This window comes from Macadamia integrifolia, chromosome 7, assembly GCF_013358625.1.
Source record: "Macadamia integrifolia cultivar HAES 741 chromosome 7, SCU_Mint_v3, whole genome shotgun sequence".
Lineage (NCBI taxonomy): Eukaryota > Viridiplantae > Streptophyta > Magnoliopsida > Proteales > Proteaceae > Macadamia > Macadamia integrifolia.
This window is the reverse complement of record NC_056563.1, coordinates 3,178,622-3,250,710: the sequence shown is the minus strand read 5'-3', so window position 1 is coordinate 3,250,710 and position 72,089 is coordinate 3,178,622. Positions and strand designations below refer to the sequence as shown.

The window sequence follows — 72,089 nt, the reverse complement described above, 5'->3', positions numbered from 1 at the left end:
ATCACTAGTATACTTGAGCTTCTTCTCTAATTCGGGAGCAGACCCAAAACAAATAATATCGACCGATTTCAGTGAAGGCTTCTTCGACTCTGACTTAAATCTATTGTCTTCGAAAATCCCCAGCACAGTTCCTACAACAACAAACCATGCCAAATTGAAGACTCCATTTTTGGAATTTAATAATAACATCAATCTCAATTGCAGGAAGCATTAAAAACGTACCAGAAGCTATGGCCGAAGCAGTGAGAAGCTTTGAATCGACAGAAAGCCCCTCAGAGGAAGCAAGAGTAATGGCCACATTACTAGCTTGGGCAGTTTTGGCAGCAGCAGCAACGGCCTCGCCAAGGCTTTTGTAAACACTAGCAGCCGAAGATGGCACGCACTGGCCGAGCCCAATCAAACCGATCCTCTTAGAACCCAAACCGGGAAGCCTGAGAAGGGTGGACTGCCCAGCTTTCCCAGTGAAATCCTCCTCCGTGGTTACTTCAGCCAACAGACCACCCAAATGGGTATCCAGCTTTTTCATAATCGAGTTCTCAAACTTGGAGTTCTCATCCTTGGCCATGTCTTTCTCTGTGACACCGACTGCAAGAACGTCTCCCTTCCATTCCACCAAATCGATATCTTTTGCAGCGAAATCAATCTGTACGAAATTTTGTCAAACACATAAAACCCATTTCAGATTAAGCCTAGATAATTTCAGATATTCAGAGTCATGAACCCAGTAAAAGCTAACACAAACTAATCCATGGAGAAGGGTTTTAGTGATACAAAGATACGATACCTTGGGGACATCGACATGAGCAGGCTTAGTGAGGCCGAGAGTGGCCCGAGTAACAATATGTGCCATACGCAATCGTCGAAGAGAACTGACGGGGGAAGCAACAGAGAAGCTAAGGATTGGAGAGGGGCTTAGTTTAGAGAGGATTGGGGTGGAGGAAACCACCAGAGAAGAGAGAAGTGAGACAACAGTAATGGCCATCGTCCGGCGAGTGGAGTCACTCTATTTATTGAGGAATCGAAGGACGTTGCGATGACAAGGTCAATACCTCATCAGCGTCATGGGTGCTCGCTTCCAATTTCCAACAGTCCAAATTCCGTTGGGTTATTATCAAAAAAAATAAAAAAAATCCCTTTCCCATTTTCATTTAGGGTTATTTTTTTTTTCAACAAAAAAAAAAGTGATGAACCCATATTTATGGCAATTCCAAGTTTCCAACTTTGAATCTGCAGTTAACAACTCTTCCCAATTTCATCTCCCGTCTAGTCACTACAATCTACAAGGTAGCTTCAAAGGCTGGAATTTTTTTTTTTTAATAAGAAAAGAAAAATTCCTTAAAATTTAAAAAAAAAATTAATATATATATATATATATTCTGAATAAGATATTGGGGAGAGGATTTTTTTTTTTTTTGGTAGAAATATTGGGGAGAGGATTGACGTTCTCTTTTTAAGAACTCAAAAAACTAAACATTTTAAGAAGTTAATTACATCATCATCTAGTGGTTTAAGATGAAAATTAAGCTTAGTCATAACTCAAAAATTCACACTAATGATTATTTTCGGTGCATAACTTAATCACAGTCCACACTATTGACAAAAGACTAGTGGTTCCCTTACACCAGATCTGGCAACACTTTTACTCCAAGAGCCATTGTAATATCTTTATTTGACTGTAATTTATTGGTCCCCATTGAAAATCGGCTTTGAAACTAACTGGCCAAATATTATTTTCCTTTTTTTTTTTCTTCTTCTTCTAAAGCATAGCTTAACCACAACCTCATCCACCATTGCCCGATTGGTTCGGTTTGGTCTTGTAAGACCTGAACCCGAGAGAGCTAAGTCAGATACCTTATGAAACATAATGGGATGACTGTAAACTCAGGTTGGCCGGATGAGTTGGATTCGGTGCCTAATGAAGTCCGTGTGCCCAAGTCATGCACTTGCACGTATCACCAGGCCATGTACATATAATAAAGGTACGTATCCTTATATTATGTCAAATACGTGAGTTAATCAATTACTGAGAGTGAAATATGTGTCGGGGCCAAACCCCATTGGAAATCCTAATGTTTTGGCTAAGTTTTGGCCGACTAATGGGTGGTCATGGTGAGTTGGACCCACCGGTGTGACCTACCATTCTAGTCATTAGATATTTTGACCCAGATATAAATAACATTTATTTCTTTTCTTTCTCCTCATTTATTGTTTACGAAGTGGGTGAGAAAAGTAAAAAAGAGTGAGAAAAGTAGGAGAGAGAAGCGAAGAAGGAAGAAACGTGGAAAAAGATGATCGTTGTGCATCGTCGGGGTCAGATCCTTTGAATCCGACATCGGACTAGCGACCCTCATCTTGAGATCTACAATTTGAGGTGAGTAAAGACTGTATATCTTAAACCCTCATGAAACCTTAAGTGAAATCCTATGATTTGGGTAGGAATTTTTTAGATCTTATTAATCCCTCTTGAGAATATGAATCTAATATTTAATAAAGGACCTATATGTAGTCTATGAAGGTTTTAGACGAAGAAATTGCAAGATTTGAGAAGCATTTGTTGATCTCTTAAGCTGAAGAGAAGATTTGAGGTTTTTGAGGTGTTCTTAAGCAAAGAGGTAAAACCCAAACTTGAAACTTTGAATCGATCCTAGATCTATGATGGAATTATGACATAAAACCTTAGATTTGTAAAAAATACGATTGAATCGACTCGTGGTGGTTGCCCTAAGGAGAGATGAAGAATGAGAGTGAACAGCAAAATCTCAATTATGAGTGGTGGGTGCCTGAAAATGGTTGGACCCACCAATTCGGAGCCCGTCTATCTTAGATGGGCTATTGGCTCAACCGACAAGCAAGACAAATGGGAACCTGGGCCATTGCTCCTAGCCTGTCGATCCAAGCAGAGCCCTTAGGCCAAGCGATGGGCAAGGACCAGTGGGCATTTGACCCACCACTACTGGCCTACCAGTCCTTACAGGGCCTCTGAGTCGAGCGACTGGAAAGGACCAGTGAGTACCTTGCCCCCCAGTTGATTACCAATTTGACCCTTCAGGTTCTGATTAGACCCAAATTTCTCGTGCAACCTTTTATAGTGATTTTAAACACGTTTGGATCATCATACCTCATTAGTTATGAGCTTAAAGTGGAAATATACTAAACTCGATCTCTTTTATGATAGGCTTCACTAGAAACTCACGCCAGATCTTCTTCATACTAAAGGTGATCATTGTACACAATTAGTTACGTGGGAAGTGGACATTGACTTTATTTTTGGAGTATTTTTGCATCATTTCATTATTGTTGTAGGCTAGCCATGTCATCATTTCATTACTGTGTGTAGCCTAGCCATTCATGAATGCCATTTGCATGCATTGACGTGTGTATTATGAAATTCATTTATGACTTGATTGTTGATATCTTTAATTGTTATTCTTACTTTGAATTATGAGATGGATGACTTTAAATTATTGAATATGAAGTATTGTTAGATTAGATGCCGTAGTCGGCTTTAAAACAAATGCATTGGTGGCTCGTGGAATGGGATGTGGTGGTACTATGCAGTCGTACTATCTCATATAGGAGCATGCAGTTAGGAATGACATATTCCTGTGCTACGACCCTTTCCAACAGGGGTTTAGGTGTTAGGTATATCATTGGGGGAAAGCCCGAGGTTGTGTACCAACGGTGGCTGTTAGAAGTATGCTCAGTCGATCACTAAGATGGTCGACAACTTTGGTGATATAACAAGAGGACCAATCGTACTGCTTTAAATTTAATATAGGGCAAGACCCATTTTACTTTAATGCAGGGCAACGACCATTTTACTTTCTAATACCCACAGCTAGCTTTCTCCGACAACCCTATGAGAGTATCGTTGGATGGAGTTCGCAACTCGTACTCGAGGCATACACGCACTGTGGTTGTGAGTAGCACATGACCTATGATTTAGGTGGTTTAAGATAATAAAAATAGACTTGCATACATGTAGGTGCATTTGTATTGCGAATGATTGTTTGGTCTTTTCACTTACTGGGCTAGTGAGCTCATCCCACGTGCACACCATTTTTAAATGATCTTGCAGGTTATCCCGCTGAGAAACTAGTGCCAAGACCCACTATGGAGTTTTCAATTGAAGACTGGTGGGTCCCAGAAGATCTTGGACACAGGCCCGAGTGCCCGTGCAAGAGTTGTGTTGTGGGACAGCAACATTGAATACCAACTTGAGATTCTTTTTTATTATTTTATGATATTACCCCTTTTGTGCTCTGGTTATATAAATTATAATTTTTGTGTATACATCACGCCTATGGGCACACATGTAAATGTATTATATACTACAATTTGGGTATAAAGATTATTGGGGTATTTATAGGTAAATACATATAAGACTTCCGCTGAAATACAAAATTTGCTTTGTTTAGTGTGTGTGTATATGTATGTTGTGTTGTGGTTACTGTATCAGATGATCCTGACAGATTTTGGATTAACAGGAGTTAACTCGGTCACTAGTCCAGTTCTATATGAATGGGGTGGGACAGGGATAATCCCTAAGAATAACCTAGAGATCCTCCCAAGTAGTAGCCTTAGGTTCCAGTCTCATCCATTGAATCAGGACTTAAGGGTTTGTAATTCCTTGGTGAAGGATGGTTCCAAAAGACACACTGTCAATGGCTAAATAACAGGAGAAACTGGACTGGTAATTGTGCAGGTGCTTGCATTTTTGGTCCTTGATGTTTCTTCACTAAGGAAACATGAAAAACAGGATGAATTCTAGATTCTTGAGGTAACTGCAATTTGTAGCCTACTATTCCAACTTTAGCAATCACTGGAAATGGCCAAAATTATTTCTTGGAGAATTTATTAGAGGCTCAGGGAGCTACAGAACCTTGCTTATAAGGCTGTAACTTGACATACAGCAAATCACCAATATTAAATTTTAGTTCCTTCTTATTTTTGTTGGTATGAACTTCCATTCTCCTTTGAGCCTTTAACACATTGGTTTTGAGAGTGTCTAAAATTTGATCCTGCTATAATAATTCATTGTCCAGTGTTTTATTGTTGGAAGAGTTGGCCATGTACCTCTGTAAAGAGGATGACAATCTCTCATAAAGTGCTTGAAAGGGAGTCACTCTAGCGCAATGGTGGTACGACGTATTCTACCAATATTCAGCCCATGGAAGAAACTTTGTCCACCGATTAGGATCGCCATGAATTAAGGCTCTTAAATACATCTCCAAACACCTATTGAGGGCTTTTGATTGGCCATCAGATTGGAGATGATAAGCACTACTCATGTAAAGGTGAGTGCCCTGCAGTTTAAAGAACTCCTTCGGTCACTTACAATGGTTCTTGGCAACGCATGAAGTTTGTAAATGTCGTTTACAATACAAACCTAGAAGCAACCTTATGAGCTGTAAGAGGTGTTGTCAATGTAGAAAAATGAGAATATTTTGTCAATATATCAATGACAATTATCACAATAGTCTTGCCATTTTGGGTTAGGCAAACCTGTGATAAAATCCATATCAATTTCCTCCCAAACCTGATCTAGAATTGGTAGAGGTTGCAATATGTCTGCTGGTGAAGAATGGAGACTTTTGACTTGTTAAGGTATAGGGCATTCCACCACAAATTGTTTTATATCCTTTTGAATACTCTTCCAAAAAAATTGAGTGCCAATCGAGCTAGTATTCTAGCGATCCTAGCATGTCCACCAACTGGTGTCGAGTGGAATTCATGTAGGATTTGCTGCCTTAAAAGCGAATCAGAGGCTATTACGAGCTTCCCTTGGTATTTAAGAAGTCCATATTGAATGGAATATCCCCTGCCTCTTTCTATATTGGTATGTGCAGCAACATGTAGTTAGACTAATTCAACCATTGTTGCATTTTCAATTCTCAATTCATCCAAAATGTGAAAGAGGGGGGCCATAACTGTAGAAACGCAGCCCTAAAACGATGCAGAAGATAATGGAAAAACAAACAAACAATGCACACGGATTTTACGAGGTTCGGCAATGTTGCCTACGTCCCCGGTTAGATGAGATCCTGCTTCACTATCAATGGAGAATAGGGTTACATCGCTCGTCCTCACACCTCTCAGTATTGCTTGCATTACAGAGAAAGAAACCCTCGCTACAAATATATAGCGAGAAAAAAAAACCCTAATCCGAATTAAACTACAATTGCCACCCTAATCCGGATTAAATTACAATTGCCCTCAAATAAAAAATTCGAGCGGGGGGCTGCGCCCCCCTACACCCCCTGCTATGCAGGGGGGCCTCCTGCCCCCCTTGCAACCCCCACGGCCCGCTAACCGGCTAGCGGGACCGTCGTCCTGGCTGTCTAGGTGCTGCACTAGTACTCCCTGGATTAAACTGCGACGGAATACAAGACATCATACACCAACAATAACTTGAGTGATGACGTTGATAACTGCATCAAGTACCCTTGACAAAGCATCAGGCACTTTATTTTCCTTTTATGGCTTGTAATTGATATCAAATGTGAACCCCAACAACTTTGTAAGGAATTCTCACTCAGCTATTGTAACACACTTTGAAGGTATTGCAAATGTTCTTCCCAACTCTTTCTATAGATTTATGCTAGATCAAACACCAAAGAAATACGAAAATAAATAGACAAAAGATCCGCATGACACAGAGACTTAACGAGGTTCACACACCAGGGTGGTGTGTTACGTTCTTGGGTGAAGAAGAAGATGTTTCATTATGCAGAAGAGAGATTATACCCAAGCAACGACGAGAAACTTGCCCTGAAACCCTAACTCGAAAAAACCCCCAAAATACAATGACATTTCTCAACAAGACAATAGTACATTATATACTTCAAGTTGCTGGTCGACCCATCGGGTCTCGATCGATTTGATTGAACCATAGCGTGAGGGCTACGCTTCTGCACCTCCATACGAGATTAGTGCTGGGTTCCGGGCTTGGGCCTATCTGCCCAACCCCTCTGCTTCCATCACAAATCTCAGAAAACTTTTTATTCGGATTACCACCAAAATATATCAGATCGGATCAATCTTCAAAACGGGTCAAGAATTCGAAGCAAACTTAACAATTAAAATGTCATAAAAAATACGAGGACATATTTTCTTAATATAGGCTTGAAAAGCTCATTCATGGCAACCTGGAAGGTTGATAGGGCATTGGTTGACCCAAAGTGCACCACAAAATATTCGTAACAGCCCTCATGAGTCCTAAAAGTTGTCTTATGAATGTCAGCATCTTTGACTCGAATTTGATGGTATCCCGATCTAAGGTCTAGTGTTGAAAAGAATTTTGCACCAAATAACTTAACTCATCCAATGGCTCAACTACTGTAGGTATGGGAAACCCATCTCTGATTGACAACGCTTTCAAAGCTCCGTAATCAGTACAAAACCTCCAAAAGCCAACTTTCTTCTTAACCAAAAGAACTGGTGAAGAAAAAGACATTCGTTTAGTCTTGTTATTCCAGACTAAAGCATTTCAGTCACAAATTTTTTGATCTCTTTGTTTTGATAATGTGGGTATCAATAAGGTTTAAAATTGATAGGGGAAGTACCTAGTATTAGGTGAATAGCACGGTCATGTGTTCTCTGAGGTGGCAGCTAAAGGTGTTAATCGGTTCGGTTTTAGTTTAAATGGTTCGATTCGATTCACATATATTTTGGCTGAAACCAAAACCACACCATTTACTATATGGTTGCACTTTCTGAAACTGCAACCATTTAGTAAACGGTTTCGGTTTTCACGGTTTTTAAACGGTTTCGATTTCACGATTTTAAACGGTTTCAATTTTGGTTTATTCCATACGGTTTTTAAATGGTTAGCAATCGGTTTGCTAGTTTATTCGCATGTTTGCAAAAATTTACTTTTGATAATAACCAATTCAATCTTGACAATGTGAAATGCAAACCTTTATGTTTTACTAAAATAACCAAACAACTAAGCAAAAGAATTATTTTGATAGGAAATAGTCTCAAGCGCATCTAACAAGTCAGTAAGTAATGCTTATAGCGGGGATTTTCTTCTTCTCCCCCCTCCCCCCAAATAATGTGTTATAATATTAAAAAATATATATTTAATATGCCATATTATAAGCAAAAATTGTATTTTTATCAGTATACATTCTACTTAGTGTGTTGGATTAATTTAACCGGCATTCCAAACAATGAGCAAACTACCTCTGGAATTACTTGCAGGCTTGCAACACTCAATCTTTGAATCAAATGAGATACAAATGATATTTTGCAATCACCTTATTTAATCTTTAAACGGATTAATCGGATCGGTTTTGATGGTTTAAAGGGTTTGGTTTTCATGGTTTTAATTTGGTTTGAAACCAATGGGTTAAATGGCTAGGTTCGGTTTCAACCCGTTTAACTAATCGGCTTGAAACTTGAAACCATAACCGAACCATTTACTAAACGATTTTGCGGTTTTGGTGTAAACGACTTGCTTCGATTTTGATAAATGATTTCGGTTTCAAATTCACATCCTTAGTGGCAGCTCAATTGGTTCCTTAAAGACACGAGCAAATTGATCAAGAATGGCATCTAATGCAGCCACCACTGTAGGATGTTGTATTATAGTTGAGATCTCCGCCTGTAATGAAAGTACTCATTAATAGTGTTAATAGACTTCATTCTTCTCAAAGTATGCAATTGAACCTGAAGAGGGCAGTAGACACTTTCTCCTTGCAAATGGATTTTCTTTATTCCCCACCTGAAATCCATTGTCATCAATTTATCGGCAAAGGCCATAGGGCCCAATAGCTTTAACCATTGCACCCCCCATAACCGCATCCACTCCTTTAATGGGTAAATCATACAAATCCACCATAAACTTATGATCATTGAACCAAATTTTTAACATTCTAGCGAACACCCAAGCTTAGTAATTGTTCATCATTGCCCACCACCACCTTAAAATCATGCACAAGAAGGATTGGTAACCTCAATTATTCTGCTATCCGTTATTGAATGAAATTATGTGTATTGCCAACATGATTAACGTCTTAATCTTCTTTTGGTTAATCACTTCTTGTACCCTCAGAGTTCGTCAAGAAGAATAGCCAGCCAAAGCATGATAAGAGATTTTGGCCTTACTATGGTAGCATTGTCCTCACTGCATTCTGCCTTAATGGTTGTGGGCTTTCTTCCTCCTCCTCATCATCTGCCATCAAAAGAAAAAGTTTTTTACTCTTATACTTATGGCCAGGAACAAATTTTTCATCATAATTGTAACATGAGCCCTTTTCTCCAAGCTGCTGCAATTCAATAGGGCTAAGGCTTTTTTTTTTTTTTTAATGGGAAATCCAATGGCTAAATGTTGTAGTAATGGCATGGAGGTTTAGACCCGAATTGCCTTTAAGAGCTCTTTTTAAATTCATTGAGCTTCTTAACTTCTTGGAGTATAGCTAATCCAATCGTTTGATGCAGAGTGGTGGTCGAAAAGACATCACTTCACATCTTACCTCTGGTTTCAATCCAGAGATGGAACAACTCACAAAAAATGATGCCAAAAGATTATGACACCTATAAGCTAATGCCTCAAATTTTTCTTGATAATCAAGAACTGTAGAGGTTTGGAAAAGTTTGCTAAAGCAACTTGGTGATCTTCATATTCTATTGGACCAAATCTTGCCTCCAATGCATGTGTGAAACTATGCCAAGAAGGGAACTGATATTGTTTGTTCATCCATTGATACCATTGCAGGGCTTTCCCTTCCATGTAAAACGATGTGATTGGCATTGAAGAGCTTCACCAGTGCCATAGAATTCAAATAGCTGTTCTGCCCTAAAAATCCACCCAAGAGGATCTTCCCCATTGAATTTAGGAAAGTTGAGCCCCATTGATCTGAATGGAAACGAGGATTGCTCCATGCGAAAAAAAACCCCTGTATTATCACCTTTGTGGCCTGAAGATTTCGCACCATGAAATGGTTCTCTGGTAAAGGAATGATCAACCTTGGAAACCAATAGCATTACTTGATTCACTAGATCTGCAAGTAATCCTTGTTGATGATCCATCCATTGAGTGAGCTTCAAATTATTGTTTATGAGCTTCTACTTGTTAACTACAGTGAACAAATGCTTCTAAAAGCTTCTTCACAAAATCATCAAGAGCCTTCAATCTTGTGCTGTTAGCCATGGCTTGAGGAAGCAACAAAAGCAGCAAATGCTATAGGTCAATTAGGGATAAGGATTTGAGAGCAAGAATCGGAAGATGAAACTAAAAATCTTATTGAAAGTAGTAAAGAATTACAGAAAACTCTAACTTAAGAGTGTCAGTAAATTCCATGAGAACAAGGTTGAGGAAGTATATGAGAGAGAGAGAGACTACAAAGATGTCACTTTTCTCCCTTTTCCCATAAGGCTCCTCCTATATAATCTCTCACTTGCTCACAAACCCACTTCCCACAAGAGACTTGTAGCTAATAGAATCGTAACAGACTCCAAGTTGTAGCTTAGTTAGTTATAAAATCTGTTAGATTTGTTGATCTCTTCTTGGTTCTTTCACTCCTTCTAGGTGCCACATTAGCTACAAGAGTCATAATTGGCTCCTCTTCTTGTGTTGAGTTGCCGTTGTTCCTGCTTGTAACATAAAGCCACTTTTATATCTTTTAGTGACCATTTCTCTTTAAGTCACCACTAAAATGGCTAGGGATCTTAACAATAATTGGCTTGAACACTTTGGCTGGCCAATGATTAATTGTTTTATGGGCTATTGACGATCTGCCAGTTAGATTTAGTAAATTTATGTTTTTGTATCTATCAAAGCTTAAGGCTCTCCTTTGTATGGTTTCATGAAATATTTCATGAAGACATAAATTGAAATTAGTATATTTTTTCACCTTATTTTTGAGAAATTGAAATCAATTTCATCTGAAATCACTTCAAACTTATTTCGCACTTTAATTTTTAATGAGCAAACATGTCATATAACTCTAACCTTTCCAATATAAAGAAAATACATCCTAAAAAAGAAAAATGGGAAACTAGGAAAAATAGTTAAATCAAAATATCATAATATTATTTAATGGGAAAAGCACTTTGTCAGGGAATGTGAAGCCTAATGCCCAGACTCTAGATGAGGTGAAATGACCACCCCACTCCTAATGAAAGGCCCAAATCCTTTTCCTATTGATGCTTTTGTGTGCGTTCTTATTGGCTTCTATGATGGTGCATGGACCATGCTTCGGACTGAAAACTCTGTCAAAATAAATAAATAAATATTGATTGAAAGATTGACAATGGGACATATTACTTATCAACAATAAGCTGATAACCTTTTGATCTTACCACTTTAATGTGGCCTAAATGGATGCGCTATGAAGAAAGCTTGCCTTCTTAACGGCTGCATAAATAATATATTATGATGATAATTATTACAACAATGATAACACTATTAAGAATATAAATAATTTAAAATTTTGAGGGCCATGGGTATGCATTCTTAGGATTTTTTTTTTTTAATGAAAAAGATTGATTAAAAATGGATTAACGTAAGCATAGTTTGTACATGTCGCCACTAGTTACTACTTCATTCCTTTCCACGGCTAGATTCGCCATAGCCCTTACCGTAGTCATACTATCATTGTTAGTTTTATATATATAAAAAAAAAAAAAATGGTTTATGTTCCAATTCCTCTAATTCTAATATCCATGGCCAAAACTTAAGTATTGCAAATTGTCTTTTTCCCGAAAAACATCACTCCATATACAATCTAGTTTCCATCCTTCTTTCTTAGCTTGCTTCACCCCTGCTAGAAGTCCATTAGCAGCTGCCTCACGAACATTTTCTAGAAATGAATTCTCTTCGGATATCTTTTATCAATCTGAAACTAGAATATGATAATGCTCAGGCATATACAAAACCACGTAAAAAGATAAATAGGAAATGGATGAAAAGAGCAGATGATTATTACTTGGTTCTGAGTGGCCCCCCCCCCTATCTTGACCATTCTAAAGTTATAATTATCGTTGTCTTTTTCATCTTAAAATGTATTATTGAACTAGAATGTATACCAAAACGCCATATAAAAGTTGCTATTTGCATTGATTTGATTAAGTCATACCAAGTGTTATTGATTCAATTCATTTGACTCAATAAATTATAATAGTTTTGAGTTTGTAAGATGAATCCTTCCATATTCTAATATTGGTTGTGACATGCAAAACATGTTTTTGGAACTTATATTTTGTCATCTCTCAGGTGGACATGTTTATGCCATAGGCTTTAGATTGGTCGTACCACGATTTGCCTAGGTAAAAACTAATAGATGCTGGAAAATGCTAACAACTTGATTGATAATTGCTTTCAAAATTGGGCAAATTGGGAAAATTTTGTTTTACTTCTGAAATGTTTCTTTAAATTTACCATCATTATTATTCCCCTTATCTGTCAGAAGTCCAAAGTAATTATAGTCATCCAATGTAAGGAGAATGATCATTGGTAAAGGATGCAACCCTTTATCGTAGCTTAAGAAAAACTCGATTATATGAAGTCTATTGAAGTTTTGTCTTTCTCCGATAAATATTATAAAAAATTACATTTGCAATTATGGAATCAAGCTTTTACCCATTTTTTATTTTTTATTTTTTATTTGTTAATTTTTTTAATGGAATCAAACTTATTTTTATAATGGGCAAGTATTTTTTGTCGTGAGACACCATTGCACATAAATACAATGGCACACCTATGAGGGGCATGGTGGTCATTGTGTGCCCCCTAAGGGGTGTTAATGGGCAGGATTGGACTGGGTTTTAAAAAACCCAATCCAACCCTAAGGTCTCTTAACTCCAAGCCCAGCCTAGCCCAGCCCAGCCCAGCCCTAGGTCGGGTTGGGATATCTCAGCTCAGTCCCAACCCTGTCGGGTTTAGCCAAATCCAACCCAACCCTAATGAACCCTGATTGGGGTGGGTTTAACCCAATCCAGTCCAACCCAATACTATCCACTTGGATGGTTGATCTTGATGCATTGTAGAGGCCAAAGACTAAAGTTTTAGTATATATGTAGATTGTGGAAAACTAAAGACCTTTTTCTATAAATACCCATTAATAATTATTAGCATATTTATATGATTATATACTTAATAAACATGGTTGGGTTGGATTGAGACCTCAACCCAAGCCCAACCCAACCCTGCCTTGGGTCTAAAAATCTCAACCCTAACCCACCCTATGGGCTAAAATCTCAGCCCAAACCCTATTCGGGCTCAGGGCAAGCTAGGGCTGATTTGGGTTGACTAGGCTTTTTTGACAACCTTACCCCTATGTCTCTGGCACTGGGGCCACTTGCAAACATAAAACTTTATCCCTTCTACAAAATAGATGGTTTGTCCAAATTTTATTTTCTTGAAAAATCTACAAACCACATGGGAACATAAGAAAGTTTCGCTAGTATCCATCATTCCATGGGTCCTAATATCTCTCTTGTAAACATCATTTCAAGTGATTAGAGAAAATCATGCCAATTGCTTTTACACCCTAGGGTTGCTAATTACATAAATGGATAGTAAAGTTGCCAAGGAAAGTAGTGTAAGTTTCCAAAACCACTAAACTTTGTTGTTATCTATAAACAGACTATGGATTGTACACATCCTATATAAGGGTGCCAACCGGTATCGTATTCGGTACAATTTTGATATGGTACATGTAGATAAAGAGGCAATATTGAAATTGTAATTTGATATAAATATAGTTTTTATTTAATACGAATATAAATTCGGTTTAGTATTTTTGCCCATTATTGATGGACTTGCTACCTTGCTACCTTTGCTAGTTGTGCTACTGGATTGACTTAAGTGACCATCAGTATTGATGAATCTAGTTCGATCTTCTACTGAATCAATAGGATCATAGTAATAAGCTTAGTAGTCTATAGGCATTTGAGGGAAAGTATTAATAGATACTACTAAAATAAGATGTAAGAACATACGAGGCTGGAACAACAACTATAGAGGCGAGGCAAGAACTGGAACAACAACTACAGAAGCCGAAGCTGGAAGTAGACAATCTCAACACAGTTGAGACTTCTGAAATGAGGATGTTGGGGATTTCTTCACATCTTTATTAGAGCAAGGGTGAATCGAGCTTCCTGATCCTAAGAGACCAAATGTGAGATGGAACAAGTAGGAAATCCCAAATACTACTAATTCCATCGGAGTATTGGTCATCCGATAGAAGATTGTATATATTTAGTCAGTAATTTAAAAATTTGGTATGGAATTTGGTATGTTTTCAGTAATTCGATATAATTCGGTACATAAAAATATGGATATCGTTTCATAGCGAAAAAAGGAAAAAAACATTTTTTTTCATATTGAAACCATATTAAATCTTCTACGATATGGTTTTATATGGTAATTTAGATCGATTGTGTCACACCCCAATTCCAGTAGACTCAACTTACCATTAGGAATATCGACGGTGTGAGTAAGACGCGTACTTGTCTTACAAACCTATCAGGATCTTTGATAGTAGTACCTTAACATTTTCATAATCTCACATCACAAACCAACATAAGCAGCGGAATCAGAGTATAGTAGCAGAATCATAAATAAAATGGAGAATGTCTAATGATAATATAATAGCAATAATCGAGTTATTCTGTTACATTCGTCGATGACATAATATAATCTCAAAAAAATATACAATCCATAGTTATATCCAAAAGTATCAAAGTATGATGTATAATCTCACGATGTGGCGTAAGCACAGTGGTCGCAAGCACAGTCTCGATCGTGCTCCTCCTCTTCTGGCATCCACCAGTCACTCACACCATACTCTAACCCAGAAGATACTAGGTCACTTGCCTTTGGCACCACGATACCTACATCATCATCTAAAAAAGAGTGTATGCGTGGGGTGAGCTTTCTAACTCGTTCAGTGACGGGTGGAGTTAAGCACATTCAAGCAAGATAATAGAAGTGATAATTTATGATACATGATTGCGAAAATTAAACACATAGTTCATGATTCTCGTATTGCAGTTCATTTATTTATTTATTATCCACCTAATAATACAAACTAAGTCTGGTAAATGCTATTATAGCACATTAGGCTGTATACTTCATCTCTAAACCGCCATCGACTATGCAAGGATACAAACCCTAGCCGTGAATAGAAGCTGTTAGTCCTTGTTTGCTTCCATGGGTCACCGAGCAAACCCCTGATAACCCCGTCCTGACAGTCACAACACCGGTACATCATCAGGCACGGTGGACAGGTTCCCGCTTCTGGCAACAATCGTATCGTACCGTGGATGTAGCATTCCGGAAAGGCACATCAACATACCACAATGGGTTATCCAACACCTCAACCCCTGTTGGAAAGAGTTTATAGCATAGGGAGTGATACCTAATCACATATATGCTACATGCCTTCATAGTAATACAGTTAGTATGAATTACATGATACTAACAAAACCTCGGCCACAAAATGTAATCCATCTCCAAATACAGTTCCGAGTACATGATACCAGTGAGACCTTGGCCACAAAGTGAAACCTAAAACCGTTTACCTAATCTAGCATACATATCACAATTGAGTATGGATTACGTGATACTAGTACCAATCATCGGCCATGAAACGCATCCATTTCCAAATGTAGTCCTGGGGTACATGATACCAGCGAGACCTTGGCCACAAAGTGTAACCTGAGACTACAACTAACTCTAATGTATATACTCAATGCATGAATACAACATACATACGACAATCATGGCACCGGTACCACCTTGGCCATACCGAATTCTATCTCACACACACAACCAAACACATGATGATCACGGAACCAGTACCACCTCAGTCACATCGGATCCTGTCATACATCTCCATAAAATTTATATCATAATTGTAAAATGACAAATGTAACATATCATCATCGCATTTGAGCAATTACAATTAAACATATACTTCTAAGCATGTGATCAATTTAAACATAATAAAAATTTCAAAAATAAACATAGTCCATCCCTCACCTGGTTTACGATTGGGTGTATTCGGGTTCAAGTACAGCCATCAATCGATCAAATCAATTCTAGCTTCGAGGCACATGCACATCACTGTTTTAGACACAAAGGGAATCATACATCAGTAGGTGTCGGAAACATCGGGAGGGGCCCACATAGGTCACCCCCAAAGAGTACAGACACTGTCCCCAAGTGATAGTATTGTCATCAGAAACATTCGAAACACCCACCGAAAACAAGGCATTTCCACCGAAAATATCAGTCCTGTTTTCAGTGGAGAAGACAGAGAGTATTTAAGGCTCATATGTCCACCGGAAACAACCCACCAAAAACATCTACAGTGTTTCCTGTGTCATATTTTCGGTGGAAACATAGAAAGGTCCAACTAGAATTGGGACTTTTCGGCTCGGGTCCGATCGTCGGGATTTGTTTCGTAGAGTTTGTAGGGAATGTTCCTAGTGTCATTCGAAGCCAAGAAAATCCTGACTTCACTTAGCCATTTGGGAGATACGTCGATCAAATAATTGAAGCCCTAGTTGGTCTTTTGGCAATACATGTTGCCAGAGCTCACCGGGCTAGATTTGAGCTTGACAATGGCATCGGGGAGGTGCAACATGCATTCCCCTACCCTAATAGAGTTTGTACACTAAAATCCCATCTAACCCAGCCCTACTTAGGTCAAAATGATGGGAGAGAGTTGTATGGGAGGTTGTACTTACCTCTGGCAATGATTTCGGTAACAAGGCGGTAGCCGGCACCAAGGTAGACCTCCAACCTTCTTCTTCCTTCCTCTCCTCTTTCTCTCCTCTCCTATGTTGAGCACAAGGGAAATGAGGAAATGAATCCTCATTTCTCAACTTATAACTTAAGTGGACCTTAGGGTTTGTTTGGGTTGAAGGACCAATCGGGTTAAAATGAATTTTAGGCACGAGGACCAGACCATTTAGGTCCGTAAAGTGCTCACGCCACGAGGAAGGTGTGGAATATGATTTGGGATCATCTGGAACCATTTATGATGCGACTGGCGGGAACCACGGGCATCGGAACCCCTACAACAGCCTATCAACCCATCGAAAACAGGCATCGGATCTAGCCCTAGGCTGCTTCCGGGTGGCATATTTCTGGTGGTCAAGACAACTTGCTGTCTTGAAAGCCTGCTGTCCCATGGCTGATCTTGCACGGGTGGTTGCCTTTGGACATGCTCAAGGCCATTCGGAAATTTTTGATGCATGTCGAAATTCAAGTGTGGGGAGTCGTGTCACTTACCGCCTAGAATCAGAAGGTATGAATCCCCTCCAGTTAGATAGGCATGCAATGCACGAACATGTGGGGTCATCTATACCCCTTTGGCAATGAGTAGCTGCGAGCCAAAACCCGATCATGCTTCTAATCCCTAATCCAAGGCCTGTCACAATAGTTTAAATTAGATCGGATTAGGGCATGGGTGTAATAGATTGGGTATTGGTACCGATTTGATACACCCTTATTTCCATGTAAATTTTGGTGAGAGTTACTACTTACCTATTCAGTTAGCACTTAGGATTCAAATAAGCCTAGACATAAATAATGCAGCCTAAACTTTGTTACCAAACACCCCTTCAACATCTTTGGTTCTCTCTCTACCCTTGTTCTTGGCTTTGAACCTTAATAACAACAATAATAAATTTAGTATTATTCCAACCTAATATGATTGGCTACATGAATCCATACAAAACAAAATAGAAAAATTCCAAATAGAAACAGAAAAAAAAAGAAGAGATGGACGATTGAGTGAGCAAGCGAGAATAAGAAGAAACGGATGCACCAACGGCTAAAAACAAATACATCAACTACAAGCCTATTTCCCATTAGAAGAAGAAGAAAAAAAAACTACTAGCCTACTGGAGAATCCCATGGAAAAGACAAGCGGCGTGGGTGGTGGTGGGTCATAGTCAACTCGTGTATTTAAAAACAGTAACGGCTAGCTCTCCACTTAGGGGACACGTTGACTAATACAAATCTACAATGAGGACAATTTAGGAATTTACCAAAATACACTAAATAAAAATCGTACCGGAATAGAAGCCTTGACAGTGACACTGCTTGTCCGTCTTTTCCTTTCCACTGATCATAGCCGGTCTCCTTACTTGCCCCTCTCTTGTTTCTCCCGGTGACCCCGTTATAAATAGGGCTCGGAGGCTCTAACCTTCTATCTTTACTTCCTCTCATTTGCTTCTCTCCACTTGTGCTCTCATCGGTCACGGGCTCACGGCTTACGGCCTCTTTCTCGCAATACCTAGATCGAAGTATCGAACATTTCTGGAATCCCTTCTGTATTTGTCTTTGACTCTAGTTCTGCGATCGATCGATCGATTCTCATGAGGCTGTTCTTCTGATCGGAAGTGATTTCTCCGATTTCAGCGGTTTTTCCGGTTGTTTTATTAATGAGGTTTTTGCAGGGAGAGATATAAGTTTTTTGCATTTTCTGGAGTTGAAAGATGAATTTTTTGGAGTGCAGAGCTCTGTTGTTGGAAATGCAGTATGGAATCTTAGGGTTTCTATGTTTTCTGGAGCTGATTGAAGTGGTTAGATAACCCTAGGTTCGGCTATATTTGGAAGAATTTCGTGGTTTTATCGTGAATGTGGCTTTGGGTTAGTGTTTGTGGGCTTTTGATTGGATAATGTAGCTCTTGGAGTCATCCATTTAGAATCTGATATTCTGTTGGTCAAAAGAGGATTATTCTTGCTGTTTTCCGTAATCTGTGTGCCCAAAGGTGGGGGTTTTGGGTGGATTCATGCTTAGATGGTGAATGGTAGTTTTTGGCTGTTGAAGTGGCCTCAAATTTGTTCAACGTGGAGAAATCGGGGGATTTCCTGGGTGAAGAGCTGAGATTGGAGGAGAATCGAGGAGTTCTTCCAATGTCGGGAGCTCCTAAAGTCAGGTCCATGAATGTTGCCGACTCAGAGGTTCGGTCGGTCCTAGGGCCTGCTGGAAACAAGACGAGGTCAACAGTTACAAGGAAACCTGCTTCCAAGCCTTTGCGGAAGGTGGAGAAAACGCCAGAACTTGCAGTGGAGGAGAAGAGAGTTCCTTCGCCTCCTGTTGCTGCTTCGCATCCTAAGCTTCACTCGGTGCACGTTCCTTCAGTTTTGAGAAGGCAGGAGCAGTTATTGCACTCTAATTTGTCGCCCAATGCTTCTTGTTCATCAGATGCTTCTTCTGATTCTTTTGCCAGTCGAGCTTCTACTGGAAGAATAACTAGAACGAGTAGCACTGCAAGCCGGAGAAAGCTAGTTGCTTCAAAGCCAGATAAAGTTGTTCCGGATAGTGTCTCCGTACCTCCACCTGATACTCTGCAAGGTAAAAAGAGGTGTGCCTGGGTAACACCAAATACAGGTAACTTCTTTTTACTCACATTGGAGTAGTGTGTTTGTGCAACTCTGTTTTGCTTTCAGTTAGTTTCTCCCTTTGGGATCTTTGGCAGATTTAACGTGTTTTTGTTGATAAAATACCCGTTTTTAAGAACCCTATATTGGTTACATCTAGCTAAACAAAATATTTTAGTGTCCACCACAAATGGTAATGTCTGAAGCATCTTTTATTGGTCTCATGCCCATTGATAGTTTATTCTAATCCAGATTTTGTTGAAATTAACTGTCTGCAAAAGATGTTGAAATAGACTTGATGAAAGAACACCAATAGCTAGGTTGCTTTGACTCAACAAGAACGAAATATAGATTTTGGGTACGGTCTTGATTTTCAAGGGATTCAGTGATAAGAAAAAAAATATGATTTCGTTTTTTGATCTCTTTGAAACTATTTTATCTCAGGATGGTGCTAGACATTCTAACCTCAACAAACTGAAACATATAGTGCTACTATGGCTTATTCCTATATTATGGTTTACAATGTATGAAATGTATTTTGGAAATAATTTATTTATGCTCTGTGTGTGTGTGTGGGGGGGGGGAGATTGAGGATAGAATAACTATCGATGCCTTGCAGTAGGCATAACTGCAAACTGAATTGGATGGAACGTTCATATTGCATAAACACTAATCATATGCTTCATTATATTAGGATGAAGTTGGTTAACTTGAATATTCGGCTATATTTGGAAGAATTTCGTGGTTTTATCGTGAATGTGGCTTTGAGTGTTTGTGGGATTTTGATTGGATAATGTAGCTATTGGAGTCATCCATTTATAATCTGAGATTCTGTTGGTCAAAAGAGGATTATTCTTGCTGTTTTCTGTAATTTGTGTGGGGTGTGGGGTGTGGGGTGGGGGGGGGGAAGATTAAGGATAGAATAACTATTGATGCCTTGCAGTAGGCATAACTGCAAACTGAATTGGATGCAACGTTCATATTACATAAACACTAATCATATGCTTCATTATATTAGGATGAAGTTGGTAAACTTGAATATTTGGTGTTTCAAAATTCGGATAGCTCCTTGAAAATAAAAATATTAACAAAATTCCGTTCACAAAATGCCCCTATGCACTTCTCATGTTCTGGAACTAATTAGCTTATTTTACACATGGCCTTTGGCCTTGCCTTAATGACAATGATAATTTCACGTTCATGTAGGGAGTGGTATTAGTTTTCTTTTGTTAGGAGTTTACCTAATTAGGGATCTGTCAAGCTATCCTTGGTATGAGTTAGAAGTGGAGTTTTTTGTTATAGGTTGTTATAAGGAAACTGGAGTCTTTATTAGAAAAATTAATTAGATGTTTGAGTACTAGATTTAGAAACATTCTATATATATATATATGGGAAAAGGACATGAAAGCCAGCAGGATACACTAGTATCAGGAATGCTAGCTTATATGGACCGTTGGATTAGAAGGGCCAAATCTACACCGTTGGGTACTTGTTGTCTTGCCTAGCCTAGCCTAACCTAACCTACCCAACCCCGACGCTCTACCGTCACTCTTCTTCTCCCTCACTATCTCCATCTCCGTCTCCGTCTCCGTCATCGGTGAGATCGATGGTGAGATCGGCCCGCTGAAACCAATGTCACTGCTAGGAACGATTTGGGATAGAAGGTTTTACGGCTCGAGGTTGCCTAATCCTAACGGCAGACGGAGCTTTGAGCATTAGGTTTCTTAATCTCGTCCCTGTGAGCGTGAATGCTCCCTTGAATCAGCCTTTGAAGACGGCAGTGTTCTACCTTGGGAGTTTTTGAACAAGACTGAAGCTATGGCGGATGCTTGAATGGAGTTGTGAGTAGGGTTTTAAAAGGCGGAATCAGGACGGAGCATTAGGTTTCCTGATCGCGTCCCTGTGAGTGTGAATGCTCCCTCAAATCAGCCTCTGAAGACGACAATGTTCTACCTCGGGAGTTTTTAATGAGTCTGAAGACTGAAGCTGTGGCGGATGCTTGAATGGAGTTGTGAGCAGGGTTTTAGAAGGCGGAATCGGGATGGAAGCTGTCAGTACTGATCGTCGGGCGTTCACTCTTCTTCCCCTCTTCTCTCCCCTCTTCCCGCACGGCACTGCAACTGATCTGTTGCAGAAAAAAAAAGTATACTTCACAGAACAGTTTCCGAGAGAGATGGAAAAAGATAATAGGATAAAACGAGAGAGATGAGGAAAATGGTCGCCGCCTGGAGAAGGGTTAGGGTTAGGGATAGGCGACGACGGAGATATGGGTTTTGCTGTCGCGATTAGAGAATAAAGGAAGGGAACTGAGGGGATGATTTCAGAGATCTTGGCCTTGGCGAGATCGACGGCTTCATGGTCGGAGCGTTCACTTTTCTTCTCCTCTTTCTCTCCCCTCTTCCGCACGGCGCTGCAACTGATATGTTGTAGAAAAAAAAAATACTTAATTGCCGAAAATAGTGAGGGAGAAGAAGAGTGACGGTAGAGCGTCGGGGCTAGGTAGGTTAGGTAAGACAACAAGTACCCAATGGTGTAGATTTGACCCTTCTAATCCAACGGTCAAGGCTTACTAGCATACTTGATACATGGGTATCCTGCTAGCATGCCTATCCCTCTCCCTATATATATTTTTTTTCCTATAAATAGTTATAACCACCCCCGCCATTATGTGTTGATGGATTTAATCTTGTTGATTGGGTAATGACATAGCTCTTTCTCTCTCCCCTTATCTCTACTCTCCTTTCATCAGCCATCAAAAACCTTCGCTTTCCTCCTCCTACTTTTCATTGCATGTTCATTTAGATCCTAAGTTGTAGGAGTTAATTTCCCTACATAACTCCATTGTCCATCCACCTCTCGTATTTATCTAGTTTATTCCTTATCTTTATCTAGAAAATCTTATTTGGATTCTGTTGATATTTTTCCTTAAATCTGAACCATTAGATCTAAGGTCATCTGAGCAGCCATAGATATTAGATCTGATTGGTAGATATAGGAAATATCAGCACTGCGATGTAGATCAAAGCATGAAGGGAGACCAGAATATTATTAAAAAAAGAGGAACTGTTCACATGAACAGAACCTTCTGTTATTCACGTGACCAGTAAGAGAAGGAGAAATTTCTGGAATATGGACAGGTTTAGTCTTGGACAGCAAGCAATAATGGAAGGCTTCTAAGCCTTGACTAGAATGATTATTTGGGAGATTCTAGAGTGTGTAATTTCCTTTTGTGTTAGCTCTTTTTTGAGTTGATTCTTCTAGTACAAGGAAGATCTAGAGACTTCCTTCTCTTATGAGTTTCCCTTTCTATTTCTTTTATTTTTTATGTAACTTGTCCAAAGACAAGAGATAGTTTTGTTTTTCAGTTTGTTTCTATTTTTCTACTTTCGTAGGAGTCAAGTAATTCATGCCCATATATTGTAATAGACTCTCAGAGAATCCCAGATGATGGAGTAAAGAAAAAAGAGAGCTTTGGCTTGGAAGCTGTGAGATGCAGTGGCGGTGAGTGGCCGTGGGTGAGAGACTACCCTATCCTCCTTCCCTACCACCCTGCTTATCTTTTCGTCTCTATTTTCTATTGTATTCTCCGTTTCTATTTTATTGTTTTGAGGTGCTGGTTAGTAAAACTGCCGGTGTTCACTGAAGGACTTGCGACCTCTTGTAGGGTTGGTTCTTAGCTGAACTATCTCCTACATTACCTTGAAACAAATTTCTGGAGATTGCTTACCACCTGCAGATCCATCTTGGTCAATCTACAACAATTTGGCTATCAGAGCCTACCTAAATCTAGCAGTAGATAAACAAGAACTCTAAGCAGTACAAGAGAATGTACACATAAGGTTGGAGAGAATCTTGAAGAGGCTCGACGACAACTTGAGGAACTACAAAGTGAACCGCTGCGCATGTTTGGTCATACGGATGATTCTTAAAGTAGCGGAGAGCGCGTAAACAAGAAGAGCACTTCTTCAACTTGTAAGTCTCGAATCCACAAGACAAGAAGATAATGCAATGGAGAAAACCAAACCTCAATTCATGCTTTCATGGAACCAAAAATTACAGCAATATAAGCTAAACATGCCCCTTGCCAACTACGACTCTAATAAAAAAAGGTAAAGAGATAATTAAAAATGAAACAGATTTTATTTAGGCTCTCTTTGGCATAGTTTATGTTTATGTTTATTATCTATTAATGAATAATGAATTATGATAATGGATTATGGGCTATAAACAATAATCGTTTGGTTGCTACTAGACATAATAGATTATATAATGAAAAATAAGTTTGGTATGCCTGGAGCATAATATATTCTGTAACATGGAGTCTTTTATTAAATATGTGCTTTTTAGAAAGTACACAAAGTAGGTCCTGCCAATTGGCAAATTGATCACGATTAACATATATATATATATATATATATTCCAGGTAGAGTTTTTCTTCCCAATGTTGTTTGGTTGTGTCTAGGAAGACAAGAAATGTGAAAAGGCCACCTTTCCTTCGCAATATTTCCTAGTTTTCTTTCGGAAGATATGTCCTTTTTGGGAATTCGGCCAAAATGAACATCCCAAAACTTTTAGGAAAGCCTTTCCCTTCCCACTCTTCTTTCAAGGAAAACAACCAAACGCAACAAAAGAGTAATGTCACTGTTACCTCACATCAACTTGACAAAATAAGCATGAATCTTTCACAGAGGTGTGTAACTTTAGCAGCTTAAGGACTAATACTGAATTGGTGAGACTTGAGGAGAGAGAGATTCCACAAAGCGACTGGTTTAATTATTTGGAGTTAACTATTAACAATGATGGTGAGATAGATGATGATGTCTCTTACAGAATTAAAGCATGATGGATTAAGTGGAGAGGTGCATCTGGAGTATTTTGTGATTGACGTATTCCTCTCAAGCTTAAAGGAAAGTTCTATAGGATTGTTGTAAGACCGTCTGTGTTGAATGGGGCGGAATGTTGGGCAGTCAAGAAGCGTAACACATATAAGTTGAGTGTAGCAGAGATCCATGTTGCTGACAGCATTTAGGTGGGATGGCCCATAGGTGTTGCATTGCCTTGTTTCTTTTCTTTATCTTTTCCCCTTTTCCTTCTTCTTTCTTTTATATTTTCTTTGACAGATCCATGTAGCCAACCCCATTCAGTTGGGAAAAGGCTGAGTTGTTGTTATAAAGCAGTGGGGCAATCAAGAGGCAAAATAATTGTCTTTTGATTCAGGAACCACCTCAAGATTCCATATAACTGGCTCAAAGCCTACAACTATAATCTAGTGTCACTATTATTGTGAAGGGACCTAATTACTGATATCTGGCATGGCTGATCAAATCGTTTGACCAATTCTGATATTACAGCACGTTTTTTTTGGTGTTGTGGACTGACCAGGATTGGTATGTGATAGTTTGTGCATCAGACCTTGTAAGCTAGATCCTCTACTGGGCCAGAACATTTGTCCTTGATATGAAAGGAGATGGGCCTAGTACCCTTGTCAGTTTCTGTCAGGTTGATACTTTTTTGAGGCAATCTGTCGTCTTTGCGGGAACCATCAATAGTCATAGTTTTGGTGCGGAAATCTTGTGTTTTGCCCTGGAAGGATCTTTCACTTGTCTTCTTGGATATGTGGGGAATGGCACTGATTTTCTCCCTTTTTTACTAGTGACTTATCTATGTGTTTGCCTCCATGGATAAAACCATACATGTCTTATTCATTAGCAAGTTTTTTCTAGTTTCTTCCAGTTAGTACTTTACGGAATTTAAAAAAAAAAAAACATTATCATTCTCTATCAGTTTTCTAGCATTTGTAGTCTTTGAACGAAGCAAACTAAAGAGACCTCTGCTTTCACTCTTTTTAACAGAGCCATGTTATATTGCTTTTCATGATGAAGAATGGGGAGTTCCAGTCCATGATGACAAGTATGCCAACTTTTTCCCTCTTTTTTGTACTTTCAATTCCCTAGAGCTTATCACACTCCCTATAGAAACTCTAAACTAGCAGAATTCATAGAGTGCCTGATATTCTGGATAAAATGTAGGACACTGTTCGAGTTGCTAGTCCTATCAGGTGCTTTGGCTGAACTTACATGGCCTGCCATTCTTAGCAAAAGGCACATATTTAGGTACTTCCTCTATCTTGGTTTTGGAAAATAGCCTTGCGTTCTTAATTTTCTCCATGTGAGTAACCTTTTTTCTGGAATATCATATCATATAAATTATAATTTGATAATCCAGAAGGATATGAGAGGTCAAAATAATCACTCTTGCTGGAATGGCTGGAATGGTGGCTGTTGTGTGGTCTCCTAACATTTGTTTGTGCACAGGGAAGTCTTTTTGGATTTTGACCCGGTAGCAGTCTCAAAATTGAGCGACAAAAAGATCACAGCTCCAGGAAGCACAGCAAGTTGCTTATTATCAGAGCTAAAGCTGCGAGCAATCATTGATAATTCACGTCAAATTTGTAAGGTAGAACCTTATTTTTGGTTTTTAATTGGTTGTCGCCAAACTTGAAAATGGAAACGAAGTAGTCCTGCAGCAGCACATATGACCTAGGGTGAGGGGCAACAACAATTCTGTCCTCAGTATAGTCCTCCCAACTGTTCCTTTTATTTCGGAAGTCAATACATTTTGGCAGTTCTTTAGTACGATTGTTGCCACGACTAACACGAAAGGGGCCTTTTCTGGTACAGATCATTGATGAGTTTGGGTCATTTGACAAGTATATTTGGGGCTTTGTGAACCACAAGACAATTGTCAACAAATTCCGGTACCCCCGCCAGGTTCCAGTGAAGACTCCAAAAGCAGATGTGATAAGCAAAGACTTGGTTAGAAGAGGTTTCCGGAGTGTGGGGCCAACCGTGGTCTATTCATTCATGCAAATTGCTGGAATAATGAACGACCATCTAATTACTTGCTTCAGATTCCAGGAATGCATTACCATAGCAGCAGGGATTGAAGTGGATGGTAACAAAGCTAAAACTGAAGAGAAAGAAGCTGAGGACACGATGGGCTCAGAAATAACGAGGGCCATGGATAAGTTGAGTATATTAGAAGGATGAAATGAGGTTGCCCCTTGGCAGGTGAATATAAGCTTCTGTCACCTATTTTCATCCATGTACAACCATTCCTAGATTGTTGGCTGCTCTGCTTGCTGATGGTGGTGGTGGAAGGTAGGTTGTGTATAAAGAAGAAGGCTATGGATTCTTGTGCATCTTGGTTTGTAGATTATAGGAGGAGAATTCTTTATCGATGATTATGATGTTAGGGTATGTAGCAGAGGAGCCTTCTGAGATGGATGTACACTTGTACAGTGAAAGGATACCCAAGCATATTTTTCCTTTTTAAACACGTTATCCTTTCTTTGAACCATGGGCTGGGTTTCGTCCGTCCAATGTGAATCATGTAAATTATTGTGGATGCTCCAATTTATGATGGCGATGGATCGAGGGACACGAGGGCCTCTCTGTTTCCTTTGAGTGACGGTTAAATCATTCGGGAACCAGGTATTTGGTTTGGTTTGGTTTCATTTCAGTTCCAGGGAGTATTGGTGTGAACTGCCAATCTGGGACCGGATCAAGTCCCACTTCGGTTTTGAGGCCCAAATCTCTAGTTTCTGACTTCTTTCAGACTGAAAATGTTGTTTTTCATTTATGCTTCGATTGCTTTAGGGACTTGAACACGGGACTTGAACACGAAGATAAATTCTAAAAAAATTGACTGGAAAACGCTTGAGAATGATCTGTGAAATTTATTTATTCTAATAAACACAAAGTACAAGTGGAAAATCTACTTGTACGCTAAAAGCCTAAGAGAAAGACTCATTCTACTTGGAAACATAAAAAAAAAAAAGGTAGAAACACTGCATTGTGTGCGGTTTGATGTGTATGTTCATATGGTGCCTCTCACTTGCTGGTACCCCTTTTATATCTCCAAGACAGTTATTGGCAATTATATAGATATATATATATATATATTTTTTTTTTAATAAAAGGAGACCTTAATTAATTAAAATAGAACGAGGAACATACACAGGATGAAAGTCTGAAGAAAGGTGAACAATGATAAGGGAAGGGGAAGGGGAAGGTGAAGGGGAAGGGGAAGGTGGTTAGGGAGGGGGAGGGGGAGGGGGTCAAGATCCCAAATCATAGGATCAACAGCAGATCTATCAAAAGAGGCCAAACAGTCGGCAACGGAATTTTTCTTTATATATATGGACAAAAGACGATCATCTTCCTAACCGATCTCCCCTAAGCGTCTCTTCTGGGGTTCCATGATAATCGATCTACTCTTGCTCCTGTGTCTCAGGTAAGTGATTTTATTACAAGTGCTACCATCTGGAATATTAATTTACTATCTTCTCTAGTCTCAGCTCATGTTATCAATCAAATTCTTAAAATCCCAGTTTCGTATGTTCATGATTCATGGTCTTGTAAACTATTTAAATCAAGGACCTTCTCAACCAAATTGGCTGCTAAATTCTTATCTACCAATGTGCATAATAACAACTATGGATTATTAAACAGGTGTGCAGCTCATCTCTTTGTTCACAATGGTGGCGGTTTCTATGAAAGTTCAAATTTCACCCGAAACTTAAAAAGTCTTTTTCTAGAGATTGGCTTTTGGAGGAATCCCTACAAAGGACATTCCATTGATTCTCTTTGTGGTCTCTGTCAGGATAAGGACGAGTCACATTTTACATATTTTTCTTATTGTGAATTTACCAGTAGGATTTGGGTAGCTTTCCATTAGGATTTCACCTTGAAGCTAACCCTCATGTGATATTACGATTGCTGAATCAATGGACTGATAATCAAAAGCCCTTTGACATGGCCAACCAGGTGATTTAAACCTATAATATATCCAATCTCCCCTCCACCCCATCATGGACCCCATCGACTATAATTTGTGTGGGAGTCTCTGATCCTCTTATTTCAACTTCTGCTTGGGCTTGTTGCATTGTTAATGTCAACAAAATATGCTTATTTCAGGTTGATTATATGATGACAGGAAATACGAATGAGGTTTACACGCGGCGATTGCTCATGGGTGTGAAACAGACGGAAGAGGAAGGATGGCTGCATGGAGCAGTTTGGATGGAATTAAACGATGCCCAGATTTTGCCAGCTAACTTTAAGGATTTTTATGGCCTTTACATGATATTCGATTTTGCCAGCAGTTTCTAGCTAAACTCACTTTTTGCCTTAAATCTCCTGCGGATGGAGTTATATGTTTTTGTAAAACAGCTTGCTTTTTGGATCCTTGCAAGGAGGATCTGTATCCCATCCCCATTCCCCTTCTTGATGTACAGCCTATGATATAATATTGGTTTCCTTTTGTTTCTTATAAAAAAAAAAAAAAAAAAAAAAAAAAAAAAAAAAACTTCTATTCTTATTCACTTCTTGATCTATTCCCTTCCAACCATCCTCTTTCCTTTTGACCGATTGCATGCCCTTTAATTGGTTGACTTGAATGACCGAATTTAGGGAATAGGTAGCGTGCGGTAAGAATGAACAGAAGGTGACTAACCAATCTCTCTTCAAAACATATGCCCAGAGATGTTTGCTTTGAAGGTTGGGTAAGAGGGCTGAAAAATAAAAACTAAGCCATAAGTTCTTCCATTACAACTATACCCCAAAAGGCATAAATATCACTTCTGTTGATATTTTCATGCACACTCCCATTGGTTCCTATGCTGATGTAACAGTCACGCTGCCTTTAGGGAATCCTCTCGAGCTAGTGTGGTAGCCTACTGTCATGAGTTGCTACTTACAGCCCTTGGACTCGGCCCATAGACATGATCCATGTCTAGAGAGTGATCCGTGTGCTCTTTGGAGAGGCGATCTTAACCACAAGGAGGGAGAGATCTAAACCGTCCAAGGAATGATCCGTGACTCCATGTACACCTAGAAGTGATCTCTATATGGTATTGGGGGGGACATCCTAGACCGTAGGATGTAAGAGAACTAGAATAGGTCCTGACCATGAATTGTACAAAGCTGATTGTAGGGAGCATTGAAGGTGGAAAAAGATGATTCCCTACTCACCCTTTGACATACTAATTATTTTTAGATTCGTTAATACTTGAGTCAACTCATTCCATACAAGAGATCACTTATTTTCAATAGTCAAAAGGGTTAAAAGGGTAGGATGAGGAGAATATCTAGACTTATGAATTTTAGCCCACTTAGGAGAGGACAACAATCTCTAGGCAAGCTTAACAATAAGTGCTTTGTTATGAAAATAGTACTCCTAAGATCCAAGCCACCTTATTGTTTAGGTACACACATCATACTTCAAGGCACAGGGGACCAACCCTTTGATTGCCAAGGGCTCCTTTCCAAACATAGTATTCAGAGAATCCAGGTCGTTGCAAACTGAAATGGGAAAGTTTAAAACAAGACATCCAAAATGTGGGAATTGGGTCAAGAACAGATTGAATTAGAATTATTCTACCGGCATAGGTGATGTGGAGGAGGTCTTGGAGGAGTTCCTAAAGTGTTTGGACTGACAGAAGACCACACAGTCCGAACGAAGAAACTGATTGATTTCCCAAATTTTTAGCATTTTTCAACGATAGTGTTGAAACCTTATCTTTTGACTTGGCTAGTGCCATGGGAGCGGTAACACCAATCCCAATTGAAAATTGTTGAAAACTTTGTTAGGCAAGAACTTCCACATGGAAGAAATAGGCACAATGAAGGAAACTTTGATCGAGTGGCAGTGGAAACCATTTTATTGTAGAATAGATTGAGGAACACTGCCATGACAGTCCAACCAGAATTTTGTAAATACTCAAGGTAGATAATTCAGCATCATGGGCAGTACATGCAAAAAATGGTTGACCAGAATCTCATATCTGCTTGCACCACCCCAGCCAGATCAAAAAACCTTTTCCCACTTGAAATCCTGATCTGAAGGTTACCGATTAGAAAGAACACACTCCAAAGTAGCAGCTTGTGGCCAACGTATGCAAGGATGAAGAGCCCTGCAATGTCCTCTCCTTTTGTATAATGGGGGCTTGACTGCAACACACAAGGCAAGACTTGAAACAAATATCTAAGTACTCCGGTTAGAGGTTCACAGACCCAAAATCCCAGAGCCTTCTGTCTGATCCAAAACCTCTACTACCATGAAACATTACAACCTCCTAATAAACCCTTTAGTCATTTTAGACAACGCAGTTAACCTGACCATACTCTTCTCAAATGTAGGGCTTTAACATTCAGGAGCCTCATGCACCGGGTACGTCCTTTTTTAGAATGACATTCCTTATGCAGTTATGAACCCTTTCTGGTACCTGTTCCATTTTTAAAGCTAAGATACTGAGAAGACTGCTCACATTTCCTATAATGGCATGCTGATTTTAGCCTGGCTTAAACCAGCTATAAGAATGTACAAGATCAGATATACAGAACTGTTTACAGAAAAACTGATGGAAGAGACATGGTGAAAAAAATAAAATAAAGAGCGCAGCCAAAATTTCGGCAAACCTATAGATCACTTTCTTTAGGATGAGACAGCTCCATGATTCTCATTAACAAGGGCACAGGGACAATATCTGGGTTCCTGGCTCCATCAACTGGCTTCAGCAAGGCTTCAGTTCAATTCCAATGCTTAGAAGGGTTCGGGCAGACTCCAAGGCCTTCTCACCTCCAAGTTCTAATGCCTTCTCATCAGGGAATTCACCTTCCACATCCATGGACCATTTGGTTGTAGTAGCTCTTCGGTTAGGTAAAGCTTCAGGTTTCTTTAACTGTGGAGTATTCATGGCAGCAGCGGCAGCTATAAGAAGTGCAGCACTTGGTGGACCATGCCGCTTCTTGGGTACTGGCATATCATGGTCGTGTTTTCCTTCGTATGTTATTATGACAGCCGTTGTGTCATCTACAGCCCTCTCAACATGTTTGCGGACCGGACATCCAGCAGATGTGCATTTGTAGTAGCTCCTGGAAGTTTATAAACTAGGGTCAGGATCAGAGAACAGACTATAGGTTATAGCATAAGACGCAATGATTTTAAAAGTAAATCATATAACTCTTAAGCTGTAAAACTAGTTTATATGTAATTGGTCAGACTAAGAATAATGGATTACGAAAACTAAGTCAGATGTTCTATCTAGGTGACTTACATGGTGTGCCAATATGGTATGCACTACAAGATACATTTTTTAAGCTAAAAGATCAGCTTGTGTTAAAATCGAAGAAAAAAAAAGGAGCATACAAACAAATTGCCGACAGGGTGAAGCCCGACGGAAAATGCATTGATCACTCCTATACAACCTGACTAAACTGACCAACTCAGAAGCAAGCCACCCCATGAGTAAGGCTACCTTATGAACAGGACACTTTGGAATTATTTTAGCAAGGATGATTCCGAAGGTTTGCATTGAATTGAAGTACTGACCATATCAATTCCATACCATAATCTAAGTTGATAGTGCCTACGGGACCAAGCATGGGATGGATGGACCCCTTGAGCCAACAAGATGCCCAGCTGACTTTGGTGAAGCTTCTTCATTGTGAAAGAGATTCCCCAGGAACACACCGTTGGAAGACAGACCCACGAATCCAGTGGTCCCATCAAGATCCATGTCTTTATATCATCTTAGTAGAGTATCAAGTTCAATGGAGGGGAACATGGCTGGGTGGACTTTTTGTTTTCTTCATAAAAATCAAAGTATCTTATGTCAGGCTAACTATATGTGGACAGGAAAAAGTGGTGAAGCTGCATCAAGAGGGCCGTTATCCGGTCTACAGAGAGCAAGGACGGAGGGGTGGAAAGTGGACCTGATTTGGAGTGATGAAGAAGTACTTAGTTGCTATTTGGAGGGGGAAAGGAAGAAAGCTATGAAAACTTGGCATTGGGTAGCTATACCTATATATGTGGAACTAAAACATTACTATCCCCACCCAAAATTTTGCTTAACAAAAGGTAGCACTTATGTAGCCAAGGTTAAGGAATTGGCTAAGATGGCCAGGATTAACAAACAATCTCTAACTATTTCGGATATGCTGTAAATATTTTACTATTATCTAGTTTGCTTTGGAAAAAAAAAAAGATCCATGTCTTTATATGCTAAAACCGACATGATCTAATATTTACTGTAAGTCAACCTAGTAGTTGAACTCATTAACTAAATTTAGTCAATTTCACTGAAGGACATTTAAGATAATTAAGATCCAACAAATTGCTGAAACTCTTCATGGACCAAAGTATGTTCTTAAAACAAGTCAGAAAGTAATAATGAACAGAAAAAATAAATTAAATAAAGAAATAAATGACTTACAAATGATCAACTAAAAGATTAGATGAATTGTCTAACTGAACATTATTTATTTGTTCATTCTCGATCTATGAAGTAATACTTTCACAATTTCAAATGTTTTACATGTCATCCATCTTAAGCATAGTTATCATGGCGTCTAGGCAACCCAAGGCATTAGAGAGGGTAAAAAAGTAAGGCGACCAAGGGGCCAGATGCCTTGACAACTATTGGCTTGAGTAATACTTTCACACCTTCGCTTCACTGAGAGGCAAATAAAAAAGAAAACAGGAAAGTTCATAGCCTTCGAGGAGATTAATCGAGAAAGAAAGAATCCAAACTCAATTAGCATGAGAGTGACATCATCAATTCAGAAAATTGAAGGAAAATACCCAATTAAGCAAAATAAAAAGTGTCAATTAGTTCGGTTTTATTTTTACGGTTTGGTTTTAGTTTGGTTGAGGATAAAATAGGTACAAACCAAACTGAATTCGGTTTGACTTTTGTTCAAGTGAAATAACCTGCTGGAACAAATAAAGTTGGGAAGGAAATTACAGCCTCATGAAGATACAGTCCCACAACGTCAAATCTGGTACCTTTCAACCCTTTTACACAACTCAACAAAGAAACCCATAATTGGTCATTTTAAACAACTCAACAAAGACACATGATTGTAGAGTTTAGGTTCGGTTCAGGTTCGGTTTATACGGGTTACACTTCATTTGGTTCAGTTCCATTCAAACCACAGTGGTTTTAGTCTAAAACCGAAACCGCAAAACAGAATGGAATTTAACTTTCCAAAACCAAAACCATACCGAAGTTTTTCGGTTAGCTTTTAAACAGCTGGTTTCAGTTTCAGTTCCGGTTTTAAATTGACACACCCTTGAGCCGAAGAATGCAGGTAATCACTAAGCTTTTACACCTTTTCTACATACAACTATTGTATCAATTTATGGATAAATTCACGAAACTCCAATTCAGCTTTTCCACACATTCTACAAAAGATTATGTCATAAACTATCTAAATAAACTTATGATGTAATGAATTATCATGTTAAAATCTACAGAGAATAATAAAAAATAATAATAATAGTAATAATTATTATATTTTGCTGTTTTTTTTTGACACTTTTAATGTCCTTGAGAGATTGGACTCTTACCACTGGCATGCCAGATGCCTGTCAGGATCCTAGATAGCCGAATCAAACTGGGACCATCGGAGATGCATGTTTAATGATTTAGCCACAATGTAGGTAACGACCCCACATAGCTGCAGAGTCTCTGTGAAGTGGGGGTAAGGCTGTGTTCATTATGATCCTCCCCAAACCAGCCTCATGCACTAGGTATGCACTGGGTACGCCCTTTTGTAGGTAGCGACCTCAGTGACCCATGGAGATACGCGATCTGATGAACCTTCTAATGGCATCTTACTTCCAAACCATGATGCTCAGTGCATATCAGTAATCTATTTCGTATGATGTATCATGTACGATTTCCCCAACCCATCCCCATTTGAACTATGATTTAATATATTATCTTTATGCTTTTATAGGGTTTAATGGTACTACCAAAAAAAAAAGGGCTTCTGATGCTATCACAAAGTATGGTTGAAACTATATAATCATAGAGTAATCTAATTACCGCTTTGGAGCATTTTCCATTTACCATCATAAAAACTGTCGTCTTCTGTGAAAGGATTTAGAAAACTGCTACAAGGTTACAGTTGTTCCACCCCAGCTCACAAAGTAGCAGGTTTTGAAAAATATAAGGACTACACTCCCATAATCAACAAAATTATTGACATGTACCATGATTTGATACTGTTGGATGGGGTAATAACTTGTGTCTAATATGAAACCAGCCCTCTTTAACTATAATAATGGAGAGAAAGTTCTAGAATATTACAAGAACTATTAAACCCCTTAAGGGCCTAAAGACCCATTTGGAATCTGACACTTTCCCTAAAACCCATTATTACAACACTCCCCCTTCAAGCTAGTGCATAGATATCACATATGCCCAACTTGTAGTAATAAGATGAAGCATCTTACTACTAAAACCTTTAGTAAATACATCAGCCAATTGTTCATTACTGGGAACAAAAGGCATGGTGATAAGATCCACATCCAGCTTCTCTTTGATGAAGTGTCGATCGATCTTCATATGCTTGGTTTGATCATGCTGGACAGGGTTGCGAGCAATACTAAGGGCAGATTTGTCGTCACAAAAGAGCTTCATAGGAAGGGTAGCAAGTACAGCCAAATTTGTGGGAAGATCATGAAGTCATAGGAGCTCACTAATGCCATGAGCCATAGCACGGAACTCTGCTTTAGCACTTGAACTGGAAACCACGACTTGCTTCTTGCTTCACCATGTAACAAGATTACTACCAATAAAGGTGCAATAACCAGTAGTAGACTTGCGATCATTAAGAGAACTTGCTCAATCAGCATCCGTGAAGGCCTCCACCCTAAGGTGATAATGAGGAGAAAAAAGGATGCCATGTTATGGGGTAGATTTCAAGTATTGGAGAATACACAACTCAACATCCATATGAGTCAAGTAGGGATCATACAAGTACTAACTAACCAGGCTGACGACAAATGCTATGTCAGGGCGTATATGAGAAAGATAGATCAAGCACCCCACTAATCTTTGGTATCTCCCTTTATCCACAAAGTCACCTTCCTTGCTACTCAGGTGACTATTAGCTTCAATAGGAGTGTCTGCCGGCTTACACCCCAACATGCTTGTCTCAGAAAGAAGGTGAAGCACATATTTCCGCTGAGACAAGTAGATCCCATAAGAAGACCTAGCAACTTCAATGGCAAGGAAGTAATGAAGTTGTCCTAGATCTTTCATCTCGAATTTCTCAACCAAGTATCTCTTGAGGTGAGAGATCTCTGCCAGATCATCATCAGTAACAACAATATCATGTAGAAGACTATCAAGAAAGCAATCTTCACACTAGATATCTTGATGATTAGAGTGTCGTCCGCATTGCTTTGAGAGTAGCCTGTAGCAATCATAGCCTTGTGGAAACACCCGCACCAAGCACGAGGAGATTACTTTAACCCATACGATACACAGTTTAACTTGCATACCTTCCCTTGGGTTTTAGAGCAAGTGAACTTAGGAGAAATGTCTGTATACACTTCTTCCTCAAGTTCCCTATGAAGAAAGGCATTCTACACATCTAGTTACTAGGGATCCCAATCTAAGTTGGCGGCATAAGCTAAGATAATATGGATTGTGTTCATCTTAGCAACTGGAGCAAACGTCTCTTAGTAGTCAATCCCATAAGTCCTGAGTGAAACCCTTGGCAACAAGTTTCGCCTTGTACCCATCCATTGTACCATCAACCTTTTGTTTCTCTATGAAGATCCACTTACAACCGTCTTCTTCTGTTAGGGAAGACACACTAAACGTGTCATTCTTCTTTAAAGCCTGCATCTCTTCAACCATAGTTATCTGCCATCGTGAGTCTACACTCGCTTCCTGCCAGGTATGGGGAACGGACACATAAAATAGAGAAGACACAAAACAATAGTAGGAAGGAGAAAGTAAGTCATAAGAAACAGTTTTAACAATAGAATGTAAAGAATATGACCTAGTGCCTTTACAATCAGCAATAGGCAACTAAAGGGATGGATTAACAGAATGCGGAGAATTACTTAGGTCTAAGGGGACAAGATTAGGCTCGAGACGAGACGACTGGCATGGTAGGGTAGTAGCTGGATGTATAGTGCTATGAGTCTGCTGTCAGCGACTATAAATACGTATCTCTGACTGAGGCGAAGTAGGAGTCACTCTCCCCATTGAAATGGGATACCGGCAAGGATAAACTAACGCCAAGTAGGAGAATGAAAGCACTAATAGCCTTTCTGAGTAGAAGTATACCAAAAAAAAATGCACCAGAGACCACGAGGATCAAACTATCTGTGAGGATGATGATTGTGAGCATAGTAGACATTGTCGAATACCTTGGGAGGAACAAGAAAAGCAACGGAACCTTTAGAAGATCTAGATGGGAGCGGAATAAATGAAACTAAGAAGGCATTTGGTTGATCAGAAAGGCACCATCGAGAATCACATCACTCCAGTACTGAGGAGGAACATGCATCTCAAACATAAGAGAGTTTGCTACCTCATAAAGGTGGCGATTCCTCTACTCAGCAACCCCATCTGTGCCGAAGTATCTACATAACTACTTTGATGGATCATCCATGAGTGGAAAGGTAGGCCTAAAAGGACCCTTCGAAGTATTCATGGCCATTGTCGCTTCGAAGGATCTTAATGGTAGCACTGAACTAAGTCTGAACCATACGGTGAAATTGCTGAAAGCAATGGAAGGTCTCGCCCTTGGTTCGCATCATAAAAACCCAAGTGGTCCGAGAATAACAATCAATAAAAGAGACAAACCAGTGATAACCATTAATAGACACGTAGTGGGATGGACCCCACATATCAGAATGTACCAATGAAAAAGAAGTGGCACTTTTATTTCCAAGAACAGAGTAAGTGATCTGAGTTTGTTTGGCCAATATAGATGCCTCACAAAAAAACTAACTTGAATTACAATTTTTAAAGGAAAAAGCCTAGTTAGAGTTCCCAAAGGAGGATGTCCCAGCCGACGATGCCATTGTAGTAACTTAAAGACAGGAGGTGATGTAGAGGGTGTCTGAAGAGCCTAACCAAAGACCAAAGCCAAGTCAACATCAAGTAGAAACAGACCACCACACACCCTACAAGAGCTAATCGTTGCTCCTCTCTCCAGATCCTGAAAAACACAATGAGACGGGAAAAATGTGACTCTGCAATTAAGACTGGAAGTAAGAATACTAATGGACAATAGGTTAGTGAGAAAAGAGGTAACATACAATATAGTAGAAAGGGCTAAAGAAGTACAACTAACAGAGCCTTTTACCAAAATAGTGGAATAAGTCCCGTTAGCCAACTTGACCTTGCCATTACCAGGACTAATAGTGTACTGGGAGAGAAAGAGACAACCAACTTGTCATATGATCGAAATCCATCAGAGTCTATAATCCAGGGATAGACATAGTATGACCACAGAAAAAGATGCCTAACCCAGAAGGGGAGAAATGAGCAAAGCTCGCAGTAGCTGGTGCAAGAGAGTTTGGACATGTCAAAAGGCATCAGATGGCAGTGAGCTCATCAGATGATAGAGAGGCTGCAAAGATGCAAGCAGCAGAGTCAAAGTCTCAGACCTCAGTACGATTGGCTAGACCAGGAGTACTAGCACGACCCTTCCCTCACCTTTTCCCAGATGTATCAGCAGGACGGCCATGAAGCTTCCAATAGTGAACCTTGGTGTGACGCTCATTCTCACAGTAATCACACTTTAATGGAGCTCTGGTAAAGGAGCCACCAAATTGTGGGGCTACGTTGAGGGACTGAGTGCCAAAGGCAAGTGTAGATCCCTTGGTGGGAGTGGCAATAGGTTGTGAAAGCATAGTAGTATGACGATTGCCCTCAAGTTGGATCACAACATAGGCTTGATCCAAGCAAGGAAAGGGAATACGACTTAGAACTTAGGACCGCAGCTGTAAAACTTCACATTCAGACCTACCAGAAAGTCATAGACCTCAATCTTTTCCTCTCATTTTTGAAAACCGATGACATCTACAAGGGTGGAAGGAGTATACTCTTTAAAGAAGTCCAGTTCAGTCCAGTTCAGTCCACAGTATGCATAACTCATAGTAGTACTATGACAGTGTGAGCCCTCTCTACCTCAGGTCATGAACTTTCTAGTGCAGTTCGAAGACCTGAGTATCATCCCTCCCATAGGAATAGATATCCTGAACTAACTTCCAGATCTTCACAATAGAGTCAAGAAGGAGATAGCCACGTGAAAGGTGTGGTTGCATAGAGTTGAAGGAAGGCCATAACCAAAGAGTTGACACACTCCCACTTATAAATCTCAGGACCAATGGTCAGACGCTTCGAGGTTTCAGTGAAATACCCGTAATAGCCACAGGACTTGATGGAGATGTGGATCAAGCGTTACCATATGAGGTAGTTTGTGCCATCAAGCTTGATAGCACAAGGAAGAAATGTGGGAAGAGCTGAGGTGTCTCCACCAGTGGAAGCAAAAGAGCTAGTAGACATGGTTGCAACTCAAGGGGGCAATGCACCAGTCGAAGGTAGAAGAAGCACCAAAAACCACTAAAAAGTAGGAAAAAGGCTTAAAAAAAAAACCCAAAAATCGATTTTGGGGATAGCACTGGAATAGAGTCCTGAGATGGCAAAGTGGCTAGTACATACCACTACAAGTATAAGGAGTACCAATCGCAACAAACATTAAGACGATTGGAGCATCAAGCAGGGAAAAATCACCCTGACAAGAAAAAATCAATTTCAAGGGGAAAACCCCTAAAAAAATTGATGGGAAAGAGGTGGGTTTCTCAAATCATTGTTATAGAGATTCTGAGAGCCCAGGGGAGAAGGGAGAAGGGAGATGGAGGCTAGTGGCTCTCTTGGTGGGGTAAGGAACTACCACCGAGAGAGAGAAACAGACGAAGAGTGATGGAAAAAGGTGCATATGGAGGGAGGCACTAGGAGAGAGAAGAAGAGAGAAAAGGGAGAAAGGAGGAAACCCTTAGTGTTTTGGTTCCAAAGGCTCTGATACCATGTTGGATGGGGTAATGACTTGTGTCTAATATGACACCATCCCTCTTTATTTATGATAACGAAGAGAAAGTTCTATAATATTACAAGGACTATAAAAACCCCTTAAGGACCTAAGGACCCGTATGGAATTTGACACTTTCCCAACAACCCATTATTACAACAGATACCTTATCAGTACTTTTGATAATTGAAAATATGGTGTTCATTTGCTTCGTTGTATATTCTTCATTGCTCCATCAGAGCCATAATCCTAAGGATTTTACTCTTGGTAGAACTGTCCTAAAGCAAATTCCCTCTTCAGCTACATGGGTGTTGCTCCTACTGTTTCTGCTAGGCAGTCTTGGGTCCAGATGGAGTGGATATTTTATAGCAACATTTGTGGGAGTGCAACAGAAATTAAGGAATTGTTCACCTCGTTGAGAAAGTTCTCAAGTGTGTGAATCATCTAGAGGATGAAATTTCCTTGAGAAAATACTACAGCCAAGAAAATCAAGAAGGCATTAAGAACGAGATTACAGGATATACATGGAAAAATGGGGTTGAATATAGGCTGAGCAGCATGGAAAATCAAGAAGGCATTAAGAATGAGATTAAATGATAAAGTTGGAAGAATGGGGTTAAATATTGGCAGAACAGCATGGTGCGATCTGGGTGTTAGAAGTGGTACCATTATAGGGGACAATTCTGGTCATTTCTCTGATACTGCTGCTATTTTTTTAGCAATAGGACAGAAAGATAGCAGTCTAGCTGAATCAGATGGGTTACGCCTCAGCAGAGAGCTCACTTTAGAGGCATGTGGGTTGAATCTAACACTCAAACTTCTGGTTCATACGATAATTGAGTGATTTATATGGACAATTTTAATTTCTGAACATGTACCTTGCCCACATATTGAATATTAAACACTCAAATGACTACCTGACAAATTTTAAAACAAGACAATATAAAAAATCATATCTTTGATAAGGATCTCTCTATTTAGCAACTTGTCAAATTTGGTGGCTCAGCTCAACTGTATGCCCCATTAAATATAGGAATATTTCCATTGCTTTATCAAGAGACCAAATTGTTCATAGAATATTGACTTTTCAGTCACATTTTCAAATCATTCTCTGAAACCATGGAGAAAATCTAATTAGGATGAAACTTCACCCATGGGTATAGGATAATGTTTCCAAGTCCATAAAATATGAGCACCAACAAAAGCTGCCATGTAATAGAAAGGCAACAGTGTCAGAATAGCTTCCGAAACAGCCAGTGGCAGAACCCTGTGCCTAAAGAAAAAAAAAAAAAAACAAAAAAGGGAATAATGGTCCCTGCTCAAGTCCCCCAATTCTTAGAGCCTTTTTCTTCTTCAGAGCACAAATGACAATATCTTGTTGGAAAAGTCTACCATGATATGGTAAAATTGTCAATTGCTCTTTAGGACTTTTGGATATACTAGGGGCTCCTAGCTTTGCATCTCCCCTTTCTTTTGTAAAAGTTGGTTATTTATAATTAATTAAAATAAATAAATAAAAATAAAAGACCTTGGAACGCCATCCAAAAGATAATTGGGAACAAACTGTCCTATCCCACCCACACCCAGTTCAAAAACTTTGAACCACTTTCAAGGTTCGGGGCAAGGAAACTGAGTACCTAAACAGGTTAATCATCTGTGAATTGCAAATTTCGGATTAATTCTCTGGCAGCTATCTTGGACATAGTTGAGGTTGTTAGAACATGTTCTTGCGATGGTTTGGTTAGTCTTTCATTGTTTGTCTATAGCAAAGATGACTAGGTAGAGCTGGAGAATTAATATAATGAGTTAAAAATTTTCTAACTACGGAAAGGACAGAAAGAGGTACCTTCCATTTCAATATGTAAAACCTTTTGTTTGAGAGCCAATACAGATAATCTTCTAGTATGCTTGATAGAAAGACTTAAAATGGAAAAAATGTTATTTGGATGTTATGTTTATTTAAGGAGGTGATTTCCATGAATCACAATTCCCAAAAAGTTCATGAAAGTGATGAATATGCTTTACTAAATTTTTTCTTTCCCAAGAATAAATTTATCAAATCGAATCAAAATGAAGACACAAACACCATATACAAAAGTAGAGTGCGCATAAAAGCTACTCCTTGCCATCACTTATGGCAGGCGAACTATAAACCAACTTTGCACTTTTTATCTTTTATGATACTAATCCCACCCATGAAGCTGCTGCAGCATGTTTCCCTTACAATTTAATCCGCTCTACACAAATCATCCGAGGAAAAAAAAAAAATATTCCACTCAGGAAAGTCAAAATAAGTGCGGCCATAAATTTTTTGAGAAATTCACTTTGGAAAAGAATCAGATGAACTAATCCCCTCACCCTCAAATAAACTGCATCAATCAAGGACCTATCTAATGGATTTAATCCTTAGTCAACATTTCTTAAGAACTGTAATTTAGGAGTAGAGTACAAGAAACTAACCCCAACAGTTTATAACCCCGAACAAGACAAATAGGATCAGGAAACAAAGAAATAAGACCCTCAAATAAACCCCCAAGAATACAATACCAATATAGGAGCAAAACCAGCCCAAAACCCAACCCGATAGGAGAGAGAAAGACCTGCTATAGAGCTGGAGAGAGAGAGGTGCGGCCAGGTCTGTAGGGCTCCAATTGAGCTACAAATTTGATCGATTGTAAGGCCCAGGAAGGGAACAAAAACCCTCAAATATGACGAGCTTCTGACAGCTGGTTTGAGAGTTATGCGCTTTCTTGATTTCAAACCTAGGAGAGAGAATGAGAAGGATTTTGCAGGAGCAGAGATATTGCATAGATCCACCCAGGGAGGGAGAGAAATCGCATAAAGAAGGGGGAGGGGAAGAATCATTCACGCCCTAAGGCTCTCAAACACTAACTCAATTCATCATTCTTCAAATATGTAATTATGAGTACATAGGCTCCTCTAATTAAAGAGGACAGAATAACAATCCTATCAAAACTAGGAGCTAGTTTCCAAATAGGACTAGACACTCTTAACAGGATTTGGACTCATAATAGGATTAAGACTATAACTCCAACATGGAGTAGGTAACTAACTAACCTAAACTGACTAATAACTGCAATAACAAAGGAAATAGACTCAAAACAGGACTCTAACTAAACCAATGAAGTAAATCCCGTTTTCCTACTTACTACCCATATTTTAGGCCCATTAAAATGGCCTATTACAAAGAAAACCCATGGGATCAAGGTCCAACACATACAGAACCTAACCCAAGGCTTATTTGCAATAAAATAAGCCCATTAAGTGACTTATCTACATCAAACTGCCTATATTTCCATCTTCGGTAGTCACTCAGTTTGCCTAAGACAGCACTACTGCACCAGCCTATCCCATTATGAAAGATTAATACATATTACTGATCAAGAAACACAATAACAAATCAAGCACCACCAAGCCACAAAACAGGTTGAATCGATAGCTTTCTAAAAGTATTGCAAGGATTGTCAAGAAGTGATAAGTGACCCATAAAAACTGAAGGCTCGCAATCAAACTGAAGTTTGCTTCCTATTAACCTCAATTGACTCCTCAGCTTCATCCCAAGAGCTGCATTTATCACTTCTCTCAACATGTGCGAATCCTCTTCAAACTGGGAGTTTGTAAAACTGATGCAACATCAACCCCAACCATAGTTGTCAAGGCACAGCCTAGGTGAGAAGAGGTGCCTCAAGGCCTAAGGTGGCCTGTCGCCCAGACCTCAAACCCATTCTTGGCATCTCCACATGTTGAGTCTTAAGCATTTCTCATCTCTACCCTTAATTTCCACAGTATCATTTTTCACGCATACATGGAAAATACGGCCTGGACTATAAAATATGGATCTCATCTGTGGTGCCTCGGCCCTTCCTTTGCATTGACTAGGGGTCACTATGACTGGCCATCACCTTGACTCACCCTGGAACCATGGCAATCATGATCTCAACCTGATCGCTTCTGTCACGATTCACAATCTCTCCTTCACAGCTACCAGTCTACCAATTCTGTGGCCTTCTTCTTCATACTCTTTTAGTCAAAAACTTAAGATATTTATTTTACCCTTCCAGGGAATAACCAATATTCTGCTCTCCTTCACCTCTTCAATTTTTATTTTCAACACGAAGAATCTCACCTTTTTCCAGTGGCTCATACTGCATCGATTTCTCCCACAGTCCACCTCCTGAGCTCCCTCACCAAGAAGCCCAATTCAAATGTCATTTTCCAAATCACCTTCCTGAGCCCTCTCACCAAGCCCCGTTAGTAACAGCTATGAGGACATTAACAGTTAAACCATTTGCACCCATGTCTTAAAGCTCTGAGCAGTGAGCCTTGATAAAGTGGAACCACTTTGGTCATTCAGTAACCAAAATGCATCATTCAGTAAACAACTGGAAATATTTAGATAATCATAAAAATTGGAATCCACAATTTGATTGCCATGACCCAGGATGGCCTAGGTCCACTCTCTAGGCCGAACTGCAAGCATGAAGTGGTGGGAAAAGAGCCACGACAAATTAGGGTTTAACAGACTAGAAGAGATTAAGAAATAAATGAAAAGCAAGGTACGTTATGGAGCAAGCTACAGTACCTGTAAAGAGCACATTACACTATAAATAGAAACTATTTGGAAATCAAACTCCCTTTTGAAATGATGCCAACATCAGATCCAAAAATCAAGTCTGAGAACTGAAAGGTCTAAACAGATTTGGAATATAAACCCCAACAACCAGCAAATAGCGGTGATTACCAGAGAACTAAAGAAGATTTAAAGAAAGCAATGATTGCATGACAAAAAATTATAGCTGGAAGATTGGATGACAAAATAACTGCAGCTAGGAAGAATTAATCCTAAACATACTTAGGACTCTGGATGGCAGCCAACCCCAATGAATACCTTATGCTAATGGTTGTGATAAGCATACCATGGGGGTACAACATAAGTGTACCGTGGGGGTACAACTTAAGTGTACCGTGGGGGTACAACTTCAGTGTGCCACGGTAGAGTTAGTCTAAGTCTTTTGTTATGTTTATTTTCCTTCTTATGTTAGGTTGTTACCGGTTGTTTAGATTTTTTTTTTCTGTTTAGGATTTCTTTCCTGGTCTAAGGAGGAAATCTGCCTTGTATTTTTTTCTCAGCATATATATGAACCGATAGGGACTGCTGAGAGTATTGATTGCTCTTCTCTCAGCAGTCTATTCTTTCTCATCTCTGCATTACTGGTTTTTATACTCTTGGTATTGTTTCATGGTTTCAGAGAATCAAAATCAGTAAAACATTCTTTATTCTATCTCTGGTTTGAGAGTCTAAAGAACTAAAGCTCTCCTCTGCTTGCAGCTCCTATTCTGCATATTTATTTGATTCGTTCCTAGTTAATGATAGCATGAAAGTAAACTAGGGCAGCCTACTTCTTCTACATTGCTATACATGAAGATCTTAGAGCACACCAGTCGGAATTAATCTCCATTATGCCTGCAGCTTCATTTCTGGGAATTCTCCTCACAAATCTAAGAACTGAAATTACATTTTACTCTGCCAGTTGATGTGGACTAATCTTTTGAAGGAAGCTTGATCTGAACATGAGGTATATTCGATCCAGATTTGGGGCCAACCTACTGGTCTGATCTGGTGTAATTTTTCTTCTCCAAAATTTCTTGGGATGCTCTGTTTATGGGCCTATTTTCTGCCCACTTTCTACTGAAAAGTACTTGTGATCCAGCCATCTGATCAAGTCATATTTCTGGGGTTTTCTTATACTATACTGCCTGCTACGCTCACTGCCCATGAAGAGTGGATGCATGAGAACTCCATTATCAAGATATGGTTATGGAACAGTGTTGACCCTTCTATTGCCTCCAATGTCATGTTTCACATTCTTGCTAAAGGTGTCTAGGAAGCATAACCTGAAAGCTTCTCTTAGGAGAAGATGTATGACCTGTACAAGACGATGTTCAACTTCAAACAGGGAGATAAGATATTGAATCCATCCTCAACGGGAAGATAGATGGCTGCTGGGACTGTTCCATTGCAAGGAAAACAATCGCTTACATTAAATGCTGCTTACTCGCTGTTATGTGGTCAGAATTAGTGTGCATTTGATGTTGAGTCGTATCCGAATATTCGTCGAATGTTGTTGGCTTGCTGAAATCTACTTGGCTGATGAATCAATCGTCTTCGATGTCGACCGGTGTAGGCGAACTTGTAATTTCAGGTTCGTTGTCGTTGAAGCTTGTATCCATATTGGTGTATTCCAATCAGGGGATTTGTGTCAATGAGTACTCCACCTTCGAATAGATTTTGACTCATTGAATACGAAGATTAAGTGTCAGACGTCTCCTTAGTCGAACTCGGACATCTCAAAGCATTCCTCAATCGTATATTCGCCAGAACCAAATAGGAAACTTGTCACTTAAGTTGCAAACCCTCTTTCTCAAGAGTTAACTCAGCAATACGTTGCCAAAGTAACATATTCTCTTCTCTTACATTGACGTCCTCCACAGGAGCTGTATGAGCACCTCTTTTCTTGGGCGTCATCACAGCTTCTTGCTCTTCTCCAAAGCTCTGATACCACCTGATACAGCCTCATTGGAAGCTACGGATCGAGAGAGCAAAGAACACGCACTACCAGGTGTGTAACTAGGTGACAGGAACAAAAAGGCAAAGAAAATGCAAAGGGAGAAAGCTACAATTCTTCTAGACTGTAGTGAAACTCTTCTAGGTTTCAAAGGGTTTAACGTGACCCATCAAGGACATGGGAAGATTGCAATTCTTCACCAATGCAACGTAACTTTCTAAGGTTATGGGGGAAAAAAACTTAAAGGTTCCGATTTATACACTCAGGGTATCTGTTAAAAGTAAATTCAATTCTCAATAATTCTCCCTATCTTTGGTATTGAGAGCATTACATTTAAATAGAAAAGAAAACCCTAATCTCAAACCCCAATTGCTATTAACTTACAGTTGAGATTAAACAATAAAAAACCTAAATCTTATGGTTGAGAATTTGTAGAGAAAATAAAATAAACAATGTAACCTTCATTATGGTAGGTTCTTTGGTACAATATAGACATACTAAAATCAACCTAAAATTAAATATGGCGGGGGAAGATCCTCAAAATTGTCCAACTTGGGTGCTTCAATGTTGGCTTCTAAAGGTCAACAACTTTCCTTACATGGAGAAGGGGAATATCTTCTTCAATCTCCTTTGGTATTCAATTCCAAAAATTGGTAGGGATTTTCCAAAACCCAAATATCCAATATTAAGATTATTTACAAAATCTCACTCCCCCCCCCCCCCACCCCAAAAAAAAACCTGGAAAAAAAAATAAAAAAATCTAGAATTTACACCATTTAAAATTTTGCAGAATTGTCGAGTCATCCTCCTCTTAGGTGGGTTGGATTGGGCTTCGAATTGATCGGACTCATGATCTGTTCCATAATTGCTGAGTCATCCTCTGCTTAGGTGGGTTAAATTGGGCTTCGAATTGATCGGACTCATGATTTGGGCCTCCATCATACACTCTAGTTTGAAAGAGTACACCCTTGAACTCTTTTTCCGGTGAATGGTGCTCGTCATCTATCGGGATCAAATGGAAGCAAAGCAAATTCATTGTTGGTGTCTCCAACTGAATATGATAGAATTTGCATATCAACTTCAGATTTAATAGTGATATCAAGTTGGCCGTTCATGGATTAAATGAATGAAATGTTCGAATATGGACTGTTGGTAACGCTCATATTTCAAACAAACTGAAGTATAGACAAGTACGTACTAATGTTCAAAAATTGATCAGCATATGTATTGAAGGTGTTGTTGTAATGGCACATGTGTATAGCCATCTTCTCTCCCACATCTTCTGAAAATACGGAAAGAAAGTGATGAATGTACAATGGCTACAATATGGGTCTTGATATGGTGTCATATTCGTCTTCCTTCAAGATATCTCCAAAAACAAGAACTGAAATGCAGATGAAACCAAATCAGAGATTGGCAAGTTTATCTCCACGGCAGGAAGATAGATGGTTTCCAGGACTGTTTTCGTGGCAAAGAAAACAATCGCTTACATTAAATGTTGTTGACTTGCTGTTATGTGGAAAGAATTGGTGCGCACTTGATGTTGAGTCTGATTCGACACTCTCGACGTCCTTGTGTTCATCAAGCTCCTCATACGAATATTCATCGAATGCTAGTGGCTTGCTTAAATCTACTTGATCGACGAATTGATCATTTTCGGTGTCAACTAGTGTAGCCGTACTTGTACTTTCTGGTTTGTTGTTGCTGAAGCTTGTATCTTCGTGCTTGGCGGGGCTATCAAGCTTTCTTCTACCAAATCCTTATTACATTGTAGTATGTCTGCTGGTGGATTGTCTTGGTGGTGGACGTAGCGCACATGAATTGCAATTGGTTTGCTTGTGGTGGGCTTTATGCTAGTGCATTGAACTGCTATTCACAAATACCTCTGGTTCGAGTTGTGGGTTTCTTATCTAGCTTTCAATGCGGAGTTGTGTGTTGCGTATCTACTTTTCAATGCAGAGTTGTGTGTTTGAGTTGTTACTTTCTTGCTTAGCGGGGCTGTTAAGAATTCGTTATCTCATTCCTCTCATAAAAATAGGTTGGGTGATGGATTGTCTTAGTGGTGGACGTAATGCATATAGGACGCTTTGGCTTGACCGATCTATATGATATGTTAGGTAGATAGCTGATACCTTAGTATAGTCTGTCATTATAAGCCTGTGCCTGATTTGTAGTGGTGCATCAGGTTCATAGCCGGCACTTAATATAATTAGCCATAACCCATCAATTTTTTTGCATGGATCCTCACGCTCGTCCTTGCTTGGATCTCCATGTAGCTGACCCCATTAAGTTGGGATAAGGTTTAGGATGTTGTTGTCGTTGTTGTTGTCGTTGAATCTTGTATCCAAACTGGTGGATTCCAATCGGGGGATCTATGTCAATGAGTATTCCTCCTTCGTAAACATTTTTGTCTTTTTAAATACGAAAAGCAAGTGTCAGACATATCGAAGAGTTCTTTTATCTTATATTCACCAGAACCAAATAGGCAACTTGTCGCTGAAGTTGCAATCTCTCTTTCTCAAGAGTTAACTCAGCAATATGTTGCCAAATTTGCATATTCTCTTCTCTTACGTTGACGTCCTCCACAGAGTTGTACGAGCACCTCCCTACTTGGGCATCATCATAGCTTCTTGCCCTCCTCCAAAGCTCTGATACCACTTAATGCAGCCTTGTTGGAAGCTATGGATTGGGAGAGTCAAGAAAATACTCAACCAGGTGTGTAACTAGGTAACACCATGGTTTAAAATATCTCCGATGCCGATATGATACCCTCCGATTCGTATCTTAAAATTAGCCGATCGATACGATACACACCGATACGATACATGGAATTTTTAATATCCTTTTGTATTAATATATATCCTATGATACATACCGATATGCATCAATACACCACCGATACACATCAATACGATACGATATGCACCAATGACTTTATGAAACATATAAAATCGAGATGAAATGTACGTTTCAGTATGTATCGGTAATTATCGGTGAGTTGATATGTATCGATCGATACGTATCGGTGAGTATTGGTATGTACCGATATTGCGCGTTATGGTCATATAATGGCCAAGATGGCTAATTTTTCAGAAAAATATGATTTTTTGAGGGGTTTTTGATCCAAAGTTGTTACCAACCATATTTCTCTCTAACTAAAGTGGAAATCAAGGTTGGGAACAAGGATTTTACATTTATGGGACATCTAAAAACCTTGAATTCTTAGTGCGATACCCTCAATTTAGTGTTTATGCATAATACATGTTATCAATAGCTTTTTTTAACAAATTCTTTATGCAAAACTGTTTAAAAAAATGTTTCCTATCCATTTATGTGTGTATCTTTAGCGTATCTTAGCATATCTCCGATACGATACGATACGATACGATACAATACCCTTCGATACGTATCTTAATTTTCGCCGACCGATACGGCGACCGATACCGATACTGATACTTTAATCCTTGGGTAACACAAACACAAGAGAGAAATAAAATGCAAAGGGGGATGGCTTTAATGTGAACCTTCAAGGACACGGGAAGATTGCAACTCTTCAAGGATGCAATGTAACTTTTCAAAGATACGGGGAAGAAAATTTCAAGGTTCTAATTTATACACTCAAAGGGCGTCTACCAAAAGCCAATTCAATTCTCCATACTTCTCCCTATTTTTGCTATTGAAAGCATTACATTTAAATAGAAAAGCAAAACCCTAATCTCAAGCCCTAGTTGCTATTAACCTAGGACTAAGGTTAAACAATAAAACCTAAATCTTATGGTTGAGAATTCGTAGAGAAAATAAACCAGAACAAGGTAAGCTTTACTAAGGTAGGTTCCTTGGTACAATATAGACATAATAATTAAACTAAAATCAAATATGGAGTGGGAGGATCCTTAAAATCATCTAGCTTGGGTGCTTCAATGTTGGCTTCAATCTTTTCTATTTTTACCACCCATCCATCTCAGCATCCTCATTTCAGCTACACTAAGTTTGCTTATATATTGTTTGTGGACTACTGAAATTATTAAATCTTCTTCAGCAAAGAAATGACTGTGAGAGAGAGAACTAATGAATTTTTTTTTCACTAGCCCATACTATCATGATAGTAGAATCAGCATGTATCCATGTTGCCACAGTGAATGCATCTTGACTTACCGAGAAACAAACTGAAAAAGCAAAAGAACAAAAAAAAACAACCTTCATATCTTAAGAACAGACTAACAACTCATTTTAAGCTTGTACAATATCATCCACATGGAATTAACAACTATAACTTTCAAGCCTATAACCATTAAATGTAAAAGAAACCAGATGTATAAGACAAAAGTAGGCACCTGGGATAAGGATTTCCTTTCACCATTTTCTGCCCATACTTACGCCACCTGTAGCCATCACTTGAGATCCCCACATCACCAGCTGCTTGAACAACAATCTTAGGCTCCTTGATTGTTTTCAGTATAGGACCTGCATAGGCTACATTGTTTTCCTTCATCCTGAAAACCAAGAAAAAATAAATACAATATACATATTAAATAGGATGCAAATTTTAATAAAGACATTCTCTTTGATTCTTGCCTTCGTTTTGGCTCCGGTTCATCACCATTTTTTCCCTCAGCTTTAGTTTCAGCACCCGTGTAAGAAGCATCTAAGCTTTGACGTTTCTGTTCAGGTGTTGGCAGTGTTGGTTGACTAGGTTCTCCCCTAGATGTAGATGGCTCAGAATCATCAATTTTTTTGATTGGACAATCTATAGTTTCACTTCCTCCAATAGGCCCAGCAGATGGTACAAGCCTCCTCGTTTTTGTGCACCTAATCTTTCGAGGAGGCTCATGGTTATGCCGACCTTTATAAATAATCTCTGTCACACGGCCAGTGTGATCACAACGTTCAACCTTCTTCTTAGCATGACAATCAGAATATGTGCATTTGTAATAGCTTCGAGAACTCTCAGTGCTTTTCACCTGCTTCTGCCCATACTTACGCCAGTTATACCCATCACTACTGGGTGTCTTTGGAACAACAAGAGCAGCTTTATTTTTCTCGTCAGAGGAATTCTGTTGCTCCACTTTTGGTGTAGAGACACTATTTTCTTGAGGAACTTGTGCTGGTTCTTGTTGTGGAGTGGAACCTGACGGAGATGATGTGTCATGTGTAGGAGAAACAGGTGATAACTCTGATGAAGGTGGCACGTACTCAATCTGAAGCTGCTTCTGTGCCTGAGCTTGAGCAGCCTGAGCTGTCACACTTGCCAAGGCTTCCTGATGGGACATCCCAAATTGCCCCTAAAAGGGGTAAATAATAAACACAAAAGTACTATCAATTTATACTGAGGCAGTCATATCCAGAGTTCCTCTTACTAACCTAGTCCTACGGCTAGAGTATTTGTGGCCTGGCTCAGGATCAAATAGTAATAAGGAAAAATGTATCTAAATTTTAAAACCATGTTTTGCAAAATCCATATTTTCAGCCTAAACCAGGTTGCAAAACAATTGTCTCATCATACTTCACAGACCGTACTAAGATTTTGTATGCTCTCCGTCTCATCCCCAAAATAAATTAATATTGGTAACTCAGAAGTTCTTCAACATTGTCTATGTGACTCAAGCAACAAAAGTAGTAAAACAATTTACAAGAAGTTTATAATAACACCAAGGAAACCAAACATATTGAGAATCATTCAACACCTGAAGTGTGAAATTCGAAGTAAAAATTAGGATTTGAGACTCAAGAATCCATCATACTACATTGGTAACATGTAACAGTATTCCAGAAAATTTACATCCAACCCTACAATGTGATCCTTAATAAATCATCTCACAACAATTATGAATATCATCCTGATCTGTGAATAAAGCTAATATCATCCTGATCTGTGAATAAAGCTAATCTTTAGAATTAGGTGAATATATAATCTGTGTGATCAGATTCACCCATTCGCCTAAATAGTTGGAGTGAAAGAAAAAAAACAGGGGTAAAGAAAAAGGAAGATATTTACATCCAATCTCTCATCACATTGAGCCTAAACCACTAGCTCGGAATGGGGGACAGTATTAGAGTACAACGAATATAATCAAACAGTGAAAATGACATAGATTTTACTCTTACTGACCAAATATCAACAAGTCCAAATAACTAATTTAGTGCAGGATACTTCTCAGACTGTGACTCTTAAATGCAAATGGCACAAAATAACTTAAATCAGTCAAATACTTTAAAAAATTTACTATCATCAAAGCTGATTGACCAGTCACTGATGAAATGGAACACATATATGAGCGAACAAATAGAGTAGGAACCGAAGACAAGTCAAACCATTCTACCAACTTTCTCATTGTAAAAGGAAAAAAATCAGTACAAAACCAGCGAATTTCTTACCAACAATCCATAACTCTATCTTTCCAAATTTCACAAGACTGTAGTAAAGCATACTCAATTCAAATGGAAGGAAAAAAAAGAAAAAAAAAGAGAGATCCCACCTTTACTAACTTCACGCATATAAGCTCAGACAACCAGAAAAATCACAGGATATAAAACAATAGTCACATATCCAGTATTCGACAGAATACCATAATAAGGAGTAATTCACAGTGGAAAAGCAAACAACCTTGAATCCAGTGGGGTCGAACGACGCCAGTGGGCAAACCATTGGAAACCCAGTCGGACCAGTAGGAATAATTGGCTTAACATCCACTCCCTCAGAAAGTGGCTTTGTCGAATTCGCCACCGGAGAAGCCATCGCACCGGCGAGTAACTGAGAGAAAGAACGGCAATCGGACTCATGATCATTGCCTGACGACAGAGGAGGAAGAGGAGGGACCACTAGGGTTTCTGCTGCAGATTTATGGTCTCTGAACTCGGCTCCCACCGAAGAAGGATCAGCTTCAGTTGCAGAAGCCACAGAACTCTCTGACTCTTGAAGAGGTTTCAGTTCTTGTCCTTTGCCTTCTTCTATCTTCTTTGTATCTTTATCTTCTTCTACCTTGGAAGCTTTGCCGCCTTGGTTTTTGTTGTCCGCCATGAAAGCTCTGCAGTTGCAGAGTGAACTGGGCTTCGGACGGTTTCAATGTCCGAAACGGGCAGCGTGCATGGAAATCGGTTATGTTCGGGGCTTTGGGGGAAGAGATTGTGAAGAGAGAGAGAGAGGTTTTAATAAGCTTAATGAGGAAGACTGAAGAAAGAGCTTCTTCTTTGACTAGTATTGACCAGGTGGTTTTAGGCTGTAACCAACGCCGTTACTTTTCCTCTTGCCTTTTATTATTACTATTATTATTATTATTATTATTTTTTAAAGCTACTTTTCATGTTGAGTTGAAGCTGGGATTTACCGTTCATTGAGATACTGTGATGACGTTTGATAACTGACGGCGCAGTTAGCCGTCTGTTACTGGCTTTGACTCAGACACAGTAGCAGATTCTGGGTCATGATTTTGCATTGCATATGAAACTTTTTCTGGGTACGCTATATACTATATTTAGTTCTCTAGCCCCTCTCCCCTGCATATTTTACCTTTGCTTCGTAGATTGCTGATATGTCTTGCCAAAAACAAAAAAAAAGGTATGGCAATGTCAGCCATTGGATTTTTTTTCTTTTTCTTTGGGGTAGAAACCATTGGATTCTTAGTTTACCAAAAAGGAAAAAATATTGGAGATTAGAGAATGATTTGGATTGAACACATATCAAATTTTAAAGAGTAACCCTCGAATTTCATCATTACTTTTCACATGTCTTCATAAATTTGAGTAGGTGGTTTTTTTGGTAGCATCTTAGAGAAGCTACTCGTGATTCCAGTTGTAACACAGTTTGGCAATGATGCCTCCTTCAAGGTGAAGCCTTTGGGGGTTAAAATGCTTACTCTTTTCCCATAAATGGATTTTTTTTCTTCTTTTCGGAGTTCTCTTCCTATGAGAGACCAAGTAGCAAGCGGCAAAATGTCTTCTCTAGTAAGGCTTATGGGGCAATTTCATCCTCTATCAATCTTTTGGTCTTATTCCTCTCTGGGTATAGACCTACAACTTAGTCTACGAGTGGAGCCTCACGTTAATATTGGTTATTTCTTTCCATCTTGTTTTCCTAGATGCTTTATGATTCTTTTATAGTATTTCAATGAGTTATTGCCGTTGGTTTTAGTTATAGGATTTTCCTCTGACCCATTTTCATGTCTTCTCTCTTTCTAGTCTAAATCCTGATTTAGCAGTATCTTTGTAATTTAATTTTGTACATGAATTTTATATGTTTTGTTTTAATTCTTCATAATGATATAACTCTAGATATCATTTTTATTAACTTTCCAATACATGTATGCTTTAATCTTAATGTTTCTCATGCATTGGATGCTTAGACTACATAGACATGATCAATATATATGTTAAGTGGCAAGTTCATAATTTTTATCATATATGTTTTACATTCATGTATATTGACCATGCAGTGCAATTGGATAGAGGTATGTCATCTATTTCCTTTCATTTTTTTCATCTTGGATCCTCTCCATTGTACTTAACCATCCAACCCCATCTCACACCATCCATGGGTGTGAGATAGGTTCTTGAGGTTAAGTGTAGTGGAGAGGATCCAAATTCTTTTTTTTTAGTGTGTATATAATGTGTCTATTAAACGGCCCAATCATAAGTCATAAAAAAAAAGTATGGTTACTAAATTCACCCACTTAGGTGTTGTCATTCCGTTCTATAATGCCATTGGGGTTGAAATACTTTGCATACATAATACTCGTAAAAAAAAAAAAAAAAAAAACATTTATCTCTCTTTATATTCCAATAGAGTTTGAAAAGCTTAACCTTGTTGACATCTTGGAGTTGTCTAACACCCAAGACACATTTTTTTGGCTTATATAAAGTGCTTCATTCAACAATGATAGACCGTGAAGTATTAGGGTTACCAATCCAGATAAAATTCTCCATCAATATTTTAGTGGCATTGCCAGAATGCAGAGGCCATTAGTAGACTATAAAATTATATGTAGGGATACTAGCAAGCATAGAGTGTTGGTTCCGTCTAGCCACTGAAAGGGGATGAATCAATGATGCACACAAACCCGAACCTACTTTTCAACTCATTCTTTATCTTTACTAGTACTCATATACACTAGTATATGCAATTGTCACAAATCACACAACACCCTACAATAAGCACATACACACATACAGCTATCACTAATCCGCACATCATAAATACCATAATCAACAAACCATCATGCCATAGATAATATAACAATGCAAATATATGCTACAACATAAGATGGAGATACATGCTTCAACAATGTGCCTATATCCATAATGAAAATGGTCAAATGTGGAATATGGGTAATATATAATACAATTATTGAACTAAAACCTATGGTTAGGAGCTATGGCTGCAAAAAAACACTCACTCCATTATTTAACATAGCACCCATTGTGTTTAGAGCTACAACCTTGTTGAACCTAAATGGTTCTAAAATGATAATGTGTTTTGGTGATGTAAATCTTGTGTGATGTGTGTGTGGGTGTTCTAACATATTTGTTTATTTGCTAAGAAAGTGATGAAACCCAACTCAATGAGGTAGAACCATTGATGGAAGAATTGATAAGTTGATGGAAGAATAATTGTTGCTAACAAACATCTCTGATGAAGCTATGAACTTCCATGAAGTGAAAGATTAAAGAACTCAAAGCTACATCAAGTTTAAAAACCTTTCAAGACATGAGATTTTTTTTTTTTAATTTATATATTCATATAATCCTAATGTTTATATCCACAAGATGAAAAAGCCCAAGTATGTCATTTGGAAACCTAAATGAACAGACCCAAAAAATTGGTAGTTTGACTTGAAAATTTGTTGAGATTATTGTTTGTGGACTTCTATGCTTACAAAGAAAAATGAAGTCAAACTTAGCCCTTTGAATAAACAACCATGCTTAATGTTAAGAGTCCATGGATGGTCTTGACAGACTTCCTTGAAACACTTATCTGAAATCCGAGAGTAAGGTTCTTGAGTCCCTATTCTACGAACTTTCGTAGAGGTTGCACAAATGTTGTGTGGGGAGAATTTAACATTTTGTAGAAGTCTCTTTGAAAAGTTCAATCAATTGATTGCATCTGTTGAATCTAAAGATGTTTATTAGTTAGATTAGTTTTGGATATGAAAAACCTTTTTATTTGATTGGGTATTCTAACGTGTGTATCTGAGGCATGTGTAGAGCATTGATAATCAATCTTTAATTTTGGGTGTTTTAACATGTGAATGAGCAGTGGCAACTAATTCAGTGAGGATCATTTTTGAAGACAATAACAAAGCATGTTGAATAAGATGAGAAGTTGTTGAAGTCGATCAACCATTAAGAGCTACATTTGTTTGTACATCCATGAGAGATAAAGAAGTGCTTCAAAATCTAAATTAAAATATGAAGATGGTGTCTTTAATAAAGATCAAAATTAAAAGAGCTTATATTGTAATATTTAATTTAATCATGATGTATAGATCCAAGCAAGATCAAGAAAATCTTATAAAATAATGAGACCTAAGTGAAAACTCAAGAAGCTGAGTGGTTTAGATTAGAGTGCAATTAGACCTTGCTGTTCATGGCTATCCATGTAAATATTCGATGAGACTGAATGAACGATCTCTAAGTGTAGACCGATGAATGATAGTAGTAGTCAATTATGCGATTGTTCGTCCAAATAAAAGCTTGGTTAGTTGGGATCTCTATTTTTGTGGTCACCCGTAGTGGCTTGCAGTCAATACTAAATAGATGTTTAATTATTTAATAATAGTAGTTCGGATCATTAAATGAATGAGCTTAGTGGATAATTAAGTCTTAAGTTCTCAAGGCATCTTCATTGATGTTCAAGAGGACCTAACTACTAGTTTTTTTCTTAGAACTTAGGGAAGACTTTGATTAATGATAAATTTTAGTAACTTATGATTAAAGTTCTTATGACTGAATTCAAAATCAACTTGAATTGGTTGAACTCTAATGACTAGTTTAATGGCTAGTTGGATGCCTATAAAAGGATTTGAGTCACAACTACAAGGACTTAAATTTTCACATAAAGAAGTGCCTTCTCACAATATGAAGAGCTTCATGTCGAATTTGTTTGAAGAAAATGGCAAGGAAAAGATCTTGTGAAGATGCAACTGAACAAAAATGAGCAAATATCAGCCTTAAAAAAAGAAGTCAATTGTTGCAAAGGTGCTTAGGGTTAACTTATGAATATGTGTGGAGTATATGAGGAAATATTTAGTTGCTAGCCTAGGTACACAATCCAACAGTATTGTGACTATATGAAATCCTCGACATTATGCCTGGGTGGAAATCCTTGGGTGTGGACCTAGGTGCACAACTTAAAGGATTGTGGTCGTATTTTGAAGATATCCTTGGCCGTGTTGAGGTCTAGGTCCAATCTGAAGGACTAAGATTGGTTGATGTAAGGGCTTCATTCTTGCCTAGGAAAAGAATCACATAATAGAGAAAATTCATAGTTAGGTGGACTGTGGGGGTGGAGTTAGGATCAAAGAGGATTCAATTATGATAAATTGGCTGTGTTTCAATGGCTCACTCACCTCTTTCTTGTATAAGTTATTAACTATCTTTTAGTCCTTTATTAATTTTATATATATATATATATATTTAAATGATTACATTAAGTTGCAATCTCACAATTACAATTTTTTTTTAACCTTGTGCTTACAAGTATCTATGGTAAAATATTTACAAATAGCAAATGTGTTAATACTATAATTTTCCTTGGTACTTGAGTTTGATCAATCAATGTACTGTTTATGGGATTTGATGTTGATCATTGAACAAATGAATACTCAACGTTGTGAGATTGTTTCAAATTACCCCCTCTTGGGTGATGCCATTTTATCTAATAAGTGGTATCAGAGTAATGTTCCCAATGAAGAACCTTAAAAAATTGAAAGATGAAATTGCTTTCTATGAAGAAGGAAGACCAAGTTGCAGATCAACCACTATTCTTCAATAATCAACAAGTATTGTAAGATTTCAGTGATGTGACTAGGATGCTTACTGTTGTCCTACAATACTGTCAAGATCTTTAAAGTAGTATGTTAACTTCATAATCCATAACAAGAGCCATACTAAATCAAATGCAACGAGATAGTAAGATAGAATATCAATTTGCCAGTACTGGGGACATCTAAGTGATACTTAAAAATACATATCCAAATTATCTCATAATTATATAACAAGCCATAGTAATAAATTCCACAAGTATAGCAATAAAAAATATAAAACAAAAAATGATGATGACAACACAAATCCTTGTTCACAATGCACTATAGGCACCTATGTCACATACACAGTCCATGTCATATTCCATAGGCTCTAATGTTCACCAAATCCCTATTGTACAGAGCCATAGATGAAGAAATATCGTTACCCATTAGATTTAATGTACCTGCATCATCATTTAAAAAAACAACACACACGTGGTGTGAGCTCCAACTAGCTCAGTAAGAGATGGGTTTATGCAGACAAACATAAATATTCCATAAAGCATATATATGTATCTTATTTTATTATTATCCACCTAACAAGTAACTAAGTCCGATATAATACTATCGTAACATATTAAGAAGTATCCTTGGTCTAAGAATTGCCATCAATCACCTAACGATACAAACCTTAATTGTGGTTAGGAGCCTGTTGTAGACACCCAATTTTGTCACCCTCCTCCAGCTATGATGAAATACAGATATTAGACGCAACTTCTGACTGCCGATCAATGAAGATGATGATTCACTAAGAAAACTCGGACATTCCCCAACTATCTGAAAACCCTGGAAACCCTCGTGCAGGAGAGAAGAGGGTCTAAATTTGACTTTTTATATACGAAGGAATTTAGTCAAGATGACCATACATATGGATGGTGCTCAGAAATACGATTCTGACGATATATGGCACGTCAAAATTGGACCGTCGGATCTCCTGCAATTGTCCCAAAAAATTTATATTTTTTTGTACTTATGTCACGCACACTGGCGAGCCTGCTGAAAACTTGGAAAAATTCCTTACCTACCCAAATACCCCAACTTTATCCCCTATCTGAAAATCCTTGAAATCCCCATGCGGGAGAGAAGAGGGTCCAAATTTGAATTTTTTATATACGAAGGAATCTGATCAAGATGATTGTAAAGATGGATAGTGCTTAGAAATACGATTCCGACGATATATGGTACGTTAAAATCGGATAGTCGGATCTCCCATAATTGTCATAAAAGAATTTCATGTTTGTATGCCCGCTAGCCAGCAGCCTTGCCCGCACGCATGATGCACATGCTGGCCAGTAGGCCAGCCCGCATGCATGTTACTCAAGCTGGCCTGCCAACCAGCCCCCTTTGCCTGCCTCTGCACATGCCCTCGCTGGCTACTTCTAGCTCCCCACTGGCTACTGCTAGAGCCCCTGCTTGCTGCTACTATGCGCACCCTGCTGCACACCTTGCACATGTGCTACCAAGCATATGCATAGCTACATGCCAGCCCATGCACATTGCCTGCCCTCTCGTGCAACCATTTCAGTCATGCCCCATGCATTTCAACCCAACCTTCTATGCCATCGTTAGCTGCCAGGATTTGCGTTCCACTGGCCCGATGGGTGAAGAAATTTCCTCTTCACCTATTTTTGTGTATGCACTACTCCGCTAGCGTACCCTATGCCGTAACCTCCTATTAATCCAAAAATCCACTTTTTATCCATTGGCTAAAAATTCTCTCCTCCTGTTTGTCCAAAAACCCACTTTTTACCCATTGGCTAAAAATTCTCTCTCCTCCTATTTGTCCAAAACCCCTTTTTTACCCATTCTTTCACCTCCCTGGTGGCCCGAATATCCTATAAATACCCCCTCCTTTGGATTTAAGAGACCAAGAACACAACACCACAACCACCCTTAGGAAGTGAAGCTCTACCCTCTCTCCTCCTCCCCTCCCCCTTTGAGTTTCTTCGGGTCTTCAGAGCGATCTTCGTCAAGATCCAAAATTTTGTTCAGATCTTTGAAGTGTTTTTAGGGACTTTGAAGATCCTCAATCGAAGTTTGTAGTTCAATCCATTCTTTCCAAAAATAGCATGTGTTTTAACCTCCCCCCTTTGAGTGTTCTTGATATTTACCAAAAGTAGAAATCCCTCCCCCTTGAGGTTTTTTGGGTCTACAAAGAGATCTTTGTCAAGATCCGGAGTTCTGCTCGGATCTTTAAAGTGTTCTTCGGGGCTTTGGGGCTTTGGGGGATCTTCAATCTATTTTTAGGTCAATCCATTTGTTTCCAAAAATAGCAGTTCTTAGCAGAAGCTCTGTCTGAGTGCCCTTGGAATCTTTTCAGAAATACTCATTCCCAGCAAAAATTCTGTCAAAGTGCCTCCTCAGCCTAGCTCTCCCCTAGCTTATCCCTAGCGGAAGCTCTGTCGAAGTGCCACCTCATCCGAAGCCCGAAAATAGCCTTCCCTGGCCAAAGCCCTATCTGAATCCAAATTCAAAAATAGTCTTCCCCAATCGAAGATCTGTCCGAATCCAAATCTGAAAGTAGCCATTCCTAGTTAGAACTCTACCCGAATATCATCACAATCAAAATCTCTCAAGAAAGAAAGTTGGAGGTTAAGACAATCTTCCCCTGAGCCAGAAGAATCCGAAAGATAGTCTGAACGGTACTAATCAGGGGCTCACCCCTCTTGACCCAAAATAGGGGTTAAGTTCAGGTACAATTTCTTAACCGAATTTTCATCATGTAGACTTTATATAGACCTTGTTTTAGTGTACATAGTTGTTTAAATTCAGTCAATGTATATATGTGTGATAACTTAGCCATGCATGTGGAATAGAAATAATTGTGAAAAATGTTCATTCTTAAGCATCTAGCAGGAAGATCGATCGAACCGGGTAGATTGGGTGCCTAACACCTTCCCAATTCTATAACCTGACACTTACCCTAAATCTCTGGACCAAAGCAACTTTAAGACCATTTTCTCTGAAATTGGGCCCACCCGAGTCCTAGTCCCATAATCCCAGGTGGGGATATGGCGGTGCGGGGCCCACAAGCAAAGTACACATGACATACCCCTCCCTCATGAAACAGAAAGAGAGGAGCGAGGGAAGAATGGATGCAAGTCCTTTCCCCCAAGGGAAGAGAGACATCTCATCATTCTCTGGCCGCTACCCTCATAGTGGCGACTCTGCTGGGGATAAATGTCATGCTTCCGATACTAGATGCTTCTTTTAAATGCAAGGACATTTTCAAACACATTTGTTTGAAAATGTGTTTGGCTAACTCCATGTTTGTAATTGTATTCGCTAACCACATCATGCATCGTGCTCAAAGTGAAATCATTTAGTGAGGGAATCCCTGTCGTGCCCTCACCCTTGAGGAGGTCAGCACATGTCATGGAGAGTACTCTAAGAGCAAATGATACCTGCTTCCTGTACAAGGGTGTGTAGTATTATTAAACGGCGAGGATGTTCATAACTGTCTCAGCACCCTCAGGGAGGTCCGTGCACTTTATGACATTCTGAGATCGGATAATGGTATTCCCGCATTACACTTTTGCACACAATCACTCATGGTTCCACCACCCTGTGGCCAGTTGCTTAACCTCAAGTGTAGTCACGAGTAATAGGCAATGAAGTCACCCCTATGATCTCGTACCTACGGGTATATCAAAAGGATCATATACCTTGTGTATATAGATCCTGTTAAGGAAGCCTTGTTGGTCCTATTGCATCTACTGCATACTCAGCATCATGTAGAAAATAGATGGAGAAGCTAGGAGCACCATAAGCTAACTATAAGACTTGTTTGCAGTATTGAAAAGGAATTTTTCTGTATTATATTTCTATTATAAAGAATTGCTTTCCTAAGTGGGTTTCAGATAAAAAGTGTCCATCCTCCTTAAAAGAAAAAAGTATCCAAATACGTGACTCAGGGGCAATCCCATCAGAGTCACGTAAAGTCCTGAGAAAATCGGGAGGAAGGACACCTAGTGGGAAAAAGAGCAAGGAAAGCATGATTTTATTACATGGAATGTCTTATGGGAATATTCTCGACAAGCCAATTGCATGAATCTCCTACTTATGACATTAAGTGGACTGGGGGCGTCAAACCCTATCCACTTCCTATCATTAAGTGGACTAACTTTGGATGGATCATTGGTTGTTAATCTAGTGAAAGTGTGAACAAGGGGTTGGAAATTTAAGAATCCTAAAATAAACCACTTTTGGTTCAGGTACAATTCCACACCTCAAGTATTCTCCGTGGTCCCTCTAGACATGTCAGGGTAATCGGTTGACTCGCCTAAGTCCAGTATCACCTCCATCATCTCCTCTAGATTGCCTACCTCCGAGTGATTATAGCCCAGTTAGTATGGATCCACCCGACTCTGAATCACCCGAATAGGCATTGGTTTGCCCTATGGAGACCTTGCAGATAGAAATGGATGAAGTCAAGAGAGGGATAGCTCAGATATTACGTGCACTTCAGAATCCTCCCAGAGCTGATCTCAGGACTGAGCCGGTACCAACTACAAGAGATTTGGAACAAAATAGAGCTACAGGTCATTGCGGGAACTCTTCCCTAGTTGAATCAGAAGAACCAGAGCAAGTCAGACCAGCCATTCAAAGAGGATCTTCGCTTACCCATCCTAATGGCCAACGAGGGGCCTATTCTAGGGTCCCTCCTTCTAGGGTAGTGATTGAAGATGAAGAAGAGGAATTTGCGGCACACGTCCGAATGGAACCTCTAGAAATGGAGAGAGAAAGGAAAGTTAAGGAGCAATTGGAAAAATTGGAAAATATGCTCCTAGTAGGGAAAAGATCAAAAAGCCAAGTAGTGGTTTTAGATGAAATGAGTTTCTTTTCTGGGCAAGGATTCCTGAGAAATTCAAGTGGCAGACCGACAGGTTTGATGGGTCAGGAGAACCCAAAGCTCATCTCAAAGTCTTCCTTAGCATCGCCAAGTCATGGCAACTTGTAAATAACCAGATGGGGCAAGCCTTCATGTTAACCCTATTAAGGCCAGTATTAAGGTGGCTCACTCAGTTGAAGTCATCCAAAACTCAGAATTGGACAATAGTGGTGAAAGCCTTCACCAAGCAGTACTCATACAACACTGAAGTAGATGTGAAACATCGAGAGCTTGAGACATTGAGACAATAGCCTAGAGAAGGATTCACTGCCTTCTTGATGAGGTTTAGGGATAAGGCCTCCAAGATGGAAGATTGGCCTTCAGAAGCAGAGAAGGTGGAGCTATTGATTGAACTTATCAAATCCTTACTATGTTGTCCTCTACTACCAATATATATAGACTTTTGATGCCCTAATAGCCAATGACACACATGTGGAAAATAGAATCCTAAGGGAAGCTCAGTATTAAGGAACCTCCCAAGATGCAGGGAAGAATACCCAAGTTGGACATGGAAAGGGTCTGGAAACTAATATGGTAAGTGCAGTTCAACAGTCAGTCTCACCAGCCACTTCTCCACAGCCATTTGTGATATAAGTAGATGCACCCTCTCAAAAGGCACCTCGTCCAAGAAGGTAGTTTTCTGATTTAGGAATGCCCATGATAGCAGTATATTGATAGTAGTGGCTCCAAGAGTGATCAACAACCCTCCTCCAGCTTGGTATAGGGATCATAAATATTGTACTTATCACACTCAGAAGGGGTACAACACTGAAAGATGTTTGGGTTTGCAATATGCAATTCAGGACTTGGTTGACAACGGAACCATTGAGGTCAAGGTGAAACAACCTCCCAATGTTAATACCAATCCACTCCCCGATCATATGAACAATCTAGATGACAAAGCCACAGAGAGCGATCCCACTCAACCCATTGTACCCAGAGCTCAGAAGAATCATATAAATTCCCGCTCTTATAGTAAAATCAAGAATCAAAGGGCCAGAGCCATGAGGAGCCCCAAAAGAAGAGAATATCAGAAGAAGAATTAAAAGATCAGACTCCCACCATTCATCCTTCCTCATCAACAGAAGAATCTACCATACCATATTACCAACCTCCACTATACCTCCCACCTTCACCATATTATCAGTCTCCGCCATATCATCAACCTTTCCCCCACCATCAAGGAGAAGGAATTTTCTCATCCTTCATCACCCTTATATCAATCCCATTTTCAAGGTTCGGTATATAACCCAAAAGAAGGATGGACGAATGGGTACGATTGAAAGGGTATGCTTGCACTACCGGACTCCCTAAAGATGACTTCATCAACAAGGCTAGTGAATGCATTAGGAGAAGACTAGGAGGGTGATCCTACTTCTCTAATTCAGTCCACTATATCTTCAGAGGATAATCCAGAGGTAATCAAAGAGATTACAAATGATCTTTTCAGAGCAATAACCATATTAGCCATAGGGGAACAGATCAAAGAGCACACCTCCCTAACTCACATAGGGAGTGACACAGAGGATGATGAATCATGTCTGATCCAACTTCGAACCAGTGATGTCAAGTCTAACCCTGTGGAAATCTTTCGGTCTATATGCTCTGAATACTATGAGTGTTTGGATACAGGAGAATTTGATAGTCAAGAGGAATCTGATAGAGAACCAAGTGAGGGGGAAATCAGTGAAGAAGAGGATGATGACGATGACGATGAGGAAGAGAATGAGGATGAGAATGATGGAGATGACTATGATTCCCAAGAGGATGATGAGTATCCAAATTGGGATGACTACCAAGGGCCATGCTACAATGATAATGATGATGAATCGGAATATTACTCACCAAATCACCAGACATGTTTCTTAGTCTATGCTATCAGTGGTGATGACTTAATAGTTGATCCGACAGGTGGCATTCAGTCTTCCCTCTGCATAGGAGGAGATGATTCTACATCAAATTCAAAAAATGATGAAGAATCTAGAGAGCCGACACAAGTTTATATGGATGAATGGGACTCCGCATTAAAAATGGAACAAAAGCTATGTGAAGTGAATTCAAGCACAATGAGGATACAGGAAAGAGTGGAAGAAATTGACAATATGCTGGGTGAAGTAACTATCAATGATCGTTACTACCGTGAGCAGTTGGATGATCTGGAGAAAATAGGGCTAGATGACACATTCATAGAGGTAGTAGACACTGCATTCCAATAGCTTTCTAATCCAGTAAAAAAGTTACGAGCCAGGGCTGTGGATATTTATGGAGGACCTCGACTTCCCACCCTAAGCAGGTAGGGAGAATCAGAAGAAGAGGATGATCCCATGATAGGGATAATCACCATAATAAATAGTGATGATGAAGATTGTTATCCCACAAAGATTATTGTAAAGAAACCTTTCAACGTGATGGAAACTCGAAGTGGAAGAGACTATAGGGGTAAGGCTCTAGCAGTGGAACAGTTAGGGACCAATGAGGCTGGAACCAATATCTTGAAAAAAAACCTGAGAATCCGGTACTAGCTCAACTTAAGAAGTCCCAGGCTAATATCTCAATTTGGGGATTATTGATGGCAACACCGTGAAGCAGTTTTGAAGTCTCTCACCAATGTACAGTTTCCGATCGAGATAAATGTGGCACATCTCGCACATAAAGTAGGGCAACCTATGTGGTATACTCCTTGGTATTCTCAGATTTAGAGCTTCCCAAAGGGGACCAGCATAATTGAGCTCTCCACATCACGGTAGAATGCCTTGACAAGATGGTTCCCTAGGTTCTTGTTGACAACCGGTCCTCTTTGAATGTGCTACCCTTGAGATCGGCAAAGAGTATTGGCATCAGCCTGGAAGAAATGAAGCCGACTACCCAAACTATACATGTATATGACAATACAAAGAGGAAATTCTTTGGCATCCTTGCTCTTACCGTAAAGATTGGTCCGGTGAAGTTTGATATTGATTTTCAAGTCATTGATATACCGACAGCTTTTAACATACTCTTGGGAAGGCCTTGGTTGCATCATGTGAAGGTAGTGGTCCTTTAGGCTCCATAAAATAATGAAGTTCATTCATAAAGGAAAGGTGATCACAGTAGCCGGAGATCCCGAGGTGGTTAACACCTTAGCCAATATTGAAAATGGAGAAGAACAAGACCAGGAAGTTCAACTAAGTGGTTTTAAATTAGATACAACTTGTGGAGCCATTACCAAAGAAGTTCCAAAGGAGAAAATCCTAGCTAACTATAAAGTCATCTGGAGTCCGCCAATGAATCAAATGATGAAGAATATGCATTATTTTCCTGGCATGAGACTAGGGAAACATCGTCAAGGAGTTTCAAAGCAGCCTAGTTTGGCAGTGAATAAAGGAAAGAATGGTGTCGGGTACACTCCTCCGACCACCAAGGGGCAGAAAGTGCTGAGGATGACTAGGAAGATTTCCGTCTCTTATTACCCTACTCTCAATGGGTATTTTGTAAAAGAAAGAAAGGATTTTCCTTTCTGCAGAAATGTGGAGCCATGGTTTGATGAAACTGCCACAAAGATGCAACTAGGATTTGAAGTATTTTTCCAAGACAAGTTCGACTAGATGACTCATGAAGTGGAACTACAACAAAGGCTAGTCAAAGAAAGGGATCAAGATAGTTGCATCATCGAGACAGCAAAAATTGTACTAATTGAGAATGGGTCTTCCTCTAGTGACCCCACAACATTGAACCAATCAAGGGAGGCACCAAGTCCTCGAGTCTTCCTGAAAAGAGAATGGGAAAAGAAGATAAGGCTCACCTGGAGTCTACCGTTTCCCATCGATTTGAAAAGCTACATTTGCTCTCTCCTACAAGAACCAAGTGCCCGAGATCTACATGAGCTCAAGCCTCGTCCTTTCAGAGGAAGAAGTGAATATGCAAAGCAAAGAATAACACAAAGAATGATAGTTTACATGTCTTGTGCCCGACTCAACTACAACGGGAAGGTTCGTGAAGGTGGTCAAAGTTGTGACCGAGGCATCAGGATAACATCCCTCAACTGGCTTGAAAGGATGGACTTTATAGAAAGAGGATTGAGGAGTCTCCACCAATCCTCACCCCTAAAAAAGTTTGGTTTTTGAGAGCACGAGGTTGATCAGCTGGTATTTATGAAGAAAAGGCACTTATCCAAAAAAAACCATTGTGTCGTTGAAGAAATAGCATCAAATTTTTCAGAAGGAGAAGAAGGTCCTTTGCCACACCTCCTCATCCATCGAGTCACCGAACCACTCCTGAACTGGACAAGCCTTGGAGAAAACTTCAAGTTTGCTCATGCTATTGAGTCAACCAGCCTGAATACCCCGAGCGAAAGCATCAAACCAATTATCAAGTCTGTAGTTGAGTCTATTGTTTATGATTTCTTGTCGGCCTCCCCTCTCAAGGAGAGTCCAGAGTCCTTGTATATCGAGTCTATTACTCCTTTTTTGAATAAAATTTCTAATTCCGAGTATGACTTGCCTCCTTTTTCTAATGATGATCTTAATAGTTATCAAGAATCAATAAAACAATGCAAACCAAAGAAATCACAACCCATCCGTGAGGATACTCGGGTTATTAATCTAGGAACCAACCAATGCCTTCGAGAGGTAAAAATTGGTACTACCCTAGATGATGAAGAAGCAGAACAGATGATTGGTCTTCTAAAGGAGTTCACCGAGGTCTTTGCTTAGTCTTATAAGGATATGCCTGGTATCGACCCTAACATCGTGCAGCATAGATTGCCGACTTACTTTGGGGAAAAGCCGATAAAGCAAAAGCTCCAAAGAATGCATCCAGAATGGAGCAAAAATATCAAAGAAGAGGTTGTGAAGTAGTGGAAGGCAAGATTTCTACAAGTAGTGAAATACCCCCAATGGTTGGCCAACATGGTACCAGTACTGAAGAAAGATGGCAAGGTATGAATGTGCGTGGACTTTCGTGATCTTAACAAAGTAAGCCCTAAAGATGACTTCCCATTACCTCACATTGATGTATGGGTGGATAACACGGTGTGGCATGCTCCGTTATCATTTATGGATGGATTCTCGGGATACAACCAAATAAACATAATGGATTCTCGGGATACAACCAAATAAACATACACCCAGAAGTTCGTGAGAAGACAACTTTCACCACTCCATGGGGAACTTATTGTTACAAGGTGATACCTTTTGGATTGAAAAACACTGAGGCAACTTATCAGAGAGCAGCTACGACCATATTCCATAACATGATGAAAAAATATGTGGAGGTCTATGTGGATGATATGATAGTAAAGTCAAAAGACCGACAGAGGCATATTCTCACGCTAAAGCGATTCTTTGAAAGAATCAAGAAGTATCAGCTAAAGTTAAATCCTCAGAAGTGTGTATTCGGGGCAACAACATGAAATTTTTTAGGTTTCTTAGTGAGTGAAAGAGGCATTGATGTTGACCCTATCAAAATCAAGGCAATTCAGGAAATGCCCACACCTCGGACTGAGAAGCAAATACGAGGATTTTTGGGTCACATCCAGTATATTAGAAGATTCATAGCTTAGTTGACTACCATCTGTGGACCAACTTTTAAGCTGGTGAAGAAGGATTAGCCCACGGAATGGAATGATCAATTCCAACAAGATTTTGATAAAATTAAAGGATACGTCATGAACCCACCAGTATTGACACCGCCGGTGGAAGGAGAACCATTTCTCTTGTACTTATCCATAGGACAATATTCCATAGGCTCTTTGCTAGCACAAAAAGAGAGGAAAGAAGGGGCAGAGCATGCTTTATACTACCTTAGTAAGAAGTTCCTAGAATATGAGACACGGTACACATCTTTGGAAAGAACTTGTGCGGCATTGATTTGGGCAACAAAAAGTTTACGACACTACATGGTTTCTTATCTAGTTCATTTGATCTTAAGGATGGATCCCATCAAATACCTCTTCGAGAAACCAGCCCTAATAGGAAGGATGACCCGTTGGTTGTTTTTGCTATTAGAGTTTGACATCACCTACTGATGAGCACATTTATGTGCGAAATCTTAGGTAGTAAAGCATGAATTTTACATATTTAGAATGGAACTACCTTGGGTTTTACTCCCTTTTTGCAGGTTTTGTATTTTAAAGGCCTTAAACATTATCAGTCATATCTCTCTGACAACAACTACCTAGTGTAGTTGGTGAGCTATAGTGTGCAAAATTCCCTTGCTCACCAGGAGGTCAAGTTCGAATCTCATGGTTGTCTTTTTTTTTTGGAGAATTTTGTTAAAGATTTTCTGATTTTCACTCACTTAAAGCACTAAGGGCATGGAGGAGATTTCCATATCATCACCAGAAGATTGTTCAAATCACACAAAGCAAGAAGGAAAATCATCCAAGGGAAATAAAAATCGGCCAACAAGGGTTGCGCAAGATTTGAAGAGAGGGAGAAAAAGAAGAGAAAAAGAAATAAAAAAAAGGAAGGAAAATAAGCAAAAAAATTATAGAAAATTTCTCCTAGTTTATTTCTCTTCTCTCTCCTCCACCTTAGTAATTTTTGTCTCAAAAGATCTCACCTACCAATTGTGGATTTTTCCCTTTTAGGAAAGAGAAATTTGTTATTCTACCTCCCCATTCCCTATAAATACAACTTATATAAGAGGAGGGGAGACACTTCATTCTTCCTCTAGGTTTTTTTTTTCTTAAAGTTGCTCTCTCTCTTTCTCTCTTGCTCCCTCTCTCACTCTCTTTAGTTTTAGTTCTTCTTTGTTTTTGCTTTACTCACTTTTGTAATAGCATTTTATTTCAAATAATGCAAGTAATCTTTTATTTTTATTCAACCTTTTATGTTTTTGATTTATGTAATTGAGTTGTAATTTTTAAGTTATAGTTCTAGGCTTAGATTTAGGTGACAATATCATGAGCTGTGGAGCATCTCTTTTTCAAGTTCAGTTTTTTTTTCAAGATTTATTTTCTCCAGGCCTAGAAATTTTAGATTTGGTTCATTCCAGATTTGATTTTTAGGGTTGGCAGTGTCTCAAATCACCCAAGCTTTCAAGGTCAAGCATTGATTAAGGTAGGTAGGCTTCTTCAATAGTCTTCTCTCCCCCCTCTCATTCTTTCTTCTGACTACCCTTTCTTTCTTAATTTAGGATTTTTATTTCAGTCATTACATTATTGTTTTCCCTTTCCCCCAAGGTTCATGGTAAGTGCATGTGTTGGATTTGCCCCTCCTAGCCATAAAACCATCATTTTATTGTTTTTATTTTAATTGTCTCTCTTTCCCTAAAACCAAGTAAAGTAACCCTTATAAGAGTGACTCTCTGGTCAAGTAGGGAAGCTCATATTATGATGCATCTCTCGGGCTAAGTAGAGAAACCTACCTGTGAACCTCTCTCTAGCTTTATCTCCTTTCTTTTACTTTATTTTTGTTTCAGTATTTTTTTCTCCATTGCTTTTTAATGGCATGAGTTGTTTATTTTCAGTTATTTATTTATTTAATTTTAATTGCGTGGCTTGCGTTTTTAAATTCTTAGATGACGAATGGTGAGGATGTTATTTTAGATACATATATTTAGGATGGTAGTTAGAATTAGATCACAACCACTAATCGGTTCAGTTTTGCATTATTAAAAGAAGCCAAAAATAAAGTGGTTACTCTCCCTGTGTTCGGCCTGCAGTTAGACTGATCTGTACACTTGCGGTTACATTTTAAATCCTAACAAGTTTTTGACGCCGTTGTCGGGGAGACAGTTTCATGTTATTTTTCACTTTCTTTTAGTAAATCAAAGTACTTTGTTTGCTTTGTTTTGTTTTTTTTTTCTTTTATTGAATTCTTGAGAAGAACAACTTGCAATAATAGTTGTATCAATGGAGATCGCCAAGCCTCATAGTATGATAAAGACAGGTTCTACCCTGTAGCAGCACCTTAGGAATTGACCTGGGTAACCTCGGATCCCTGCCGATAAGCTCCAAAAAAAAAAATAATAAAATAAAACCATAAAAATAAAAAATAAAATTTAAAAAAAGTTTTTCTTTCCATTGTTTTATGCTTGTCTTACTCTAGTTGTGGGTAGTTTTCTGTTGCATGAGTGTTAGGTGGGTACGTAATACTAAGAATCGATTAGAAAGAAAAGATCCAACAAGTAGTGACCTTATACGTTTGCTCTCTTTAAAACCTTTCAATATGGGAGACCAACAGTAAAACCCTACACCTAAATCTCTAAAAGAGAGGTTCTACCCTACTAGAATAGCCCAACCTTCCTGCATAATTCTACCATAAGCCCAGGGCAATAATTTTGAGCTAAAATCTCAATACATCACTATGTTGCCCCACTTCCATGGGCTGACCTCTGAGGATGTATACCTATTTTTAAGGGAATTTGAAGAGGTATGTGTTCTAATTAAGATCCAACATTTTTTTGATGATGTTGTTAAGCTTAGGTTCATCACTTTGGCATTAAAAGACTAAGCTAAGAAGTGGTTGTATGGGTTACTCACAAATTCCATAATCACATAAGAGAAATTCACTTTTGCCTTCCTTAAGAATTTTTTCTCAACTCACAAGATCAATAAGCTTAGAAGTGATATTCTTCAGTTTAGGCAAAAGCCTAGTGAGTCATTTTCTAAACTTATGGAGAGATTCAAGGATCTACTCAAAGAATGCCCTCACCATGGCCTAGACTTATGGAATTTATGTCAAATAATTTATGAGGGTATTGATTACCCAACTAAACAAATGATAAACTCTATGTGCCCTGAGGGATTCATATCCTTTACAAATGAAGAAAATGCATGGGAATTCTTAATTGACTTAGCTTGAGTGAGAATCAACCCAAGAGAGTGAAAGAACCATAGGAGGAAAATGATATTTTGTGGATGGGATAGTAGCCAAGGAAGCCCATTTGGATAGCCTAATCAAGAGGATTGAGGCTATTGTTCCTAGAGAGCCATCATCAATCAATTTGGTTAAGATTTGTGCTTGGTGTCAGTCCCCTAGACATGTCATAGAAGAATGCCCCAACACCTCTGAGGGCACTTCCAATGAAGGTGTGAGTGCCTTATATTAGAATAATCTATATAGTAACACTTATAATCCAGGATAGAGAAATCACCCAAATTTTTTCTAGAACCAGGGCAACCAAGCAGGGCCTTCCAATTTCCATAATCAAGGTCAACCTGGACCCCAAAGGCCTCCCTTTGCACAATAACCTTTTCCCCAAAATACTTTTCCTAGGCCAAATATAGAACCTCAGACTAGTTTTCATAGGGCTTCTCTCTTATCATCTTATCAGCAATCCCCTGGGTTTACCAACACTGGAGAGGCGAGTAGAATAAGTGACTTGGAAAAAAATATGGCCCTCCTTATGACAAGC

At 39.1% G+C, this 72,089-nt stretch overlaps 3 protein-coding genes, 1 long non-coding RNA gene and 1 other non-coding gene across 6 annotated transcripts in view; 2 read left to right on the top strand and 3 right to left on the bottom strand.

Annotated features, from left to right (window-relative positions):
• Nucleotides 1–1,119, bottom strand: part of LOC122084280 (leucine aminopeptidase 1) — a 15,735-nt gene extending 14,616 nt beyond the window's left edge. The window contains exons 1-3 of the mRNA XM_042652383.1: nt 785–1,119; nt 223–643; nt 1–131 (exon numbers count right to left, since the gene is read on the bottom strand). The exon at nt 1–131 is cut by the window's left edge and continues 64 nt beyond it. Coding sequence (XP_042508317.1) covers nt 1–131; nt 223–643; nt 785–982 — 750 coding nt within the window. The 5' untranslated portion in view covers nt 983–1,119. The remainder of the gene's footprint in view (nt 132–222; nt 644–784) is intronic.
• A 17,055-nt stretch (nt 1,120–18,174) lies between these two features.
• Nucleotides 18,175–26,812, top strand: LOC122084044 (probable GMP synthase [glutamine-hydrolyzing]). Its single transcript, XM_042652041.1, has 5 exons — nt 18,175–19,358; nt 25,201–25,258; nt 25,378–25,461; nt 25,663–25,804; nt 26,029–26,812. The coding sequence occupies exons 1-5, from the start codon at nt 18,881–18,883 to the stop codon at nt 26,395–26,397; spliced, it is 1,131 nt and encodes a 376-aa protein (XP_042507975.1). The 5' UTR covers nt 18,175–18,880; the 3' UTR covers nt 26,398–26,812.
• Nucleotides 26,813–27,483: 671 nt separating this feature from the next.
• LOC122083317 lies at nt 27,484–28,683 on the top strand. The gene is made up of 3 exons (XR_006141623.1): nt 27,484–27,643; nt 27,862–28,176; nt 28,346–28,683. It is a non-coding gene; the product is annotated as an uncharacterized LOC122083317 (long non-coding RNA).
• Nucleotides 28,684–30,658: 1,975 nt separating this feature from the next.
• Nucleotides 30,659–53,046, bottom strand: LOC122085030 (probable WRKY transcription factor 32). 2 transcript variants are annotated; one of them, XM_042653464.1, is made up of 4 exons: nt 52,447–53,046; nt 50,418–51,100; nt 50,177–50,335; nt 30,659–31,284 (listed from the first exon to the last, which is right to left on the bottom strand). In XM_042653464.1, exons 1-4 carry the CDS (start codon nt 52,858–52,860, stop codon nt 30,924–30,926), a joined length of 1,617 nt encoding a protein of 538 aa, XP_042509398.1. In that variant the 5' UTR covers nt 52,861–53,046; the 3' UTR covers nt 30,659–30,923. The 2 variants fall into 2 exon arrangements, with proteins under 2 accessions (XP_042509398.1, XP_042509397.1); XM_042653463.1 differs by having other exon boundaries at nt 50,418–51,124; nt 52,447–53,044.
• An 18,241-nt stretch (nt 53,047–71,287) lies between these two features.
• On the bottom strand, nt 71,288–71,394 carry LOC122085299. Its single transcript, XR_006142077.1, has one exon. It is a non-coding gene; the product is annotated as a small nucleolar RNA R71 (small nucleolar RNA).
• Nucleotides 71,395–72,089: the final 695 nt, after the last annotated feature.

Excerpts from the sequence above, each read along its gene's own strand:
- LOC122084044 (XM_042652041.1), top strand. The coding sequence starts at position 18,881 with ATGTCGGGAGCTCCTAAAGTCAGGTCCATGAATGTTGCCGACTCAGAG. Across the intron at positions 25,259-25,377 it reads GTTCCAGTCCATGATGACAA|GACACTGTTCGAGTTGCTAG; the intron begins GTATGCCAACTT and ends GATAAAATGTAG. Across the intron at positions 25,462-25,662 it reads AGCAAAAGGCACATATTTAG|GGAAGTCTTTTTGGATTTTG; the intron begins GTACTTCCTCTA and ends GTTTGTGCACAG.
- LOC122085030 (XM_042653463.1), bottom strand. The coding sequence starts at position 52,860 with ATGGCGGACAACAAAAACCAAGGCGGCAAAGCTTCCAAGGTAGAAGAA. Across the intron at positions 51,125-52,446 it reads TCGACCCCACTGGATTCAAG|GGGCAATTTGGGATGTCCCA; the intron begins GTTGTTTGCTTT and ends TACCCCTTTTAG. Across the intron at positions 50,336-50,417 it reads GAACCGGAGCCAAAACGAAG|GATGAAGGAAAACAATGTAG; the intron begins GCAAGAATCAAA and ends CTTGGTTTTCAG.